The sequence below is a fragment of the Coturnix japonica genome, chromosome 1 (genome assembly GCF_001577835.2).
Source record: "Coturnix japonica isolate 7356 chromosome 1, Coturnix japonica 2.1, whole genome shotgun sequence".
NCBI lineage: Eukaryota > Metazoa > Chordata > Aves > Galliformes > Phasianidae > Coturnix > Coturnix japonica.
Window position 1 is genome coordinate 173,044,996 of NC_029516.1, and position 72,089 is coordinate 173,117,084.

The 72,089-nt window shown below is 41.6% G+C and overlaps 1 protein-coding gene and 1 long non-coding RNA gene across 3 annotated transcripts; one reads left to right on the forward strand and one right to left on the reverse strand.

Moving 5' to 3' along the window:
* Positions 1-5,904: 5,904 nt before the first annotated feature.
* Positions 5,905-53,959, reverse strand: ACER3 (alkaline ceramidase 3). Of its 2 annotated transcripts, none has more exons than XM_015852492.2 (11): positions 53,737-53,959; positions 37,705-37,815; positions 31,773-31,825; positions 28,776-28,828; positions 27,418-27,499; positions 25,845-25,880; positions 18,270-18,328; positions 15,817-15,918; positions 14,107-14,211; positions 12,139-12,184; positions 5,905-11,921 (listed from the first exon to the last, which is right to left on the reverse strand). In XM_015852492.2, exons 1-11 carry the CDS (start codon positions 53,837-53,839, stop codon positions 11,868-11,870), a joined length of 804 nt encoding a protein of 267 aa, XP_015707978.1. In that variant the 5' UTR covers positions 53,840-53,959; the 3' UTR covers positions 5,905-11,867. The 2 variants fall into 2 exon arrangements, with proteins under 2 accessions (XP_015707978.1, XP_015707979.1); XM_015852493.1 differs by having other exon boundaries at positions 37,808-37,815; positions 53,737-53,843.
* Positions 53,960-54,052: 93 nt separating this feature from the next.
* On the forward strand, positions 54,053-58,818 carry LOC116652791. The gene is made up of 3 exons (XR_004306003.1): positions 54,053-54,711; positions 55,851-55,936; positions 58,653-58,818. It is a non-coding gene; the product is annotated as an uncharacterized LOC116652791 (long non-coding RNA).
* The last annotated feature ends 13,271 nt before the right edge of the window (positions 58,819-72,089 follow it).

Sequence of the window (72,089 nt, forward strand, 5' to 3'; positions counted from 1 at the left end):
CCAACCTTAATGATTCTGTGTGATACCACTTCTGGGCTGTCCTCCTTGAGTTTTGGAAGTGACCAGCTCTCGGAACATGAAGCAGGAACATGTGGGACACATAGAATACCCCTGGGATTTTCCCCACCATTTCCCAGGCAGATGTTTCCATTCTACCAGCTGTTCTCCTTTCATAAGAACCACTTCTGGGACGCTTCAGAGAATCATAGAGTCACTGAAGTTGGAATGAATGCTAAGATCATCTAGTCCATCAACCCCTCCCCACCCAGGCCAGTAAACCAGGCCAGTAAACTATACCTCTCAGTGCTATATCCACCCTTTTCTTGAACACCTCCAGGGATGGTGACTCCATCACCTTCCTGGGCACTCTGTTTCAATGCATCACCACTCTTTCTGAGAAGAAATCGTCGCCCTTTTGGCTCTTGTCCTGGAGGCTCTTAGGTTACTTCCCTCTATCACTGCCTATCAGCCTAACCTTCAGCCCAAAGTCAGTGTTTAGTGACTCCAGCCTTCATGCTGAGTCCTGCACTTGGTTAGGAAGCCAGCTCCAAGCTCTCGGATTACACAGCTCAGAGAATCTTGCTCGGGTCTTAATTAGAGAGGTCACCTCTACGTCCCAGCTTCATCAGCTTAGCTTCAATCAGTAGACAAGCATAAAACTATTAGCACAATCAAGATTTATTTGCTGCAGTACAGTCTGGCTGGAAAGATGGAGCTGAGGGTGTGGGAAAAACAGCGATGGGATTCTTTGTGTAAAGCTCAGCATTAGGGCACTGCTCAGCATCCTTGTCTAACCCCTGCACTGGGTTTGGGGTTTCACCTGAGCCTTCACTTGGGTACAGCCCCTCAGATATCATAGAATCTCAGAATGGTTTGGGTTGGAGAAGACTTTAAAGCCCATCCAGTTCCACCCCCTGACATGGGTTGGCTGCCCCCCACCAGCTCAGGCTGCACAGGGCCCCATCCAGCCTGGCCTTGGGTACCTCCAGGGATGGGGCACTCACAGCTCTATGGGCAGCACAGCCAGAACCTCACCATCTTCTGAGCATTTCCTCCAACATCTAAATCTCCTCTCTTTTCATTTAAAGCCATTCCCCCTTGTCATCACTTATCTACCCTTGTAAAAGTTGGTCTCCCTCTGTGCTCTTCTCTTGCAGTATTTAGTAATTGGCTTCTGCCCATTCCTCCTTGCCTTTTAGGGAAAAATACTGCATAGTCACCAAAATGAATATCCAGTAGAAGATGTTCCCAAACACGCTTTCTCTAAGAGATCTTTGACACAGCAGTTTATTAGAGCTGCCTTTATGGGAAATGGACTCAACCAACATATTAAGAGCTTTAACCATTTCATCACACATCACATACTGGGAAAAGCAACAATTAGCCAATGAAGCTGCTGGTTGCCACCTGTGTCATGGAATCATAGAATGGTTTGAGTTGGAAGGGACCCTTAAAGGCCATTGGTTTGAGTTGGAAGGGACCCTTAAAGGCCATCTGCTCCAACTCCCTGCACTGAACAGGGACACCCACAGCTCCATCAGTGCTCAGAGCCCCATCCAGCCTGACCCTGGGTGTCCGCAGGGCCAGTGCTTCACTACTCTTAATGTAAAGAACTTTTTCCTTTCCCCCCTCCTCTTCACGACACAACTGCATTAGTCAACTAAATGAATAATGATGTGGTTTCTGAGCAGCCCGTGCTGCCAGGAAGCTGTTGCCTCATTAAGTCTGTGCCACTTTCACTCACACAGGGATGGACATCTTGGCTGCTGGGCAGCATTACAGGAGGTGAGAATTTGGGTCTTTTTTGGGTTCCAGTCTCTTTAAAGGAGACAACATTGCTCATTCTGCAGTCAGAGCAATGGGAGGGAAGTGGGAACCCTCTGATCCTACAAAACAACACAACCATTAACTAGGATTTTTAGGCAAAAAGTTACCACCTGCTCCCAATTAACACTTCCTGCTTTGCAGCATGGAAGGAAGAGCACTCACTCCAACTCTCCCCCCATCTCTCCAACCCTACAGGCTCGTGCTGCAATTAAGCCTGATCTCATTAACGAAGCACCGCCAGACCTGGCTGGGATTAGGAGAGGAGATGCAGGGGGAAGACAGGTGCTGCAAGAAGTGGCAAGGCTGATTCACAGCTTGGCTCTCTTCCCCTGAATCAGCATGAAAAGAATTAATATCCCAGGCTGGCAACAAGGACAGCAGCCAGTGAGCTAATTATATGGCCCTCCTGTAATCCGTGTTCCTCCTCATTTTTTAATAACTCAAGTGATCTCATTGATTTGCCAGTGGAGAAGGAAGGGCTGTATTAATTAGCCAGCTAGTGCATTGTGCAAAGCATTAGGTAAGGGAAAGCGAAGACAAAGTGATCAGCTTTGATATAAAATCAGAGGAAGAAAGAAATAAAATGGAAAAAGAATAGAGAAAAAACAGACCCAGTAGTGCTCATATAGCACAGCAATGACAGTGCTCAGTTCTGGGCACTTCATTACAAAAAGGAATTGAGGTGATGGCCTTAAGTTGTGCCAGGGGAGGTTCAGGTTGGGTATTAGGAAACATTTCTTCTCAGGATGAATAGTGATGCATTGGCACAGGCTGCCCAGGGAGGTGGTGGAGTCAGCATCCCTGGAGGTGCTCAAGAGCTGTGATGTGGCACTGAGGGATGTGGCCAGTGGGTATGGTGGGATGGGTTGGGGTTGGACTTGGGGACCTCAGTGGTCTTTTCCAACCATGGTGATTCCATGACTCTCTGGAAACCCTATTGCCATGTATGAGGCTGGGAAATCGTTCTGCCCAAGGATGTAAATCTATCCCAAAAGTATAATCCATCCCAAAGCATCCCAATTGTTTCCTCGTGGTGTTTTATTAGATCTAATGCTGTACACAGCCAATGAAATGCCTTTCCCTCATTGTCTGTCTTTGCCAAAGATGGATGTCTTTGCCATTTTGGATGCCAAAAAGAGAGAGAGGAAAAAGCGTTTTGGAAGTGAGGAGTTTCTGTTTCAACTCTTAAGACAGGTGGAAAGAAATCCAGTCCAGTGCTGGTGATACTTCAGGAAATAAATGATAAAAGGTCTCTCTTAGCACTCATCTTCTTACAGAGAGAAAAGGAATTCATAGAGCTCATTGCCTGATGCAATTATGCTAATACACGGGAGGTGGCAGCATCCCTCTGAAATGCAGCTAAAAGCTTTGATCACCTGGTGGCAATCAGAGCCCAGCTTTTATCTGGAGGGTGAGAATTAACTCAATTATGGTGAAACAGCCCAATTAGGGGTGCAGGGTACCAGCCCTCCTTCCAGGCACACAAAAAGAAGAGATGCTGTTTTGGTTGTACTAAAGGATCAATCTCCATACAAATACAGATTCCTATGGATGTTCATTCATACCTTCATATAGATACACAATGTTTTCTGAGAGCAAAGCATAAGACATAAGACTCAGAACCACTGTCAGACCTCTGATGAATGATACCAGAGACTCCTCCTGCTCTCCCTAGTTTGCTGACTCCTGACTTTATGTTAATTGCAACTGAAGCAACCCCTGACCATAACAGACTGCGTATAAACACGTATGTAAAATACAGCTTGGTTGCCAGTGAGTGTTTTCCCACTTCTGCTCCATCCTGAACACAAACACCACCATACCATGGTCTACAAAGAGGGGCTTCTACTCCATCCTGAACACAAACACTGCAGTACTATAGTCCATGGTCCACAAAAAGGGACATCTACTCCATCCTGAACTTCAACACGACGGTCCATGGTCCATGCAAAGGGGCTTCTATCCCATCTTGAACACAGACACCTAATAACATGAGCTGATGGACAAACACACTGAAGAGCCACAACTGCGTGGGAGGTGTGGATGTGAGCACATCAGCTGCAAAGCAAATTGATAGCAAATTGCCAAATTCCGGGGGGGAATGTGGCACGGAGATCTTCAGCAGCAACACATTAATCAGCCCTCCCACTTCAATTAATGCAAGCAGCAAGAAAACCCAGCTGGAGTTTGTTTGCTTTTCAAATGAGCTGCATAAAAATATCCCTTCTGTGGCAGTGAGGCTTTGACATCATGGCTTACAGGTTCACTGCTGGTTTTAATCTCCTAACAAGCACTTAGTCTGGTTTGAGTTCCAGCCAAAGCGAGATATTAAATATGAGATTAAAGATTTGAACTAATGGGGAAAAAAAACAGAAAATAAATAATAATAATAAAATTGCTTGGAAGGCTCCAAACCAATAAAATCCTTCTGAGCGCTTATGAGTACCTGGACAGGTTTCCCCCACTGCAGCATGGATTTGGCTGTCCTGTTCATTGCTTCTTGTAGCTGAGGAGAAGTCAGACTTGTCCCCAGGCTTACACACAGCTGAAGTGTTTTAACAAATTCACTCCTTTCCGCTGGTGAGTCAACACGCCGGCTATGAGGAAAAAGCACTGCTCAAGTGAAGCATCCCCATAAATCACTGCAGCTTTGATGCTCAGCCAGCCTATAAATATCGGCGTTTGGACATCAGTTTACATCAGCAGAACAACTCAATTAATTCAGTCCCTGGGTTTCTGCAAGCTGTTCTTTCTTAGTGTTCACCTACATGATCTCTGAGATGAGAAACCACTGAGTTGGAGCCCTTGATGGCACAAGGGCTGCTGGGTGCTATGCTGCAGTTGTTGGGTCCCCAGGAGCTGCACCTCATTGCCACTAATTACTACTAACTTCATTAAATCTGAGTGCACTAATTATGGAGTCGGTCTCTGAGTGAAGCAGGCTGATCAGGTTGGATGTCTTTCAGTGGTGACTTGGGCTGCAGTGGCATCCTGGCTTGTATCTTCTTCCAGGTATAACAAGTGATAGGATGAGATGTAATGGCTTTGAGTTGTACCACGGGAGGTTCAGGTTGGATATTAGGAAACATTTCTTCTCAGAAGGAATGGTAACACATTGGAATGGGCTGCCCAGGGAACCAACGTCCCTTGAGGTGCTTCAGAACCATAGAGGTGTGGCACTGAGTGACGTGGGCAATGGGCATGGTGGGATGGGATGGACTTGGTGATCTTAAGATCCAACCTTCTCCATGATAGTGGAGTTGTCTTTCTGTCCTGTCCTTGTGAGGACCACCTGAGGAGACCTGCAGGACCCTCATCTGGCTTTCAACCTGTCACTTCAGGCAGCCTATGTTAGTTCTATCCTAGCTGCTGGAGAATGGGCTTTTTGAGGAGGCAGTGCTGGTGCAGGAGGCCATGAAGAAGGCCTCTGAGGACACCTGGATAGTGCCTAAATCACCATTCTTTAGACTTTAAGTCTTATTTTCCATAAGTCTGGGGTCTGCTTGCGTGGTCTTTCTGGGCAAGAGCCAATCCAAGACCACCTGGGTTTCACAAGGTACATTCACAAACAAAAGGAGTCTCGCACTGACCCATGGAGGAGATGGATCCATCACAGCTCCATTAGCAACTCCATCACAGCTTCAGCAGCTCCATCTGCGTGGTACCTGGTCTCTCTGTGTAAGACAAAATAACTGCGTAAGTTGCAGAAGAAATATTGGGACAAAAATAAATAAATAAATAAATGCAAACTTCACACCCGAGGACTTGGAGAACTCAGCTCCAACCATCAAGGCCCTCAATGCTCTTAGCTGCTGCATGGGCATAAAGGGGAGAGTTGCCATTTTGCAGTCATAGGGAACACATGAACCTAAATCAGATCCTACAGATGAGTTTTAGCAATGTGTTTGCATCCTTTCCCAGCACTGGGAGGACAGATGCTGATAGAGCAAATCTACAGAGAACTGAGAGCACCATTTTCTCAGCAGGTCCCATTCTGTAACACACAACCACGCAGATAATTATCCTCTTCTTGCCAACCAGTGAATACAAAAGCCAAAAAACACCTGGGAAAAGTGATACTTAAAACAAAGTTCTTTAATAATTTGAACTATAAAGACACAAATTAGTGCCTGACCACAACATGAATAACAAACAAAATACATTAAATATCTCAAAGCTACGGTGCTCGCAAAACAAGATAGGCTGATACACAGAAGCCTAATGTTAGTTACCAGCAAGCCTGGTACAAATAATCAGTTCAGTACTATGAAAATTGTCAATAAAAGCTGCTCGGTGCAGCTGTTTTACAAGTTTTTACTGCCGTTCGTCTGTCACAGTGTATTTATATGTCTGCAACAATATGCTGAATTTCAGGAAAAATAAAACAAAAAAACAAACCTAAAAAAATATTACGTTAGAACCAATAGTGTCAATGTTAAAAAGTTTGGTCACGTTAACACGTGGTCTTTTTCACGCCCGATACAGATGTTATCTGCTAAGACAGTAAACAAGGCATCATCAGTGCATTCAGCTCAGTTTAATCGTCAACATCACACAGTAGACATCAGTTTGGGAGATTAACAGAAAATCCACCCCTCTTCTGTCTAAGGAGTCACCAATTTAATTTAGGAAGCGTTTTGGTATATGGGTTGCTATGGGGCATGTGGGAAAACCCAGCTTTTTTGTTCAATACTGGCATTTGAAGAACAAGGCATACGTTGTTCCAGGGGAAGAAGAATGAAGCTGAGGTTATCCTTGAAGCTATTTGTATAATCTCAGTAGCCTGCCCTCAGCATCAGGCAGATGTGTGCACTCCACTTGTGCAAAACGTTTTACAGGCACTGGTTCAGAGTCTTGCAATAGGTGGATTCTCATCTTGTTGAGACTGGATACCTTCACAACAAGTACAAATGGAGATCCCAAGTGAGAGACTCAGGCATTAATCCTGCTTCCAAAATCGTATGTATCAGTGGACTGGTGAGCTCCAAAAATGAAATGGGGCTCTGCATAAAGTGCCTTCTCACTGCCCATCACTGAACTACGCATGCTTCAATAAACAGTAGTTATGGGGCTCAATCCCTCATCCATCTTTATAAATGGGAGAAGATCCAACAGCATCAGGGATGTGGGGTAGCCAGGCACATTTCAGCTGTGTACTGGGTAACTCCATTTCTGCAAAGCAGCCATAAGAAGTGCCCTGACTTATGCATCAGAATGATTTTTAACATAAACCAAAGCCTGTCTCCACCTACCAAGGACCTTCTGTGGACCTCAGGGAAAAAAGACATCTTCAGCTCTCAGAAAAGACTTGCAGCAGGTCAGGCACTTGGCTGCAGTAGGCAGTTGTGGGTGAGACATGGGAAAGACCAACCTCCAACCAATCTGAACAGATGTACAGTAAATTCTCTGTAGTTTTATCATGGACTCTCAAGGAAAGCTGGCAGAGGATGTTCCAGATGCACGGAAAGCATTTTCACTTGTGTATGAAATGTACGTCACCTTCCGTCCTCAGAGAGCAACAGCTGGATAATTCATAATGAACTGAATGTAACATGTTGTTTACATCACCTCTATGGCAGAGTGCAGAGTCAGCACGAAAGGTTAAATATATAAACATCAAAACCCTCAAGCTTGCTACACAATGATCTAAAGTGCTGTTATAAAGAAGGCGGTGGATGTAATACTGTGGGATTCTGTGCTTAATCTTTTGTTATTCTCTTTCCATGTCAGATTTCTTAATCTCCTTCTGCCTTTCGCTTCTCATGGGTAATAAAGACTCCTTTGTTTATCTCTTTTCATAACAAAGTCTCACAGTCAATCAGTAGTTTGCATTTTAAGCCTCTCACTGCCTACTTATAAAGCGCAGATGGGGAGATCTGTAAAGCAAAGCAATGTCCATTACAACCACATGGCCCACCAGAACAAATGCATTCCTGGATCTTCAGGTCTACTGAAGAAAACAGCAGTGCTGGTTCATTACAGCTCCTCTTCCACTACCAAGCATTACAGTGATTTATTTCACCACCTGCTACCAAATGCCATAAAATAAATATCCACAGGGAGAAACTGGTTTCAAAAGTGGAATGACTGAAATTCTTGGACTCAAATACTAAACAATGTGGTGGTCACTGTGAGAAACACGAGCGGTACTGGGAGGATTTTATGTTCTTATGAGTTTCAGGTGGATGAGCTAGTAGAAAAACTCATTCCGTCATTAGAAATCAAGTGCTGGAAGCAAATGTACGTGGCCAAAAGAATCAACTGCACTTCAAATCATACAGCTCCCTTCAAGCAAACAAAGCAGGGCCAAGGATGAACACAACGGCAATATTAGATTAGAAGAGAATTAAAACTAATTACAGGACAATCTTTCCTACTACATCTCTCCTAAGGTCACGTCAAATTAATTGTATGCCGTATCTTAGCGTTAAATGTCTCTTAATACACTGCCAAAAAAGGTTTCACTTCATCTGTCTCAATTAAAGTCCTCCTCCTCACATCTCTATCTACATCCAACTTCTGCGTTCAGAGGATCAGCAGACTGAGCATTGGCAGAAAGTCTGACAGACACCAAATGAATGTGGACGTTTATGTAGAGTGATCAGTCAGACACAGACACATACGATGATGCTGTTGCAAACCTCAGGGGCTGCAGACTGCTCTGACACCTGCATTTTCAGGCAGACAGAATGAAGGGCACAGGCACTGTGTAATACACGACAGAGGTAGATCGGCAAGTGATAGGCTGCATATCCCCATCTTGACACTGGGGTAGTCTTCTAAACACTCGCTGGTAGCACATCATCTTTGTGCTGAAAGGAAAAGCATTAGAATGAGGTCTGGAGATGACTAATACTGCAAGCTGGCTTCAAACACTGCCTTCAAAACACAGACAAGATCCCTCTCAGTGGTGCGTTTCTGTTTATTGTGTCTCATCTTCAAATGGCAATGCATGTCTTAATTCAGAAAGTCTTGATTCCTGCCGTGGTGTTCTATACTGACAGAGTCATTCTGACATTTCTCTACTGCTTCCCAAAGAAGAATTCTTCATCTCACAGTCTGCAGAACTACTCGCTGCTGATCTGTGCCAAGCTGATGGGCTCAAGGTGACAGAATTCTTGGTTCTTTATAGATGTTCAAGAATAAAAGGGTTCCTCGTTATTTTTAAATCTATCTAACACGTACTACAGGATTCATATTAAAGGACACCTGCTATTTCTGTAATTCCCTTTGAAGTAGCTGCTGTCTGAACCTTACTTGAAAAACAGGATCAAAGATGACCAACCTTGCAAGATGTACTGCACCAAAAGTTTGGGATATGCTGCTCTAGGGACTGCAGAAAGAAAAAAGCACATCATACAAGCAATATGAATAGAAAACAGTTTTAGCAGACATCTCTCTAATTACAGAAGTAAAGATGTATCTCTTTCCAGGCACTAGAAAACATTACAATTTAAGACTGGCTTCCCATTTTCATTATCGCTTACAGGATCAGTAAGGCAGTCAACCCAAAGCACCCATCATGTTAGATTACTTATGCTTAGAAGGATATACACATAAATTACATTCTTCAGGGTCTAGCACAACTCAAAAGGCCAACGGAAGGGTGGATCATGGTTATTTGGAATGAAGAAAGAACACAATCTGCCCAAGTTTTTAAAGATAAAAAGCACTGTTGGTAAATGATATGAATGAAAAAGCTAACAGCAGCTTAAAATTAATTGTAAGAGCTTTTCCGATTATTATTTTTTAGTCTTGACAAATTCAACAGGACCTGAATGGAAGTTTGCTGCAAGTGTGTGGGAGAATGTACAAATTCCTTTAAAATACACCATTCTAGAGATGCTTTATCAATAGTTTTTTAGTATACTGTGGTTCCTGTAATTACAGGAAAGAAAAGCAGAGCCCGTACATCCGACAGAAACAAAAATAAGGTCACTAAAATAAAGGTTTTGTTCTTCCTCTTAAAAATAATATCCTACCTAGCAAACATCACTATGGACTGCTGATATGTATAGCCACTGCACTGCTCCCATTACAGGACTCTTTTCCCAATCTTATGGAAGCTGCAAATGTACTCAGTAAGAAAGTAAGATACAGTGTGCAGAAGCATGCTTGAGAGAGCCAGGAGGGGAACAGGCAGGCACTTATGTTCAAGCTACACTTTTCAAACAGTTCTCAAATCTCACTAGAAGAAAATATGACTTGGGTAATCACAGACATCTGGTCCAAACCAGCACTTTCCTCCCTCTGTGCTAGTGGTTCCAATCTCTTTCAGTTTCAGGACCCCTCACATTTCCCAGAACAGATGTCAACCTCATCTATATAGAACTAGAGGCTACCGACAACATATATGTCTAAAAAATGTTGTTCAGAAGCCTTGTTAACTGATTACAGGTCAAAACGCACTACTCTTAGCACGTGCTTAAACCTTGCTGAAGTCATTAAAGATTAAGCATTGTTTTCTAGTCCTGAGTTTGGATCCCAAGGGTCCAGACTTAGTCACCATAACCAAAAGCCATGATTTTGTTTGGAGATTTGCATCAGTAGGGGTGACAGAGAGGATATACATAAGGCTGACTTCTTCAACCAGGGAGACAGCTTTATAGTTACTCTACTGTGCCTCACAGCTGTGGACCTGTTTTAAAATCAATACAGAGCAGGACTTGTAATCAGTCTGAGCACTTCCCTTTTTCCCTTGTTGCAAGAAGGATAAATCCCTCAAAGCATCATCAATTGCATAGCACAACAGCTTGAAGGTCCAGAGACAAACTACATTTAGCCACCCCAAGCTCTGGACAGACAAAATGAGAGCCTCCAATATGAGGTATATTTTGAAAAACTGTTAGTTCAATTTCTTTTCGTTCTTAATTATTTATTTATTATTATTATTTATGCTTACTTACTAACTTTGATCAGCTGGGTAGAAAAAAAACCTGCATAAATCAGAGGGTTTGTCCCCATTTAAGAGCCAAAGGTTGGTGTTAAAAAGGTATTCAGCTTTCCACAGAGGAAACCATGTGATGGAAACATTAAGAGCAAGCAATCAAAATGCTGCATGTTTTGGGGTTATCCTCAGCATAAATCTTGTTCTTTAGTCTTTCTTCAATATTTCTGAATAAAAAGATGCTTCTGAAAGTCACAGCAGTACTTAAGACTTATAAAATAGTAGAAAGGCATGATTTCAAAACTGAACAAGCACACATCCACAGTGTTTGTCGATCTGCACTAAGACTGGAATAATGGGAACTGGAAAGTATGGAGAGAAAAAGAAGGCATGTAAATAAAAAGATTTTAGAAGTGTTTCTTGTGGTTATACAGTCACCTGATGGATCACTAATCAAACAAATAACTCCTATATATCACAAATGTCTTCTCTCATTCACACCCTGGAACATCTTCCATGATGTACCTCAGCTGGGCTAACACAAAATTGATACGAAATTAACTAAGTGGCACACGTATCCCAACCTTTTTGCTTAAAACATCAGTTACAAAGGAGACTGTGGAAAAGCAAGGACAGAATAAAGCCCTAAATCAATCATACATACTTCATTAATTGTATGAAAGTGCAAGATTAAAGTAGTTCAGGTTAAGCATTCAGTTCACTATAGTCCACAAAGATGCTCAGCTTGACCATCAGTGACCTGTTTTTATCATTCAGTTACTAATATTAGTTTACACCACAGAAAAAAACAACAACTGAATGAAAAACGTAAGCAACCCACTTCAAAAATGGTTAGTTTTCTGTGACCAGCACGAAATATTAGCTCAGTATCATCAGCTATACAACATATACATAAAAATATTGTGTCTTAATCTTTGTTTTAACAACTTAGAATAAAGCTGTACTAAGCATTATTCTCCTAGTGTGCCAACTCTTCGCTCTGTTCTGGCGGGCAGGCCTAGTAACACAGAGAAGTCCTTTTGTAGCAATGGGACTTGAATTGATCCACGATTTTGACAATCCAGCCATAGTAAGTGTTGAATCACTTTATTCAGCCAGGCTAAGTGGACGCATGTGACAGCTTAGGTCTCAGTCAAAGCTTCTTGGGTGGCTCCACAAGAAGAACAGGCCATATTCCAAGAAGAAACTGTTAAAAGAAAAATACAAAGAGGAGAAAGATTTCTTGAAATATCTCTTGGAATGGAAAGTAAACACTGTTGACAACATCTCAATTGCACTTATTGGAATGCAAGTAGAAAGCAAAGGCAAGTACCATTACAACAGACACAGCAAGCAAGCCCCAGTGTGCATTCAGGCTTAAGATATGCAAATGCTCCAGTGGACACAAAATATAGGTTACTTACCTTCACCTTTGGCCTGTGTTTCAGGAAAAGTGTCCTTGTGTATAAACTGTGGAAGAGAAGGAGAGCACGCTTGAAATTTGACAGATAAGACAGCATACGAAATAATAATCAAGCGCTAATGCTTGTTTTGTTTTCCAACTGGAAAATAACTGATACTGTGATTTTAGAACTAAACATCATGACTACATTTACACAAAATGGGAAACAGCCCACAGTAACTCCCACTGCAATTAGCAAACAGACCTATACAGTCAACTATGTGAGCTTGAAGAGAGAAGTTCTCTCTGCTCAGGGAAAGATCTCAGGAAACACCCGAGAAGGATTTGGAGGTGTTAGTTGATTAAAGACTCAACATAAGCCGGCAATGTGTGCTTGCAGCCCAGAAGGCCAAACATATCCTGGGCTACATCAGGAGAAGTGTGACCAGCAGGTTGAGGGAGGTGATTCTGCCCCTGTGCTCTGCTCTTGTGAGATCCCACCTTGAGCACTGTCCACTTCTGGAGCCCCCAGCACAAGAAGGACAGGGAGCTGCGGGACTGTGTCCAGAGGAGGGCAATGAAGGTGATCAGAGGGCTGGAGCACCTCCCCTACAGTGACAGGCTGAGAGAGCTGGGGCTCCTCAGCCTAGAGAAGGCTCTGAGGAGACCTTATAGCAGCTTTCCAGTACCTGAAGGGGGACAACAGGAAAGCTATGGAGGAGATTCTTTATATAAGGGCAGGCAGGTAGTGATGGGGCAAGGCAAAATGGCTTTGAACAAGAAGAGGGTGGATTTAGACTAGATATCAGGATGAAATCCTTTACTGTAAGCGTGGTGAGATACTGGAACAGGTTGTTCAGAATGGTTATGGATGCTCCCACATAGGAGGCATTCAAGGCTAGGCTGGATGGGGCTGTGAGCAATGTGGTCTAGAGGGAGGTGTACCTGCTTATAGCAGCTGGGGGGGGGGGAACTAGATGATCTCCAACCCTAACCATTCTATGACTCCATGAACAGGAACTAGATAGAGCCTGTCATTATGGGAGGGTGAAATTACTGGAGCAGCTGTTTTATATATACTATGCTGTATTTTATATATACATACATATATATATATATATGTATATATTTACAGGTATATACAAAACAAACAAACAAACACACACAACTGTTGGATCAGCTACTTATTATTACTTATTATATATTATCTTATACAAAAAGAATTGTACTTATTTTCCTTGAATTTTATTTTTACTGGCTATTTTAGCATCTGACAAAAAAAAAAAATGGAGAGCTCTATGTCGAGTGTAGCAAAACTGATGCGTGATCACATTTTCTCACCTATACAGGATGCGCCTGGTAGGTAATGAACAAACTAAACATAAAATCTGCATTCTGTTGACTTTCATCCCTGCTTCCAGTAGATGGTGGTATAAGGCAACAACAGAGACAAGGTCCGCTGGTTGCAGACCTGCTAATCAGGGCACTTAAATGTGTAAGTCTCATTCTAAAACTAACATCCCACACTTCTGCAAACAGCTCTGCTCCAACTTCAGCTGTCACCCTCCTGCTCTATAGCATGATGCCTGATAGTCCTAAGGAGTGACAGCGCCTATCAAATAATTAATTACACTTGTAAAATTAAACACATTCAAGCACTTGAGGATTCACACATAAGAGCAGAGAGATATTAATGGCATATACTTGGAAATTAATTAAAACTGCAGAAGTATTCAACTGCTACAGACTTCTCGTTTCTAACCTGCGTTTTCCTGTAGAATCATGACTATCTAAAAGACTGATGGTTATTTTGGAGAACATACATTACTAGAGTTTACAGACAAGTCACTAGGAGGAAGTCCACTTCCTACAGTTCATTAAGAGGTCATTTTCCTGCTCTTCTGCTGACACAGCATGTTGAAATAAATCTGAACCTGGGAAAACTCCCAAGGCTGCTTTATGATCATCCAGTTTAGAAAACATTTCCTACCTGAGCAGGATATGAAGATAAGAGCCCAGGCCTGTGAGAATGTGCCACCACGCGTGAAACTGTGTCACAGCGCCCAAAACAGGAGGCATCTTCTCTCGTAGTGCTCTGTAAGAAAGAAAACACTGTGCAATTGTTTTTGTTGGGGTTTCCCCCCCTCCCCGACCCCAAACAGAACAATCTCAGACTTGAGTAATCTTGACTTAAATTTCAGAGTGTATATATGTCATCCCAGCAGTCTCAAATGAGTTCTATCATTCCTCAGTCCCCATCCCTGGATGTGCTTAAAACCTCAGGGACATGATTTAGCAGAGGGTTGTTTGTTAGGGTAGTATGGTTAGGCTGCAGATGGACTCGATGATCCTTAAGGTCTTTTCCAACCTGAGTGATTCTATGATTCTATGATGGAGAGAGAGGGAAAAAAGGGAAAGGAACTAAGTCACTGTGGTTTCTCCTGCTCGCCTGATTTCTTCAGTTGACTCCTGTTTTGGATGCTGGTGGAGCAAATGTGAACATCTGCCCATCTTCTTTGCTGACCTGTACTTCATGTTCAGTCAAAACAAAAAGGGAAAATAGCAAAGACTGCAGGCCTAAGGGAGAAAAGTCTGAAGCTTCTGTTACATTTATTTACTACACTACGTTACAGTCTTCACGCCCCTCCACTAAATGCTAATCCCTGAGCTACTGATTAGGTTTCCAACTCAGTCACAAAAGTAAACACAGATTTGATTCAAGTCAGACCATTAATGACTACTGGATCCAAAAAGAGTCACCACAACCAGTGTTATGATCTGAATCTAACAAAGCAACCCAATAGGATAATTATGTACACCACAGACACTGAGGGTCAGCTTCTCTATGTTATATACATAGAGTCAAGATGGGATTTTCTTGTTGCTGGCATCAACATCTCAAATTCTTCCAGCCTATGGTGGAATATAAGCATCACAATAAAGACAAGTGCTGCTATGCAACTGTCCAGCACCAAGGGATGACACACTCAGAAACCAACGTGTAGGTCTACTGTTCTTTTCTTGCACATGTACAGTATCTGCCATATAACAAGATGGTGAATTCCTACATGCTTTATGTGAAAGCCAATTTCTTTTTTTACCCCATTTGGCAATAGACTAAGCAGAGATTAAGTCTTTTTGGCCTCTTCTACAGTGCTAAGCCATAAGACTTAGGCTAATAATAGGCATAATGCAATGGCTCACAGAGTTACTGATCTCTGAGATACTCAAATTGCTGCTATTTATTGGTGACAGATATATTGCAGCAGATATTTCTTCAACTTGCAGAACTGCTGCTTTTGATATCTTCATAGGAAACGATAAGAGCAGAAACAAACAACAAAGAAAAAGTAGGATAAAAATCTCATTCAGATGAAATCAAGTATGAAGAGCAGACTTCAGTAAGGCACAGATCCTCAAAATTACTTTGGTGGCATTACTTTCCCTCCATTTAAATTGAAGTTAAAGAGAAATACCTATTATAAGAAAAATAAAAGGAATCTATTCATGAATAAGAAAACCTTTAAAAGAACTGTTCAGTGCTGAATGTAGTCATGAGCAAACTGGATAAAAGCCTTGTGAATGCTTTGTAGGCAGCTTATCAAACATACCATGAGTTAGACTTGAATATACACAGCAGAGAAAACAATGCTTTATGCTAAAAGATTACGAGCTAGCGAGACAAAGTGAAAGTGCTCACCTCAATTTCTCACAGAAAATGTTGTCCACATTCCAGAGGAAAAATCCCATTAGAAATACAGTTAAAGATGTATAGCCTAGACCTCTAAGCCATGGGTATACCCTGAAGAGAGAAAGAGAAATAACAGCTTAGTTCAATATGCTTTAAAGGCAGCTTGTAGCACACATAAATACTATAACATACATGTAAAGTGCTTCATTTAAGAAGATACCAACTGCAAATTTAATCTATTTAAGTATTCATAGAATCGCAATAATATTTGAGATGGAAGGGTCTTTTTTGAGCTTAAAGGACATCCAGCTCCCTGCAATAAACAGGAACAACTACAGTTCCATCACATACTCAAAGCTCCATCCAGCCTGACCTTGAATGTCTCCTCCAGCGATGAGGCATCCATCACCTCTCTGGGCAACCTGTGCCAGTGCTTCACTACCCTTACCATAAAAGAGTTTTCTTATATCTAATCTAAATCTCTCCTGTTTAAGTTTGTAACCATTTCTCCTTGTTTGCCCTTATTTTCAATCCCTTGGATCATTTTTGTGGCCTTCCTCTGGGCATGCTCCATCAAGTCCCCGTATTACTCTGCTTCTCCTGAAACAGCATTCTCTGGGATTGATCTCCTTGAGACTTTGCTTCTACACTACTAATTGCTTGTTGCATTATGAATGAGAAGTACATGGGAAACTGAAGTAATCCAAAAGGTAGTAACCTGTCAGTCCCACATGTAATCTTTCAGTTAAAGGTTAGCCATGTGACAATTGAGGACACTCCCAAAAGAATAATGTATATTTCCTATGCAATATACACTGGGAACAGAAAAAAGAGAATAAATAGTGCTGTTTTGTGAAGAAGTATGAGAATTTGGCATCACTCGTTAACAGGGAACATGCTCTATGAACATGTTCTATGAAGCAGAACCAAGAAATAATGAAAAGTTGGGGGGAATGGGCAGGAATGATAACAAAGAGTGGGGATAGGAGGAGGCAGCAGCCTGAAAGGATTTATGTACTGCTCTTTACATGGAGCTCAGAGCAACTTCCAGCCCTACACTAGGAAACAAGTATTAACTTCATATGAATCCAATTAAAGAAATAAAACAGAAACGCAGAAACAGCAGTCAAAATGTTAGAACAGGCCTGGGCAACCACTAGAACTACAAACAGAAAGACAGAAATGCATTTTAGCAACACAGAGAGGAAGTAAATCCAAAAGTATAGTCAGGGCTGGCTTCTAGAGAAGAGAAAGGGCACTGTCAGGGTAGCAAAGCTCCTTTCCCCATCTCAACTTTCTAACCACAGTTTGCGTCAGTATAACTGAAAAGGGAAGTCAGTCTTTGTAACATTGCAATGAAGTGATCTAATTAATGAAGAAAATACATTCCAATTCTTTCTAAAACTGCAGGGAAAAAGTAGGTAGAACTTCAGAGATTAACTTTGCTGGTGGAAAACACTGGATGAAATCCTAGAAGGATGGCAGTATTGTTGGTAGTGACATAATGGCAATGCTTTGGAAATCATCAGCATTCACAAGAGTAGAATTCGTAGAACTGGAAAGGCAGCAGACCCCAAGAGCTTACCTACATAGAGAGTAATTTAATCTAAATGATTAGAACTGTGCTGAATCCTTGTACAAGAACAAAATTAGATCGACTCGAACTTGATTCCCCTTGGATATGAATAGAGGCAGCATCACTTGAGATCTCTATGCTATGATTAAAATTTACATGTTCATGAGTTTGAAAAGCGCCTTTAAGTTTCTATAGCTGCAAGCAACACACGATCCATTTTAGATTTGTTTGTTGTTTTTTTTTGTTGCTTGATGGAAGTCTATGAACATTTATGGTTGGTTTGTGGAAATTTCTTGAGGAAAGTTTACTTTACATTTACTATGAGAGGGGTGAGGTGTTGGAACAGGCTTCCCAGAGAGGTTGTGGATGCTCTGTCCCTGGAGGTGTTCAAGGCCAAGTTGATGGGGCCCTGGGCAACCTGGTCTAGTAAATGGGGAGATTGGTGGCCCTGCCTGGCAGGATGATTGGAGATTCAGGATCCTTGAGGTCCCTTCCAATCTGGACTATTCTATTCCATTATATCTACACACGTCTAAATTTATCTATTCAAAATCACAGTGAAAACTGTTGTTTACATTTTTGACTTACTATTTTTCACTTTTGAATTTTAGATACTTGAGTAGGGACGTGGAAAGGAACATTTTGACGGATGAATATTGACTCCAAGTGTAGAGGTACCACCTTTGTTTGATAATAACTTGCTGGCTTCAAGAAAATGCAAAGAAGTGGGGGTGTTCTCTTTCAACCAGAGCACGTGAACTAACACTATGTACCTAGTTAAAGAAATTCTGCCACCACTCATTTCCCATGTTATGACCACCAGAAAAGATACACATACTAAGATGCTTATAATATTGAGCTACTAGTAGTATGTAATAACACTTACCATAATACTATATAAACAGATCGTAGAACTATCACAGAAACTAGTGTTCCATACATGATCTGTAAATAAAAGCAGAGATAAAGGTCAGCAGTGGTATTCAAGAGACTTTATAAAATACTAACTGAATGTTTGCATCTTGACTGTTATTTCTTAGCCTGAAGAAAACAGAATCCTGGCTAAATTTCTCTTTGGGTTTTCCATAAAATAGTCAAATAGAAACAAGGTTATAATCATACTATGTATGCAATTATAGGAAAAGTCAGTTGTGCAAAGCTGCTGCTTCTTTTCCTTGAATTAGAAAGCAAACACTAGATGGCACTCAATAAACACCTTGGCATCAAAAGGGTAACTCACTCCCATTACTTATTCTCTAGCTGTAAATTTTAACCCCTGGTTGCATAAGCTGAAAACACATTTGAAAGTTATACATCTTTCATTTACGTTTGATTAATGTTTTTTCTGAAGGAAAACACTTCAAGAGTCTATGCACTGCGCCCACACTGAGCACCAGCATGGAAGAAACTTCCCAGGGTGCATTTGAAATCATCTATTCCCAAATTGCTAGGATTCAGTCTACATATACAGAGAAAAGGTTGCATGCTCTGAGAACTCCCATGAGCAACATCTGTCTCACTGTAAGCTCGATGAAGTTGAATGTAAGGGTTTGACAAATAAAAGGTCAAAGTAATCATTTCTTTCCTGCCTCATGATCTTCAAATCATTCTCCGTTTCTTTCCCCACAGCCTTAGGATTCACATAATACCACCTCCAAGACTTATAGACTAACAAAGTGAAGCAATGGAGTCTGCCATGCTTGAACAGTGATGCAGAAGCCAGTGCAGCATAGGGGATTTTCAGACACCGGTGGCTTCCCTTTACTGTGATAAAAACCCATTTTAGTGGGTTTTAAAACCCACTAAACCTCACAGAACAGTTGATTTACATACTGGTGTCTTCACCACATTCTGTCAGCTTCATCTCTTTCCTTCTTTTAGACTACACTGTCTTCAAGGCTCTGCCATAATGGAAGCATTCAGCTATTAATATCCCCACAAGCATATGCATGCAACCATTCACCTGACACAAGACAAATTGCTGTAACAGCATTTAATAAAACCAACCATTCAGAAGTCCATAAAGGCCAGCTTCCAAACTCACTTTAGCTTTAAAGATGATGACTAGTAGCACACGCTGTATTATCAGCGCATACATTCAGAACATGTCAGACAATGGAATCTTTATGTTTGACAAGAGATAGAAGCTCTAGTATTGGCTATGTGAAGCCATTCAGCTCAGCAGCTCTCTATTTGCATTCAGCATGAGATAAATAAATGCAGTAACTACACTATTGTTACGTGCATACTGCTCTGTAAACAAAGTAAAACCAATTCCAGTTCCCCTGCTGGAGTGCAGAACATAAATCAGAAAATCTGCTAGGTATGGCCCCTGCTATTGAGTGCTGATCAGCACCATTTGAAGTTGAAAAGGAGATGTAGTGCTGAGACTGCTTACTGCTGGGTGCTCCACGTGCTGCTCTAATTCTCCACTCACACTGAGAAATATTTGCCTCTCCATCACACTGACAAATACAGACTAAATTTATAAGTTAAATCACAGAATGGCTTGGGTTGGAAGGGACCTCAAGGATCACGAAGCTCCAACCACCCCCTACCACAGGCAGGGCCACCAACTTCCACATTGAATACCAGCCCAGGTTGCCCAGGGCCCCATCCAGCCTGGCCTTGAACACCTCCAGGGATGGACTGGGCAACCACAGCCTCTCTTGGCAGCTGTTCCAGCACCTCACCACTCTGAGTAAAGAACTTCCCCCTGATATCCAACCTCAGTCTTCCCTCCTTCAACTTGAAACCATTTCCCCTTGTCCTGCTGTTATCTACCCTGTCAGAGAATTGACTCCCTTCCCATTTATGGGCTCCCATTAGTTACTGAAAGGCTGCAATGAGGTCACCCTGCAGCCTTCTCGAGGCTGAACAAGCTCAGCTCCCTCAGCCTGTCTTCATAGGAGAAGACCACTTCATGGAAAAGACCACTAAGATCATCTAGTCCAACTGAATGACCTTCAAGCTTTTGCTATGTAACTTCTCTGTGTTTCTTTATACAAGGAACCAAATGAATAGTGCTGCATTAAGCCCACAGAAACACAGCTCGCATCCAGCCTAAAGCCCAGGTAATACACTGCCTACAAATGCTATTTTTGCAGCTGTTAAAAGCAAGAAAAAGGGAAAGCTCTGAAAAGCTGTAGAGCCACTGGCTCAGTATCTCTTAATGGCTTGTGGAAGGGGACAAGGCTTAATGTGGGAAGGAAAAGGACCCTTGCAATGACAACAGAAAAAATCATGCACAGCTGACACTTCAATTTCTTGCCTTTTTCACTCCCCCACGCAAATAGGTTGTTAGCAGTAAAACACAACATTCACGCTTAAAAGCCCATGAAAGACTGGAACAACAAAGCGTTCTGCTCTGCGTGCTCCAATCCTTCTCTTCACACCACAGGCAAACATCCAGGAGGTGTTGCTACAATATGCACGTCTTACGACAGCTTTTGCTTACTAGGTGGCTATAAACAGTGCAGCATAAACCAGTTTATACTTTTGGGAGCAGTGTTTACATTTATTCCTCTACCACCCATGGATTTACTATTTTAAATATGCCAAGAAAAAAAAAGCATGTCAGCTATTATCTGCCCACCCAAGGCATAAAGTAAAAAATGAAATCAAAAAATATCTACCGTAATTCAAGTCTATTCAAATTTCTCAGTTCCTTCAGTTCTCTTTGTTGTTGTTCTTTAATGTATCACTTCGGTGACACGTGAAAACCCAAGCAAGCTTTGTGCAATTCTGCCTTACAGTGCCTTTAAATTGTAAGCAAAAGAGCACTTGCACTATCGTTTAAACAAGAGAAAACAGCAGAACCCTTTTCTTTTGGTATCCCTAACAGTTTCCCTTCTACTGGAACAGGTTGCCCAAGGAGGCTGTGGATGCCCCATCCCTGCAGGAATTCAAGGCCAGGCTGGATGTGGCTCTGGGCAGCCTGGTCTGACCACTGTGGCCCTTTTCAACCCAGGCCATTCTATGATTCTACACTATGATTATTTCAGCTGTATTTTCCCAATGGGGAAAAACTCAAAGTCTTCTTCATACCTGATGAGAAGGACATATATGAACAGCACGCTTCCTATTTACAAATGGGACCCAAGCTTTCCAGCCCTCACTATTCAGCAGCATCTTTGAGATGATGTAGAGGTAGTTTAGCAAATCAGACATTTGTTTTTGTGTACATCAGAAGCAAGCTTTGTCCTCCACACCAGAGGAAATGCATAAAACTGGTTCTCCATCTACTCTTCTAGTACATAAAACCTGTTATTTCCTCTTTTATTTCTTCTGCTCCTGGCCTCCTGTCTGTTCTCTGTTAACAAATTCATCAGCCTCAAATATTCATGCACACTTTAGGAATCACACTTGGAGATCTGAGATTCATGACAACAACTAAGAACCTATTAGTATCCAAACCACCTATCAAGAAATAGCTCTTGAAGCTAGAAACTGTATTTGAGATTTACAGCAAAGACACCAGACGTATTCATGCATGTCTAGGAAAGAAGAGTAAAATTTCATGCATGTCTAGGAAAGAAGAGTAAAATTTCACTCAAATAGTTTTATGCTCGTTTTTCAGCAGGACAGTGCCTGAGTATGAAAAGCTCTGTGCTGAAGATATGCCCTGAAAAGGTCATTTTTAACAGACTGCTTGGCAACCTGAGCACATAGAAAGCAGGAAAGCACTAAAAGGTGCAATATCATTAAGGCAGAATGCTACAACTGACTGTTGCCTTAGCAGGAAGAAGGACTCTGGAGAGCTGCGGATTGTGTGTTACCCACAGATATTCCCCAAAATGGGAAGCTGTAAGTCTGAACGGGGGATGCTACACCACAACACATTCTTCATTCAGTTTCACACTCCTATATGCAATTCAATATTCAAGTTTCATATAACCTAAGTCATTCTTCTTTCTTCTTTCCACTTGTATGCTTAAAACACCACTGAAGATAATTTTATTCATTTGAGCAAATGAATTATCTTTTCCTCTCACACTCACTTCCCCTTAACTAAAATCACCTTAACTTGTAAACCCAGTACACACAGTTTACTTCTATCATCGCTGCAGAAAAGTCACAGGTCGTATCATTATGCTGTGATCAACACATCCAGGCTCTCTCCTCCTTCAGTGCTCTGTGCACAGCTTATGACAGGAGTAGCTGGTACGTGCCCATCAGTTCTTCCATTCTGAGTCATTTTGAATACTACCCCCCCCCCTTTGGCAGCGTTAGTCCTTCACATCTCCCAGTTTGCTCTTCATCTTCCTCTGTACTTAGTGATGTCTCCGAGATTCGTATCATCATAAATATCATCAGGATGTGACTGTTTTCCTGCTTCAGGTCACTAAATAAAAACACTCCCATAACTAATCTGAGAATGTCCAGACCAAGCCTGCCTTTCATCATCTCCCTTAGTCATTTTGCACTACTCACTCCTTTACCACGTTTGTAATTCTCATAATGTTCTCCAGCTTGCTCTGTTACTCATGGGAGAACATATCAACACTTTCGTAATGTCTATACAAAACATTTCTTAACTACATTTCCTAATGTAGAAAAAACAGCTGTCAAAAAAAAAGCTGTCAGGTTGGGCTTCATCTAATCTTCTGTTTATCTTTTAACTTTCTCTGTTAGAGATTTGCTTCAAACTTCTGCAGCAGATGACTAAGCAAATAATAAAGGATTTTACATTTATTTCAATATTCATATAGCTTGGCCCAGTCGCTGAATGAAGACTTTGGGCCCCTCAGTTGTACAGCTGGTATACAGTATGGAGCAAGTAAATAAATCTGGATGGAAAATGCTTTGCAGATGAGTCTTCTAGGCTGTATCATATTAGAAGGCCACCCATGAGACATAAGACTAAAAATTTAACTCTCCCGGGCATTTCTTCTGCCTTTAACTTGTCTGTCTGGGGATGACTCCATGCCTGCAGCCAATCTTCTTCCATCCCTTTCTTTCCACAAGCATAAATATACATGTGCTAAACAGGGATAAGCAACTAATCTGATTTAAAACTAATTCTGAACAGTTTTAACCTGTTCAGTTCCCAGTCAGACAGTAAAGTAGTGTGCTGGGTGGGGAAAAGGAGAGGTCAATGATGCTGGAATGAAGCACTGAGACAGTGAAGAACTTCCCCCTGACATCCAACCTGAATCTTCTCTCCTTCAACTTCAAACCATTTCCCCCTTGTCCTGCTGTTACCTACCCTTTCAAAGAGCCCTGTTGCTCTCCTTTTAGAGGAAAAAACACACTGTAACAATGAACAATACCAAGGTGTCCAGTGGGTTATTCTCCTTTCTGCAAGGCTGGCAAATGATGATGATCACAGATATGTAGAGGAAGCAAATGCTGTTTTATGTCCTGATACTGCTTTCTCATACAGCTTGGGACTGAGAATATGGGCTACACTATGATCATACGAACATATTTAATACTTAACCTTCAAGACTATACAACCCATCCAGCTGGAAAATACCTACTGTAATTACACAGAGGACAAGAATTAAGAAAATAACCTTGCTTAGCTGTGAGTCAGAGCAATGTTTCCTCCAGATTTACAACATATTTGGCATAGATTATGAAAAAAAAAGTGTCTGCAGTACTTAAGACTTTGGTATTTGCCCATAACTGTATGTTCTGCATAAAAATCAATTTGGGAAGAGTTAGAAGTAGTTCGGCACTTTTACTGGCCTAAGTCTTTTCTACATTGATTCTTCATGTATAAATTATTACAGGGAATTCATACACAGAACCAAACAGAAACCAGGTGCAAAACATTAGTGCTTTAGGGCAGCAAGTTAAAGTTTCCTTATTTCTCTTTCCAGACAGGCTGTAATATTTATCTTAGTATCTGTCATATGGAACTATACCTACATGAACACCCCAAACTGAGCTACAGTGAAGTTGTGATAGACTTATTGCAGTAGATGTAGGTGAGTAGGTAATTAGAGAAATAAAACAGTCCAACATCATCTAACTACATCAGTAGTAAATTCCACTACTGTAAAAAAATATATATTTAAAACCTCTTCTTTCAAAGCCAGTTACAACCAGTAAAAGTATAAGAAACTGCAATTTTCACCCTGCCTAATATCTTCCTGACAAAAATAAAAGCAGGATGGTAAAATGCAATTTGATAAACAGGGTAAGAAAACACCTGCAAGTCTCTCTTTTTTTTTAATCTACAGGCAGAGTTAACAATTCTTGTTTCTAACAGGGATCATTTGAAGCAACTCAGAATTTATTTTATTCAACAGCACTTTACTAATCCAGCAACAGGAAGCATGTATCATTTTTATGACTGCTGATGAAGCGCACACATTTTGATAACTGACGGCACTACCTATTTCTGAAATTAAAGCTTTAAAGCTCTGTCCTGCAAAGAGCTCCGTGATTTTGCTCAGCAGTTTTTCTGCTCTTATCCTTAATAAAAAATGTCATAAAAGAAGGAAAGTTACATGTGGCATCTAAAACCCTGTGAATGGCCAAGTGATGCATGTCCTACACTGACACCAGCAGATGCACATTAATAATTTTGGCTACAAAAGAGCCTGTACCAAATGAATTTTTAAGTCTGTACAAGCATAGAATCGTAGAGTCATAAAATGGTTTGGGTTGGAAGGGACCTTTAACACCAAGTAGTTCCAACCTGCTACTATAGGCAGGAACACCTCCCTCTAGATCAGGTTGCTCACAGCCCCATCCAGCCTGGCCTTGAATGCTTCCTGGAGGGGGCATCCACAACCTCACTGGGCAACCTGTGCCAGTGTCTCACCACCCTCACAGTAAAGAATTTCTTTCTAATATCTGTTCTACATCTACCCTCTTCCAGTTTAAAACCATTTTCCCTCATCCTGTTGCTACCTGGCCTTATAAAAAGTTCCTCCCCAGCTTTCCTGCAGGCCCCTTCAGGTACTGGAAGGCCGCAATAAGGTCTCCTTGGAGTCTTCTCCAGGCTGCAGAGCCCCAGCTCTCTCAGCCTTTCACACAGAATCAATAGCAATAAGGTCACCATATTACCCTGTAAAAATTCTTCATTTAAATACAGCTTGAATTTATACAAATTAAAACTGAATAGCTAAAAAAGAAAGTTGATATTGATAAAGGGAGAGAAGGCCATGGGGCTAAACTGCCTACACCATGTCACAGTTTCACAGCAGCCAGAAACAGAATAAAGCAGATCAGGACTCATTAAGGCCTTCCACTTGTTACACTGATGAAAAAACATGTAGGTTATTAAGTCAAATACTACAACAACACGTATCAAACCTACCAGTTTTTCAAGTCATCAAGTAGCATGATGGCAATGTGACAGGCAGCAGTGCTGCTTAAAGACAAAGTGAAAAGCAAATGGTGTTTGCCTTCCATTTTTCCTTCCAGCTATAGCACCCTGTACGACATTCCAATAAAACAACACTGTTTAAACCAAAACCAGCTTCTCCAACAGAGCTAGGCTTACCTGATGGAATACAGGCTGTTTCAATTTTAAGTAAACCTGTAAAGATTAAAACGAGATAGATAAGTTGCAAAAGAAAACAACCATAACAATATTGATTTAAATGCAGCCAAGACTTGTTCTTTTAGAATAAAAATGAGGGTCTACCCATACACCATTAAAGCTGATTAAACATTTGAAGTTTCCTCTGGCAAAATCGGGGGTTTCTTTGACCCATTTTAAACTGTGGAGTTATTTTACATTTGAAAGCACAAATAGAGAAATTAACATCTAAAACCTCCTCTCGCTTAACAGACTTGTAACACATACAAAACCAATTAAAATACTGAAATTGCCCAGCATATTGATGGTAAGTTTTGCAAGATGATGATGTACTTTGCTTTGATTTGCTACTACGAATGTTTTGGATAATAATATTTCAGTTCATTTTACCAAAAGCCAGTAGTTAATAGACATGCTGGTCACACAGTTCATTTAAGCTCTGTTTTTGGAGACAGAAAGGCACTGTGCCCTAGGCATAACTTGCCACAAGCGTAAAGAACAGAAAGCAAAAGAGAAGACATGTCTTTTAAAGGAAAAAGACCTATATCACTATTATAATAAAATAACCTGTATCACTGAAAAATAAAGAAAGAGACTCCATCTGTGGCTGACAGCCTGTGCAAAAGTCATTTTGTTCATGCAGGCAACTGTTTGCACTGAGAAAGGGAATCAAGTAAGAAGAACTGGAACCGTGTTGAATCTCATTTCTTAAAAAGCAATGCTCCTTTCTTATTTGGGTTGCTGTTTTAAAGCACCCCTCAATACAATAGTCCATTACAGTTCACTTCTTGAGGCCTGATGAACATTATCATGATTTCTGTCAAAGAGTTTTCCTCAGGGACCTAAAAGGAATCATAGAATTCTAAAATGGCCTGGGTTGGAAGGGACCTCAAGGATCATGAAACTTCAACTCCCCACCAACCTCCATATTGAATACCAGCCCAGGCTGCCCAGGGCCCCATCCAGCCTGGCCCTGAACACCTCCAGGGATGGACTGGGCATCCACAGCCTCTCTCGGCAGCTATTCCAGCACCTCACCACTCTCTGAGTAAAGAACTTCCCCCTGATATGCATCCTCAGTCTTTCCTCCTTCAACTTGAAAACATTTCCCCTTGTCCTGCTGTTATCTACCCTGTCAAAGAATTGACTCCCTTCCTGTTTATGGGCTCCCTTTAGGTACTGAAAGGCTGCAATGAGGTCACCCTGCAGCCTTTTCTTCTCCAAGCTGAACAAGCCCAGCTCCCTCAGCCTGTCTTCATAAGGGAGGCTCTTCAGCCCTCTAAAAGGACTCCTTAGTACTAGAAGGACTGTTTTCCTCACATTCCTATTCTAGCTGTTGAATTACTGTGTTGTTTCCTCTTCATTTATTCTGTATAGTAGTTTAGAAAGAAAGGTTTCATTTTAATAAGGCCAGTATGTAATTTTCACAACAACAGCCATTCTTCACTGGAAGCGTGAGTGACTCAGGACTGCCTGTGTGAAAGGAGGCTGCCAACATGCAGCTGAAAATGAGGTATCAGAAAAAGTTACTTACTATGCTGACTATGAAGCTGTATGTTATTAAAATGAAAAGCATTGGATAATTGACTGTGTTCTTGTACTTGAAACATTCGTACCTGGAACAGAACATAAAAGAGAGTGGTAACATTTGTTACTTATCACATAAAGGATGTGTTTTTCAAAAGCAAACAAACAAAATACCCAACCATAATCTTATGCATGTACTGAAAATAAAGCAATCAGCAAAACAAATTGAGAAAGCATAAATGATTTTCAAAGGTGCTTAAGGGGTGATGGGTGACAAATTAGAAATGAGTTTGAAATGCAAAACAAGTACCCCAAAGCATCATGTCTGTGAGCTGAAGTCAGTGTCGGAAAGGGTCCACCTTATAAACCACTGAACTCTTCATAAGCTTTTGGAATAAGACATCAGCATGGATAAATAAAACAAAACAAAAGAAACATGTAGGATATCTGGAATGTAAACTGTGTGGCAGCATAATGTGTTACATTGCAAACTGCATTGCTGAAGTAATTGCACTGCCTGAGTGTCACTGGGTTTGAATGATGTATGAGGGAGAATCCCGTGCAGAACCACCCCAACTACATCCAAGAAAACCACAATGATTATTAAAGGCCTCCTTTAATACGAGCATTAGCTTGTTCTTCACAGCATTTTAATTACTACCAATGAAACATACAGAGTCTTGTTAGAGCCAGATGTGCAGTAACAGAGTTCAGTTCTTTTGAAGACGACAGTAACCACTGCACAAAATGAGTGTGATTATTTTTCCAAATGGTTTTCTAAAGCCTCTCCTCATCCCTTCTCCAATCACACTCAAATCAGACAAAATGAATGCAAAGGCAATTTCAAGGAGACAGGGAGTTACAATGGAAACATCCCCACTAAGAGACATTAGTATTCTGCTCCTCAGTTTGCACAAATCATACTAATGTATGAATCACAAACCGATGGTAATTTCCACAAGATGTAGATTTAGTTCTATCACAGCCCATCTCCATTGCGAGCTACCTGCACCCTTGGCAAAAAAATGCATCCAGTTTGCAAGTTGAATATTTGATCACGTGTTCAAAAGCAACAACATTAATTTCTGTCTGCAACAGGTTCTTTTTACCATTTGGATTTTCCAAGCAATGGAACAAATTATATTCAATCCTGGCCTTGCAGGAGCAGGCAAGAGAAAAGGATTTCAGCCAACCCGATGCTCTAATGGCCAAGTCATAATGTACTAATGGGAAAATTGAGATCTCATTGAAAGCAGTAGAAGCTTCAATGTCGGCCTCTCCACTGAGCTCCATCTATTCTATCTTATAAAGCCTAGTATTTCAAAAATATTCAGAAAGAAAAAAAAACATTGAACAAATACTTACAGGCAGTAGACAAACACACAACAACTGTATATCATTGGCAGTTCATCCAACAGCTACAAAAAACAGAGACATCAAAAGATGAAAACTACTTTTAACCAACATGCCTATGTAAGTTAATAAAAGGCAGAGAAAATGTAAGAAAATAGGACTTTTGTATCATTCCAGTATATACTTTCTCAAATGAACTTCATTATAAAGCAGTATTAAATCCTATTCAACTACTGAAATGCTGCATTAATAAACTTATTACAGCGTATCTTTGAAATATTACATTACATTATGACCACACTACTTGGATCCTGCTTGATGCAGTCACATTCTACACAAGCTTCTACAATATAATACATAAGCTTCTACAATGCATTCTATACAAGCTGCTTCTATACAAGCTTCACAAACTGTAATGATATCATTGTTCCAGAATAATTATCCAGAGCATTAACTATAAGCTTTCCTTGGGTTTGGTCACGGAAACTTCAGGTAATATTTAACAATACAGCTAAACAGATCTAAGCCACTGAAAGGGCAGGTCTTGCTCTTCTTCATACATACCACCAGTGCCTCTCCAGCCAGCAGCCACGCTTGCCTGACCCATGGAGAGACATCTCCAATAGGTGACCCAGCTAAGACTGTAGGAAAATGGTTTTAATCCCTGAATTATGAGGCTGTGGACTGCAATAGGTAGCACCAAGAAAGCACTAGGAACAGTGGGTAGATGAAGCAAACAGGCGTGCTAGGTGGCACTCTGCCACCAGATGAGTTCATAGCTGCTGTGATGTCTTAGGGAGAAAAAGAAAGAAGTAATAGCTGAATTCTAGTTGATAATAATAGTTACTGTTAATTATAAGATCAGTGCTACTTTCACCGAGTCTGAAAAGAATTATCTGCAGGATTAATTCATTCATAGTTCTTTAAGAGCATGAGTGATTCAAGGTCTCATAAAAGAAAGTGAGGGTGAAAAGAATGAGAAATATAATTTAGAAAATACTTTCACATTTGGACAGCTGTGTATACCCCAAAGTTCATATGCTGGCAGCTTTTCAGGGACAGAACAATAACAGCAAAGAGAGTCTCCTAAGATCCTACTTAGGATTTGCCTGCAGGAGACAATGGCTTCTGTCTCAAAAGGAATTCATACTTCCCAAAGTGCTGTCACAGGATATCTGAAAGCAGAAGGAACATGTATAGAAGGAACTTTGTGAGCTGATTTAGCTGGTTAAATAAGTATTTTGGATCCCGCAACCTGCGGTTGAACAAATAAGACAAAATAAAATTGAGAAAAAGGTGGCTGCTTCAGAAAAAAAGTTATCAGAAAATGCTTTTGAGAGCAAAGCTTTCACATCTCCCTTAATTAAAGCATGTGAATTGACCATTTACACTATTAAGGCTGAAACAAATGTCAAGAAATTCTCTTCAAGCAGCTGTCAGTGCTGACTTTGACTCATAACAAGAGAGAAATTGAACATGAAAAGAGTATTTATTAGTTGAAATGTTTCTTCTGTGGTGATTCATCACTTAGTAAGCAGAGTATTATGGACCACTTGCAGATTTAGCTTGGGTGCCAAAATAATAAGTGTACTTGAGCTCACAGAAAGCCCTTTACTCCAGCGGGAAAACTGAAGCAATCCGTTGCTGATCCCTTCTCTTCTGCTTCCATTCCCCTTTATACACCATGGTCTGTAGGACACTTAATTGTTCTGATGCAACACCAGAACTACATGATACGCAGCAAAGTCACGTGGACTTAAAAAAGAACAACAAAAAAACACCCACTCTTAAAGCCAGGATGCAGAGGTTCGGTGTGGCCTTGCTCACCTGAAAGAAAGAGAACCCAAGGGAACAGCAATAAGCTGCTACCAGGGAGGTTCAGTTTGGATATCAAGAGAAAGTTCTTCATTGAGTGGGTGACAGGGCACTGGAACAGCCTCCCCAGGGCAGTAGTTGTCACAGTGGGCTTGCCAGAGTTCAAGAAGCATTTAGGCAAAGCCCCCACGGCATATATTCTGATTTTTGGGTGGAGCTACATGGAGCCAGGAGTTGGACTTGATGATCCTTATGAGTCCCTTCCAATTTTGGATATATGATTCTATGAAAGAGGATGTGAAAGTCTGGCATCTCCAGCACATGCTACAGAGCTGAAAATGAGCACCATTGAGGTCCCATTAAGATAAGAGAAATTCAAGACTTGATTCAGTTGCTGAGGCATAGGCTATCTCAGGGTCTCCACTACAACCTCTAAAGGCTGGCAGATACAGTATAGGCTCCAAGAGACCCGCACTCCTAAGGGATGGCAGCTGGAGGCCAGCAGAACGCTCTCATAGTCTGAAATGACACACACTTCTATGATTCAAGTTAAGACTATCAAATTAGAATCTGTGTAGACAGAATCCTAGCATATACCATAGGTTGCTTAATTTTGAACTGAACTGCATTTTCACCCTTTGATTTAAAGATAAATTCCTTCATACTCTCAGACCTAAAACAGGACAAAGCTCTCTAAGTCCCTTTAGAAAATGAGAAATAAACCAGGACAAATCCTTATGCCCAGTGCCTGATTGCTGAATATCTTCTACTTGAGAATAAGAGACTCTACTATTGCTTTTCAGCAGACACTGCAGTATTTGTGCTACAAGTACATCTAGATCAATAGAAAATATAATAAAAGACATTAAGTTGAAAAAGATGATGCAGTGAATAACAATAGTTTATATTGCTTGCTATTAAAGTATAGCTGTAGGAATGTTAAAGTACCAGTGAGTCAGAGGACAGTATGATTTCCCAATGGACAAAGTGTCTTCTACCAAAGTAAGCAATCAATTAGTGCTCTTATTTTAGGAGTATGTACATCTATTAGTGTAAAACATCACGTGGAATAAGACCCATGTACAATATCTGAGGTACATTAACTCTGTTATACAAATTTAATCTAGTCAAGAGATGGCAATATGACTACACAGTGAGATACGCAATGACTCACAGTGACTTATCGATACTTACTTGCATTTCATACTTCAGGGTCATGTGGAAGCACCAAGATCCCAATCCCACAGCTGAAAATATCAAAGCCATGGTTAGAATACAAGTCTGTAGTACTTCCTAGTTTCTTTCTTGCAAGCTCATCCTTCTATACAATCCATTTTATTTCAAATACTTTAATTTCACAAGTAAATTCAGAGTTTAATTTATGAGACGTATGCTTTGCTTATACCGAGTTCTTTGCAGTTAGACAAGGATAATGTTTCTTGTAAGTCAGATTTCATTACTTAGAGCAAAGCTGCTATTTAATCTATTGTTCACTGCTTTGGAACGTGAATAATTAAATACTCTCATTAATCACCAGCTCATTTTTATTTTGCAAAAGTAACTACATTAATGTGATGTCCTGTCTTCCTTCAAGAAACAAAGCTTTCCTTCATTCAGTTTCAGAGAAAACCAGCTATTTTGCACACTGGGTAGTTCTGCTGTGCAGCCTTTGCTGCAAGAATATAACCTCCTTCTCTGCACCTACCAGCCTGTCTTCATTGAGGCATACACAGATTGCTAACAAACAGCACCTTTTGTACAGGATTCCCAAGGCAGCTGATAGACACGTCTGGAGATGTTTCTTTAGATGCTTTTAGCCTGGAATTGTGATTCTATGTACTCAACAAAATGAAATACCAAAGCACGTTGCTGTACTGAAACACAGAACTGTAACAGAGCTACGCTGTCAAATGCTCCATGTTCATATATATGCACTCTGTAACTTACAATGGACTTCTGATTACATCGCTTGGCTTTTGAAAGATCTTTCTGAACAACAGGCAACCACTTCATGGGATTTTAATGAGAAATTCTCACAGCTGTATTTCTGTATATACAGAATGGATTATAACTATTAATCACTCTGAAGAAAAAGCACATTGAGATCATAATTAAAACAGGGCCACCCATTACTGTGGCTGTCATGCTGATTTCAGTATCTTCACGATACAATCCATTAAGAAAAAGAAAAGTAATTATAATTTTCTAATATGGACAAAACCATTGCATAAGAAATTGCTACTTGCTTTAAATTAACAAAATATGTTATTAGGTTGGTTGTTTTGTCTTTGTTGTCATTTTTTAAATGCTATTGAGGCTATAAATCTCAACAGTTTGTTACTAAACACACTCCTCCCCTTCTCCCCACATGATTAGAAGCAGTTACTTTGAGATTATTTTTCCAATTCAGCCCTTATAAGTATCACAAATACTGTTGCAAGTCATTAATCCCAGGACTGTAATTAATTTCTAGAAACAGTTATCAAAAAACTGTTGTTTCTGTGTAGTGGTCACACAGTTCCTTCTTCATTCAAATCAAAGCTGGATGTGGCTCTGGGCAGCCTGGCCTGGTAGTTGACAACCCTGCACATAGCAGGAGGTTGAAACCAGATGATCACTGTGGTCCTTTTCAACCAAGGGCATTCTATGATTACAAAAGTTTATTATGCACTTATCTATTAGATAGTAAGCTGAAACAAGAAAAGCTTTAGGAAGATTTTGAAGTCGATTCCACATAAATACAAACCCCTCCTGGCAACTGCTGTAACACTGCTTGATACCATCTTGATAGAGCTTACAAATAGGATCGGGTTCATAAGTGCTTAAGTGCACCCAGCAGAAAACCCAGCATGTTCTATGTCTGTGCACTGGTTATTCACCAGGACACAGGCTCCCTCCATATCTGCATAAACATTTCTTCAAATACCACTAAAACTTCACACAACAGCTTCCTTTTGAAGAGATGGTTTAAATGAAGACTAAAGAACTAAACAAAGCTTCACTTATCCCACTGGCACCTGCTTACTGTAGAAGGAGCTTAACTCACTATAAGCTACAACTGGTTGGGAAGTTCAACATCTGAAGCAATGCTATTTCCTCTCCAGCTTCTGTAACTCGTCTCCTTCAGATATTGCAAGTAACTGCATTTTTACACTGACAAACCACTGGAGTTAGGAGGAGATATATGTAACTGATATAATATGCCCAGAATATCAATTAAGCCACAATATTTTTATGCAGTATTATGAGATCAGAATAGCACTTAAAAGGACTAGAGATGGAAGATAAGGTTAGTTGTTACATGTAGAGCTAACATGGACTTCTTTTGTCCTGTAGCAAACATAATGCATGGTTACTGTAATTTGACAAAATATCTGTGATAGTGATGATGTAAATGCAATGACTATAAATGTTACTTCATATGCATTTATTTCACTGTGCTCCAAATGATACCAAAGATTTCAAGGCAATATCCACACAATACTATATGGATTGTAGATGAGACCTGACTCCATACACCTACCATATAAACTCTCAGTATGTAAATCCAGAGTGAATGTATACAACGTAAATCTTAGAATGAATACAGATGCCCCATCCCTGGAGATATTCAAGGCCAGGCTGGATGTGGCTCTGGACAACCTGGTCTGGTGGTTGGTGACCCTGCATGTAACGGGATTGAAACTAGATGATCTTTGAGGTCCTTTTCAATCCAGGCCATTCTGTGATTCCAGAAATTTGTCAATAGTTTGAGGTTAAATTAGATCTGTCATATAAGCAGCAGTAATTCATTGTGATATAAGACTATCCATCAGCATTAAGAATTATTCTTTAATCATAAAACTAAAACATCTACAGAAAGAGCTACATACTAGGATTGAATAGATGTGGTATGACTTTGAACTCCAAGGTTCCTACACAAGAACACTGTAAAGGGTGGGATGAAATTTAGTTCTAGTTGCTAACACATTTATTTAGGTATTTACATACCTGGTATCAAAGTTTTCACTAAAGACAAAGTCATTATAAGAGTGTTTCTCATTATAAGAGTGATTCAGCTGGCCAGCTGTACAGCACCACAAACAGTCAAAGAATGAAAGAAGAAAAAGCAGAATTAAATGAATTATTTTTATTAAGTTACTTTGTTTTCTGCACTCAGTACTGGTTTTCCTCCTTAGTCTCAGACAGGAGCAACCTTTGCTACTCCCAGGGTACAGCTCTATGAGTGAACTTGAGCATGGCTGGGTCAGTTCCCAGACACCATAATGCAACTGTCTGTGCTAGAGAATTGTTAGAACAATGTGTGGCAGCAGCAGAAATTGTAGGGTATAAAGTAAAGCAGTGAACGCAGAGTGGTAAAACAATGGACCCGACAATCAGCTAAATGTTTGGAAGCATCCAAAAGGAGAAGTTGATTTGGATCAAAATAATGTCTAGAAACAACACTTACATTCTCAAATGCGAACAGGTTTCATTTCTATGTCCTCTTTGACAGCTGTCTTTTAGCTTCTTGTAAAACACCAGTAATGATTCAACACTGTTAACTAACTGAAGTGCCCCCTCCCACTCCCATATCTTCATAGCAGAACTATCAAAGACTTCCTACTTTAACTAAACAACCCATTAACAGCACAGCTCCTAACCAGTTAGTAACAGTGGTGTTTTCAATGAAGCATAATGCCCCAAGTGAAACCAGAACTTTTGTGTTAAATTCAACGTTCCTTTATGGATTAAGTCTGTGTAAGTAATTTATCACCAATATAGAGTGAAATCTGTTCATTAATTAAACCGTTTTCAGGAAAAAAAAGACATTTCCATACACCTACTCTCTCTCTGTGTCAGTACATTTCTCATTCGGTCACATGCAGAGATAGGATGCCAATGTTCCTGGCATATATCAACTACATTTAAAACTCAGTTTCTCTTCTCATTTGCTGCTTTTTTCTTCTGCCATAGAACAGATGTTAACAGGCTTGTGATTCCACACCATTCTGTTCTTGTTTTTCAACCAAGAAGTGATAAAGCTGTCTATGTTCCTTTACATCTCCCAACTGCTTTAAAACAGCCCAGCATTATGAATACTGAAACGGAGACAAAACAGAAGAGAAACATGCTGGGTCACACACAGTGACCTGTAACGTGAGGTTCTAACATAAGAAATGAAAGTTGAGTCATGCAATCATTATCACTGCAGACAGCATTCAAAGGCTTCTTCTCACCAGTCACAGATGAGCCCGGCTGGATGTCAGGACTGCCCTGCAGCACTGCTGCCAAGTATGCAGGCTGAGTTCCCCTTCACAAACACCAGAAACAGCGAATAAATTGAAGTCTATGGTGTTTATTATGAATGAAGACAGACTCTTTTACCACATTAAGTGGTATATGAGAAATGTCAGTTCAGAGCTAGAAATCCCTCTGGCAGTCTTAGTGTGACATCCTGATGTTCTGGTCAAACAATGGCACAATTTGTCCATCATGAAGCAGCCACAATTTATAGGAAGTACTGAGGCTCAATGAAGTTTCACCATTCTTCAGTTTAGAATGAACAGCAATACAGGATACCTTGATTCAAGAACAAGGGAAGAGTCAACTTTAGCAAAGCTGAACCCATCCAGAGGGACCTGGACAGGTTTGAAATGTGGGCCTGGGTGAATGAAATGGAGTTCAACAAGGACAAGTGCAAGGTACTGCACTTGGGTCCAGGCAAATTGAGACATCTGTATGGACTGGGAGAAGAAATCATAGGGAGCAGCCCTGTGGAAAAGGACTTAAGGGTGCTGGTGGAGGAAAAGCTGGATATGAGCTAGCAGTGTGCGCCTGCAGCCCAGAAGGCCATCAGTATCCTGGGCTCCATCAATACAGGTGCTCAATGCCAGGCTGGATGGAGCCCTGGGCAGCCTGAGCTGGTGGGGGCAACCAGTCCATAATAGTGGCTAAAACCTGATGATCACTAAGGTCCTATTCAAACCAAGTCATTCTATGATTCAAACGCTTACACACACAATTTCATGTTCTCTCTGGCCTTCATAAGCTCCTTCCACCAAAGTATTTTAAACTGAGACGAAAAATGAACGGTTACTCAAAACTCTAGAACGCCTACATATAGCTATTTGGCAAGTTCTCAGAAGCTTCCATGGTTATATATTTTGCTGCCTATATTTCACACGTATTATATTTCACATGTATTAGCAAAGCTGAACTAGGTCTCCAAGTAACTGAAAAATCCTAAGTTGTACCTTGTGCACGTAACAGCTTCACTGGCATCAAGAATACACATAGCATATGGTTGTCTGTTTTCTGACAGTGTTTATCTAAACACATATGCATGCCAGTTTTTAATGTAACATTTGCAATAAACAAAACTCTTAGCACTGAGAAAACTGGGAAAGTCAACCTCCCCAAAGATGGGAGCTACAGCAAACGATTTGTTAAATCCACTTCTAAAGACCCTACTGCCAAGTCTGAATGGTCTTAAAACATCTCTTCTCAGAAGGCATGTGATTAGTAGCTGTGTAATTGAAAGTATAAAGGAAGTTGTTTATTTTCTGTATTTTGTTATTACAGGAAAAAAGAACAGACTGCAGCGAAGTCCACTGATAACACCAAGGTCCCATTTTTTTTTCCTCATCCTTGCAGAATTTGCCATGTATAACAGCTGGTAGGTTGTTGGGGAATATATGCCAAACAAGAATTGAAAGCCAATTCCAACTCATGAAAGAATGCTCTTCCAATTCCTTTAAAATCTTGCCTGTTTCTATTCCAAACAAATATTATTTAAAAAAGAACAAAAGCCACACTACTATGCCATTAAGTTGTTTGAAAGTAGGACCACGTAAGAGACCATTTGAACAAAAACCTCACAGAGTTATTTAATACACTCTAATTTCATGCTCTTCGTTGCGGTTGGACTTGATGATCTTTAAGGTCTTTTCCAACCTGAACAATTTTACGATTCTATGATTCTAAATGGTATTTTCCTGTACAAATAAGCCTCAATTTTGTTAAGCTGTTAAAGCTGCATGCACAGTATTTGGATTCCTCTACTTGCTTTATTAATATTTGGATAATGTTCATTGATCTTTTCTTATAAGGGCAGCCAGAAGCGCAAATCAATTTTAACACATACCTGTAAGACATAAATATGCAGCTAAATACCGCTTTTCAAGGCCATCTTTATAGGTCCGAATCGCACCATAGATTGGAGGTAGAATGAAAATCAGGTTACTCACTGTGTTCCCTGTAGGACAGAAGCAAAAGCAGAGATTTAGCATTGGGTACTACACACTTTTAATATACGTAAAGCTGCTTCAACAGTCTTCAACCAGGAAGCTGCATCTTTTGAAACTGTCTTCTGCTTATACATAACATACAGTTAAGTTCTGGTGCAAAATAGTTAACCATTTAAAGGCTGTTTTTACTCCTTTGTCACTTTCCATAGTAATAAAATATGAAATTAACTGAAATGGTTGGTTTAAATGATGCTAGGGTTCCTTGATTGCGTGGAACATGAATTCAAACCCAAGTCCTTCAGGAGATAAAATCCTCAAATAGCTCAATCTAAGTATTCTAAGAGCTGCTTGTTTTCTCTTCTGCCCTCACAGTTCTCCCCACTATGCTCCCTTCTGATACCTTAAGGTCACTAAGCGACTCATTCCTAAATTAACAAGTTCAGTCTCTACTAATAGTGTACAATCGCTGCATTGCAAATCATAACACGATCAAAGATTGCATGCGGGTTCGATAAGGAAAAGCAAAGAGTTAAAAACAAGAGAGTATGAATAGGAATAGCAAAAAAGTTAGAAGCTACTAACAATCAGTGTGACAGGCAACTGTCAAAGCTTATCAAAAGCTGGAGCTTCAGCAAGACGTTGCTGCTCTCCATCCCTCCTGCTGAAGCTGGGATACAACACAAAGGAATGAGGCATGTGCTGCAGAGATCAGAGATGGCATGAACAAGCACAGAGCCCAGCTCTCATACCAGGGGGCAGGACAGCCTTTCTAGCACTGGGGAAGATGAAGAAATCTTCCCACTTCTTTCTTATGTCTACTCAGCCATTCTTCATTTAGATGTGTTCTCAAACTGTCCTTGGCCATTGGAAATGTTCAACAAAATGGTGAGAAGTACAAGTGAAGCAAAAGGAAATAGCACATTTCTCAACAGAGAGGATTGGGATTCGGCCTTTGAGCCCAATCACAAATCAAAGATTTAAGGAGAAAGCAATGGGAATGAAATAACATACAGTTTAGGCAAGAGCAGATAGATAAGGCAGAACCTTGCTCATGTAAATTAAGCTGCAGATTTCCACACGCCATCAGTTAAATACAAGTAGGCAAAATGTGAAGACTGATTTCCAAAGATCTGAATGACAAGCACAATGTATGGAGACCAAAAATCAAAACAGCTCTGCAAATACACACAAGTTTGGACATATATAACAGGCCCTTTGTATCTCTGGGGAATCGTTAACCTACCAGCACGTTCCTGCAGTGATGAAACCAGCTAAAAACGCAGCACTGTGTGGTACAGCATCATCACCATTACCCACAAAACAGGCAGAGATATCATCTAACCTCAAAACATGGAGCAAAGGCTACACAGCCTGGATAGCAAATCCCCTGCTTTCTGAAGGAGCTGTCAAATACATCCATCTTACAGAGATGTTGTTAAAACTTTATGTAAATATCGTTCTTAAAGGTTGCTTTATTATGAAATAGTCAAAAACCTGGCACAAATTCAAATATGAAAGTGCTGAGTAAAAGAAATGCCACGTTGTTTATCCATAGATGGGAAGGCACGTGACCTTGGAAGCCGTCTGCAGTAGGATAACAAACTGCTAATGGATACAGGAAGACAGAAGAGAGATTCTTCCGTAGGAAAACAAAGGCTCCAATACTTCCTGTAAAGTTAAGTTATAATTACGTTGAATTACTGAAAATTTACGAGCATTCAAATCTAAGACCATCCTGCTGAGATAGGAAATGCTGCAGATTCCTAGCACTCCTCCTGGGCAGTTTTTGGCCCACATTATTCATTGTGGTCCAAATTATTCAACATTTATATTCAACATTTATATTCAACATTTATAGCATGGATATAAGCAAGCTTATTTGGGAAACATTTATTGAAAATAGTGCTGCTTTGTTTTTGCATAGAGTGAATAGGAGCGGAGGAGCAATGGAGAACAAAAACAAGGCATTTATTCAACATACTGTCCTCAGCATTGTAGATTTCATAAGTTGTGTTCATTTGTTTTCAGGATTATCTTCGTATAGAATAACTCATCGATTCATTATAAGAGATTTTTACTAATTCCCTCAAAAATGGCAGTGGGATATGCACAGAAATAAGCAAAGAATTGCAAAGAAAAAGGTGACAGGTAATGGCAGCCCCATTGCTCTGAAAGTAATTAACTGAAACAAGTTTTAAAGGAAACAGATAGTGAAGTTGAAAATGGGAAAGTAAAACTGTAAACATATACGTAAAACCAGGCTCCACAAATGCAGCTTGGGAAAGGCGACGGATAAAAGGGGGCAATTTGAAATAAGGGATAAGACTGACAAATGAATAAACAGATATAGACTATGCTTAAGTAAGTGCATACTAGAAGGTAGAAATAAATGCATACTAGAAGGTAGATTTCAAATGAGGAGGAATCATTTATGAATTGCTTCCCAATAGTAATGGATTGCTTGTTGCTTCAGGGTGAAGCTTGGTCAGCTCCAGCACTGGAGTTATGTGACACGGTGGCCTATGACCATAAAGATTATATGTGGTACCAGGTCAAGTAGGAGTTTAACTTCTAACCACATTAATTGGCAGACTGGATGATCAACCTTGCTAATTTTCCTAAGTGTTACAAGGATAAACCATGTGTAGTTGCAAATATGTCAAGCATGGTCAAAAAAACGTACTTTGCAAGATGCAGGAACATCAGGAACGCAGCACAAAGAGAGAAAATAGTCATGATTTAGTGAAGGAAGAAAAGTGGTATTTAAATAAAACAGCTCAAATTATTATCTTCTGCTTTTGGCAAGGTGACCTACATGATTTATAGTGTTAAGAGATCCTTTTTCTTGTGTTTATACACAGAATAAGTTAAGGTTTACCAACTGTAAGGACCTTTTCCTTACAGTTAAGATGTTCTCCTTCCTGCCCTCCATCTGGCTGTCTCACACTCAAAGGAAGACTTTTAACTTCAGTATGTTTTCTGCAAGAACAAAAATAACTATTACCTTCAGATAGAGAAGAACAGGATTTTCCAGCTTAAGATGTCAACTAGATATCAAAAGCTCATAAGAATAATTATATTAATTACAGGCTTCCAACCTCCCCTTGAAAACAACAGCAGGTCACTGTGAAACATAAGAAAAGGAAGCAGCTGCTATGTTCTCAAATATATACACCTAAGCTCCTATAAAGTCACCGTGTCTCTTGTAAGTAGAAAGCACACACAAGATTTTGGTGCTTGGAACTCAGGTTTGAAGTGGAGAAGTGGGCAGCCTAACAGATTAAACACAATGGAGGACTCTAGATTATCTCCTTATCAGAAACTAAGTCAAATCTAATATAGGAGCCCTTGCTAAGACAGAAGCACTGTCCCATCATGGCATTGTAAGCATCAGCAGAGGACTTAATTTGAAGAAAATCCAGCAAGTATCTGTACAGTACAGCTACATATGAGCAGTGAAAAATAACTAACTCAGAGCCCAGAAGAGGTTTGCATCATTGACTTCCCAAAATCCAGCATTTTGTAATTGCTGAGAAAACCCAACTACACAGAATCAGCTGGTTTGGCTACTACCTCCAATTTTGAGCTGCTTTCACTTAAGTTAACACCAGGAGGGCTGTCTAGCAATTAGATTTCGACTTCCACCAGTCATTTTTAATATCTTCTACTTCAAAGTCCACAATAACTGCACTTCAGAGCATCAGGAAATGAAAACTCCTGTCTCCGTTTGATATTTCAGAAGGACCTTGAGGGGAGAAAAGCGAGTCATCCGGATGGGAATTCTGCCAGTAGGTGATTACTGAGCTCCCTACTTGCTAATGTGCACGAAAGATCGATGTCAGCTTCCTGTTATTCAAAGAAGCACAACACCGGAACACCGGACCAATACTGACCTTAAGAAAAAAGAGAGGGTAGTTTTTAAATGACAAATCTGATTCTCACCTCTTGTAATTCCTCGGGTCTCTTTTCCATATGCTAAGGAAGTCTTGATGTCCTTTACATGGACATTAACTGAAGTTACTACTTGTAGCCATTCAGCTGCAACTTACATTAGTCATCACAGTTCAAATAACAGCATGGGGAAAACATTCAAGGATGTGACTACTGAACTGTATAAGCTGTGTATGAAAACTTACTCAAGAGCCACAAAAATTGGTCCAGATGCAATATAAACTAATGGGTTATTACAGGCACTGATCACCCTAAGTTGTTCTTTTTTTAGGTTTAGAAAGCTAAAGACCAGGCTATTATAAATGATAGGAATTATAACATTTGAAGGCCAATAGAACACCCCAGGAAACTGCGATAGCTTAAGCACATTGTAAAGGAATACCGTATTAATCCAGCTTTGTATAGGTTTAGGCAAATAAGAATTGTACCTTAGAATAATCTTATGAGAAAATCTGAGAGGGACAACTCAGAAGGGGTTCAGATAAGAGCAAGCAGGAGTATTACAAAGGAAAACTGGTGGCCAGCTAGGAGGCTTTGCACTTCAAGTCAGCATCCCAGACCTGTGCTTTGACATCTCTTGGCTGCTTCTACCTTGCTGGGTCTTCTGTTCTCTGGATCCTTAAATATACGCTGGTATCCTTCAAACAAAACTGCACAGGTAAACCATTCCAGTGATTCAGTGGATCAGGGAGGGGTAATGAGGTAATTTTAGGGGGGGAAAAAAGTAGATTAATTATTAACAAGACAATCTGATTTTTATCTCCAATGCTCTTTTATGAGCAGTTCCAGCATGTTGCATCAAGCAAGAAGTGCTGCCTTACGCATTTCATATTCCAGCTGCAGAACTCATTTCCTTGGCATTCAGTGTATCCATTCAGCCAGTATTTCTGTAGATGTTTCTACTCCGATTACAGTATCGCACGACACGTTTGTGTTCTTCAAAACAACCAACGTGTAGAAGGTAATTAGAAGAGAAAGCTCTCAATGCTGCTGACTAACAAAGCTGGCGTGAGCAAACTCAATTCGAACCTGTACAGCGTGGGTGTATTTTCTAATGCATAAGCCTCTCCTTGGTACTCTTCTTTACAAAAGCACTTGTTATTAAACTGCTTCTGAATTGCTCTGGGTTACAATTAAGGCATCGTTTTCCTGACTCTCACCTCTCTGAAAATCGCTTTGCTACTGTGTAATAAAGACACTAAAAAATTAGAACCTAACAGGAGACTTCCAGCACTAACATACATAAGTAATAAAGTCATTCTAATAACAAAATAAATGCATGAAAGCAAATCTTAAAATAACTCCATACATTTCTTCATAAGAAACTGATAGCTGCACAACCATGTAAAATAATGCAGATTTCGACTTAGATGGCGAAACATTCATTGCTGGACTAAGGAGCCTTTGCTTTTCTATCTCAAAACCTAAGACTTACTCATTATCTATTTAGTTTCTATTACTGCAGTGTCTGAACCACCCCAGTCTTCTGTGTAGTTATCCTTAATACCCTTGTGAGAGGAAGACGGGTTAGAAGAGGGTAAGTCCACTCTAGCAGCCCTTACCTAACACAATAACTGACTTAACCACATCACCTCTTCTAATTATAGTTTCAAAGTATTTAAGAATAACAATTTCATGTTCCATAAATACTGTTTTAGTTACCAGTTCTTACAGTGTTCAGCATAATGGAGTTCTCCTCCTACTGGAATTCTTAAATATCACAAAATGAAGGAAAAGCATCAGACAGCCCCAAATGTAGACACATGGTTCTAATGAGGATGTGAGTTGAGAGGCTGAAGGACAGGGGAAGTTCTCAGCATCTCCCATGTATGAGGTAGAAATGGCTGTGGAAAGAGCATCTGCCCAGGGCATCAATGTGATATCTTACTTTGGGATTCCAGAGCAGAGATGGACCTTTTGTCACCTCAAGGGCACTTTTCCTATGGACAGAAGGGAGTAACACAGCAGGGCTGATGTGGGCTTGGACTGCCCTCCTTCCTCTGTAGTTCCTCGTTACTGATGGCTAGTTTTGCTAGTTATCTTCCTATGGCTTTAACCATACCTATCATATCTAGGCCTGCCCATAATGCAAGGTTTTCTGAAGCATTAATAAATATTTTTGGGGTTCAGAATAGAGTATTATACTAAAAAGTGCCAGAATATGTCCTTGACCAAGACATCCACAACTAAATAGCCTTCATTTCAATTACCAATAGCTGATATGTCATCTCTGAACATTGCTTTTCCAGAATATAGGAAACCTCATGGAAAAGAAAGCATCATTTCCCTGATGAATGTGCACCTAAGACACGACCAGACCAATTAGATGGAAATACACCTGGAAGGATTTTGCAAGTAAATCTGAAGTTAAAACAGTTAACACAGGCACATCGTTTGAAACATCAATCTGGAAAACAGACCGAAAACAAGTGCCTACAGCTGGAAAATGCAATCAAAGTGTAAAGAGATTAGGCTGAGATGATGTAAAGTTTGAATATTACATGTGATAAGCTCATTGCTGAAGGGCAGATTTGCTGCTATTACAGCCTTTACTGGGAAACAAAACAAAGCGTACTCAAAATGTTATTTTAAGAGAAGCTGATGTCAGACTGCCAAGAAGCAACCAAGAAGGACAAAGTTACTCTTGAGCCAATGTTAAAACTGAAGTGATTATAATGATGTTTGTTACAGGGATCATCCATTTAATTTGATTTTCATCAGTCTTAACTCCTCGTTCACCTTTCCTCTTCTATGCGTTAGTTAACGTTCTATACGTTAACTTTAAAAAGCTTTCTTCAAAATCCAAACCCTCTTGCTTTCCTGCCTTCCTGACTTTCATTATGGGTTCTTCATGGGTGTTCAGAATGATAAAAGTCTGCTAGAAGTCTCTCCCACTGATGATTCATCCCACATGGATGATAGGAAAATGAAAGGGAAGATGGGGTGTGATAAATGTAAAAACACAGCACATTGAGATGACGAACAAGCAGCAACCACAGCCTGAATCAGACACACATCAGCCACCACAGAACTGGTTGATGACTTTTCTTCTCTCATCAGCAAACTAATAGAAACCCCCATCCAGAATTATCTGCCATTTATTCTTGCAGACTTCTGTACCTCATTCACTAACTCAACATTTGAAGGCTGTGTCTCCCCCTGGTCTGCAATATCCAGCTCCTCTTTAGTTACTGTTCATTTGTCATTTCAACACAACTTGCACGTTCTCACTTGAAAAATTCAAGTAGTTGCCCACAAATGTTGGCAAGAGCTATTTATCAAGTTCTTTACTATGAGAGTGGTGAGGTGCTGGAACAGCTGCCCAGAGAGGCTGTGGATGCCCCAACCATCCCTGGAGGTGTCCAAGGCCAGGTTGAATGGGGCCCTGGGCAGCCTGGGCTGGTATTCAATGTGGAGGTTGGTGGATCTGCCTGCGGTTGGGGTGTTGGAGCCTGATGATCCTTAAGGTCCATTCCAATCCAAGCTATTCTATGATTCTATGTGAAAATGAAGTTTCTTCTCCACAAAGACAGTAAGGTTGAATTCTAAATTCAACAATCTTGCAATATAAGCCAAATATGGGAAGAGAGAACACAACACATTGAACACTCAAGCTTTAAACACTGTCTTTGTTTAATACAGTGGCTACATAGAAACAGTTCATATGTTAGCTGATATGCATTTGGGCAGGAGGAAGCTCTACTGTGCAAAGATAAGCAAACCAAATACAAAATGAACCAAATTCCCAGCACAACTGCTGGCACAAAGACTGACAGAGGAAACTTTGAGAGGACAGGTAGAAAAAGTACAGTAAAAGCAAAAGAAAATATAAATTAACACAAAAGACATATGGAAATCACTGTGGGAAAGTTCAAGGACAAAGAAATGAATAGAAGACCTCACAATGGGATGTGTTTAGGAAAAGGAAGCATTTCTCTACAGCCTAAAACAGAAAAGGGGAAAAAACACAAGCAAATTTAAGTGGGATGGACTCAATTTTAGCATTGTGCTCACTTTGGACATCGTATGGAAGACAGTATCACAGGAAGATAAACTTGGGCCTTAAAAGATTTAACAGCCACCAAGTCCCAAACGCCTGAGTGAAAAACAACTGTGATATCACAGACCACAAAGCCATAGCAGCTTGGTTAAGTGAAAGAAAACAACATCTGCTGGATGATTTCACTGCCCTGCCGCACTTCTCTGCTTCTTCCCAAGGCGTCTACACAAATACAATAGAGCTGATTCTTCTTAGAGCCAACAGTCACTACTTCCAATGAGCCACAAGCAATGCTCACCTAGTTTTCACTCTGCTGCTTCTGAAGGAAGCTATGATCTCCCACATTACTGCAGCCCAATGCAGCTTTAGGGAGGCCCATTTGCAGAAACCTGACCTGCAGGTAACAGCAAGCCATGAAAACAAGCACCTTGCTTTTGTTCTCTTTCAAAGCTTCTGTTACCAAATCAAAAGCTGGAAGAAAAGTCTTCTGCTTCTCCAGACTGTTCTCTCCTTCTATTCATTTCCACCGCTGTAAAAAAGGACTTAGGAAAAGAAAAATGAAAAACAAAAAGGCATTGGTTTTTATTCATGAGCAAAACTCTGACATATATATATATCTTTATTTATAAATCAACAAGAGCCTGAAAAGAACCGGCCCATGGCAACAACGCACCCTGGCCCACTGTAGTCCAGGGCTAGCATGGACCTGGCTGTCCTGAGCAGCACAGCAGTGCTGGAAACTCTTTCAGAGCAAAACCAGAACTGCAGATACTATTTCACATAGAAGATATGTAAGTAATTCTTCTGTGCTTCCTCACAGTAAGGTCGAAGTACCCATTAGAAGGGATGGGAGCAGCATGCTTTCTAGTTGGAAGGCAAACCGTGGTCTAAACAAACAAATGGTTCTGACTTGGGAGGATGGAAAAACCTGATGAAGAAATGACAGTGGACAGAGTTGCTCTGTCCCAGAATTGTCAATGCTCCAGGCTATTATTAATGCTTAACTATGTTCCAAAAGCACTACAGACAACTTACTTTGATCTAATACTGCATCTGATTTTTGGATGCTGGATCTTGTCCAAATGAAGGCCCCTACCCAATTGGAATTAGCAATTACTGAAAATCCAGCCTACAGGGCAGTAGTATCTTGAGCTTTCACTGCAAATAATGAGCTCATTAAGGCACTGTATAAGCAAGAGAGCCTCCGGGGTCATGCTTTATGACCATAAGGTTGACACGCTGAAATCCTACTAGCCGGAAACCATACAAGACATACACAGACATCCACTGCCACACACCCCAATTCACAGAGAAGCAAATATGAGGGAAGAAATTAAGAGGTAAGAAAGGTTGGTGTGAATTATTTATGTATGCTGTCCCAGATGCTCACACCTGGTACAAACTTGAAGGTGGAGGCAGATGTCCAGCTTGCCCTCAGCATCTTGTCTTTCTCTAATTCTTGTCTGCTTTCTTGTCTAAAGCACTGGAAGCCTTGCTTGAAAGCTGCCCAGCTCCTGTCATCTTCTCAGCTCTCTGCATTAGAGAATCAGTAGTACAATGTTGCTTCTATTATGCTACAAGGGAAAATAACTTCTTGCTCACATAGCCAGCTTGAGATCCTTTAAGAGATGGATGTATCACTTCTAGGTCATTCCAAGGACACTAGATTCTGAAAACAAATCTAAAGAACCAAGGAAGAACGTCTCCCCAGCAAAACCAATGACAAGAAAGAAAAAAAAAGATAAAATAAACTAACACCCCAGGATACAGCTGGGAAGCAAATTGCTGCTGGACACGAATCTCAATTTGGAAATAAAGTTTGGAATTTCCCTCAGGAAAGACGTGCAGCGTGGAAGGCAAGTTGAGTCACCAGTTGGAAAGGTCAAGAAATGGAGAGAAACATCAGATGGTTGGGGAGGCTGAGCACCAAGGGTGCCTCTCCCACCAGAAATGAATGAATGAGAGCAGCTACCTCCCTTTTCAAGGGGAAACGGCCTCAAGTTTGAGGGGAAATGGCCTCAAGTTGTGCCAAGGTAAGTTTAGGTTGGATATTAGGAAGAACTTCTTTACAGAAAGGGTAGTTAGGTACTGGAGTAGGCTGCCCAGGGAGGTGGTTGAATCGCCATCCCTGGATGCGTTTAAGAGCCATTTGGATGTGGTACTCAAGAATATGACTTAGTGGAGGGTTTTTAGAGTTAGGGTACTGGTTAGGCTGCGGTTGGACTTGATTATCTTCAAGGTCTTTTCCAACCTGGGTATTTCTATGATTCTCCCATGCTACAGACATGCTGGCTCCCTTTGAAGAAATAACTAAGCCTGGTCAAGATACTTTACAGGCACTGAGGGATGTGGTTTAGTAGTCATGGCAGTGATGAGTTGACTGTTGGTCTAGATATCTTAGAAGTCTTTTCCAACCTTAATGATTCTATGACACGCAGATATGTAAGCTAACACAAGGAACCTGAGTATTTACACTCACTTTTTCAGTAGCACAAAGAGGGCTGTGCCCAAAGTCTCAAACCTAAACGTTGCCCATCCAAATAACAACGACTCTACCTAGAGCTCACCTGTGAGGGACACTGAGATTCTCAGATCAGTGGTATAAAGTTCAGTGCTAAAGCGGTGTTTCTGTTTTCTGCACTGTAATATTCTCTAGAAATTTCTTTTTACCTGACACCTTCCTGACTTCTTTGTAATGCTTCCAAAACTACCAAAATAGTCAAGCACCTCGAATTCACGCAGCAGCTTTTCTTCTCTGCTAATGGACTGAAAAATGGCTGTAATTAATGAGGCAGGCATAAAGAGTTCCACCGATAGGAAAACTCAAAGCCAAAGGTAAGTAGCTTTGACTTGAGAACTATTTGCAGCTGGGCTCCCTCCCAGCATTGTATGTGTTATTATTTGATACATATTTTGAACTAAAAACTCTTTTTGCATTTGTTGAACCTTTCATGATCTGTGAACCTTCCTGTGATCCTCATTATGCTACTGAAAAAGAGAGAAATAGCCAGACAGCGCTTGCAAGCATTGCAAGGCAAAATGACCATATATTGCTGAGCTTCTGGGCTTGAAAACAATGCCGAGTTCCTCTGAACATTTTTTGCAGTGATTAATATTATTCTTTTGTTTAGCAAACGTCTTCCCCGCTGTTCTACAAAAGCAAATATGGAAAACGCATTACAGAAACAGCAGTTTCAAAACTAAGAGACAAACTCCAAACAGATTAAAGACGTTTTTGTCTTTCTATTATGACATCTGTCACTGAAGGCTTCATTTACAGAAGTCAGCAGAGTTCCTTCACCGTCATTTATTTTACATTCATCTTCCCGTGTTTAGCTAATAATATATACTCTGCAAATTAGTACCATGCAGTTCACATGTAGCAGAATTGAACTGTACAAATGCCACTGCACTCTGTTACCATTTGGAGTGGCAGATGTCCAACTGCCAGCTGTACAAGTACTGAATGTGAAGCACTAATTGTAGAGTAATTAAACGCTTTGTTAAACCATATTTAAGACTTTTATTGTTGCTTAGTAGCTATACAACACACACGTGGTCCACTGCGGTTGTATTCAAGTTTTAAGCATATCCACACAAGGTGAGGGATAGAGGAAAACTGGCTCACTGGGCAAACCTGAAGCCTTTCAATGAAAGCTGTAAGAATTAAGCTGTCAGGAGATGACAGGTAGAGCTGCATGGTGGATCAGAAACACACACACAAAAGGAAGAATTATCAGAGCAATGCCACAAGATTATCTTCCAGCTGCAGCATACTCATATACAAACTAGGAAGAGAAACAAAAATAACGCAGCAGTATTTGTCACTGACCAAAAGTTACTTGTAATCTTTAAAGACAGCAGAGACAGCTGTCCGTCTTATGAGCTTCCTTCTGCAGTATTCCCCTATGAATAAAGAGACCCTTCTATCAACCTCCTTTTGTCCACAGCACAAAAAAAACAGGAGAGAAGTGTTCATGTTGAAAAGCATCCCACAGCTTAATACTGCTCCCGACCCTCCACTTGACATTACAGGCACCATCAATTAGTTTAAGTTTCCCTTCACCTTTTCATCTCTCCTGCCCCCTAAGTTGATGGAGAGCCCTGAAGGAACCTGATAAAGAGGAGATGTGTGATGTGGCTTCCTGCTATCAGGTCACTAAAGATGCACATTCAAATCCCTCTCAGTCTTAAAGGCTGCAGGGCTGTGACATTGTCTTCTTTTTAAACAGCACTTTAGAAATCATTGGTTTCATGATGCCTTTCAATAATTCAGCTGCAGTCAGGCAGCTGGGCTGATCACACCCAATTAATCCTCATGATTCTTCCTTCACCTGCCACTTCATGATAGAAAGAGCAGACAGAGCTCTTGAAGCCAGACAGTTTGGCTTTATTTCACTTCATTTCTTCCTTTATTTTCACTCACACAGTAATATCAAGCTCTTCAGCCTCTGGCCCCTCTTCAAAGCCTCTGGCAAAGGAAGCAAAATAAAGCTTTGAGAGGAGAACAGGTGACAGTATATACATATCAGTTTGCAATTCAACATTCAAGATGTTTTCCCAGCTTTAAATACATTAAGCAAGTTGGTAAGTTCCAAAGTAATGACTCCCATGCAAAACAGAGATCTAGGTGTATTTGTTGACAGCTCAGCTGGTGTTTTTTATTTAGGCTTGCTCAAAGAATACACAGGTATTTTTGTGTTACTGTTTCCAATATAGAGAATTCTCTGATAGCAGTCTATATGTGAACGAGATCTCTCGCATCTAACAACACAGGTAACCAGTGTCTCACCTCTCTCTCATCTAGATGAAGAATAGCAAGGATTTCAGAAACACCTGCAGAAGAGGCTGTAATCAAAGTAGAGTTGGAAGGGACATTCAAGGCCATCTAGTCCAAGTCCTCTGCCATGAACAGGGACAACCTCAGCTTGATCAGGTGCTCAGAGCCCAGCCCAGCTTGACCTGAATCATAAGCAGACCAAAAGAATGTCTTCCCCTTCCCCCCATCCCCCCAAACATTGGTTCTAAAAGGAAAGAACAGCTCAAGAAATATGGTAAACAAGCACTCAATGAAAACAAAAGGTAATAAAATCTCTTAAATGAAGGTGGCAGAACGTAGCGACACAGGATCAGAGGCCAAGAATGAAACTATTTGACAACAATTCCTGGTAAGGCTGAAGCTGCTTTCAAGATGTTTGCCACTGTATATGGAACATGAGTTTACCCCACCTGAAAGCAGTTCTGTTGTAGGTGATGCACATTACTCACAGCCAACAGCAGCAGCACAAGGCCTTATTCCACACACCCAGAGACATCACTGAAGTTTGATCAGAACTGAAACCAAACACTGAGTTGATATCAACTGTAGATCCTTCTGCTCCCAACAGAGAATCATAAACCCTTTGGAACCACAGAGAGCAGAAATTATCAAGATCAGTTATATCTACTTCTCATAGCCTATAAGACGTGCTTCCTCAGAGTATGAATGCAAGAAGGACAAAGTACTTCTCATACAAACTTTCAGATTTTGAAAGCTGAATGCTATTTGGGTTAAACTGACCTAAAGCATCAGCTGTGTTAAAATAAGGACTAAACTGCAATATAGGTACTAAACTGGTTGGTTGGATATTAGGAAATGCTTCTTTACAGAAAGGGTAGTTAAGTACTGGAATAGGCTCCCCAGGGAAGTGGTTGAATCGCCATCCCTGGATGTGTTTATGAGCCGTTTGGATGTGGTGCTCAGGGATACGATTTAGCAGAGGGTTGTTAGAGTTAGGGTACTATGGTTAGGCTGCGGTTGGACTTGATGATCTTCAAGGTCTTTTCCAACCTGGGTAATTCTATGATTCTAAACAATACAACTTATGTTTGTCCTTGTTCTGTTTGTTTGGGTGGGATGGTGGTGTTTTTCTTATTTTGCCTTTGTTGGCACACAAAAGTTCACATAATTCAGCATACACACACTGGGAGGTAGAAAAAGATCTGAACAAATGCACCTGTACTGCTTGCCCTCTAGCACATGAGAATTAATCCAAATCCATGAGGCATCCTGACTGATTCCTACGCCACACAATAGATGCATCAGTGAGGGATGTGAGAGTCATTTCAACATCAAACACAGGCTGTTGGAGTAATTACCTTCATCTGCTTCTCCGCTTCATTCGGTTTAATATTATACAGGACGCAGAGCAGTTAGTCATCCACCTCCACAAAGGTGGAAAACTGGCTAGGTGAAAAGGCAAGAAAAAGCATTTTTCCTTTGCTAAAGCATGAACCTTTGAATGTAAATCCTTGTGTTTGAGGCATACGAAGACACTGCAATCTTGACATGCTTTAGTAAAAAAGCCATACTGTACCACGTTACAGACCAAACTGTGGCACTCAACAGTAAAACCATAAGGAGAAACCAAGCCTTCTATAATGAATCCCTTTTTACCTTTTCTCCCTAAATACACACCTTTAATCTCATCTTCTTTCTCCAGCATAACCTAGAAGCAGATGAAAACTATCAGCTCACACACCCAACAGCGCAGGAGTTAGTTCAAAATTTACATGCTAGCCAAATTTATTTTCACATGGCTGAAGTAACAACTTCCTCTTCCTTATGCAGATTATCTCACAAACCCATTTCTGCCAAGAGGAAAAACACAAAAATACATACTCTGCAAAAGTGCCATTCTATTTAAGAACTCCTAAATTCGCCCCGCTTTAGAGCATAAGCCCTCTCTTAAGCAGCCTCTTTTCAGCCATAAATCTACACCCCGACATCCTTTTTCCTCTGAGTTTCTACGCCATCTGTGCTCATGTTATTCACTCCTTCTCATTCCCACACTCTGAAAACCTCAACAATAAATAACAACTACTTATTTTGGTCCTCCACCCATGTCAGTGTTTGCCACCCAGACACAGCGCAGTGGGTACACCCACAACCTTCACTCTCCTGCATGCCAAGCTCTTCCAAAGTGCTGCTGAAGCATCCCAGCTATGCAAAAGGCCCTCTCAGGCTTCCCACTCCAAGCTCTTCAGGATAGAAGAGCTTGTTCAGTTTTAGAACTATTTTCATATGGTTTTAAGACTCCAAAAGCAGTTTCATCAAACGGACATGAAAGCCTTTGTAGGACGGGGTATCTGACAGGTGACGGCACACAACTTCTACACTATTTGAAGCCACACGACACAAAAACACATAATTCTTCAACAAAACATCGAAGACAGGGCTTGATTCTTTACTCCCTACCACAACACACAGCACCTCAAGCCCTCTGAACACAACAAGCCTGTTGGATGACTGTGTAGTTCAAGCACCTTTCCTCTAAATTGCACTTGAAATACATTTAAATTCCTGACTGCTCCTTCAGAATAGAGCATTGAGGCCCAAACAACGAGCCATCTTCTTGCTGCTACTCAGAGCTATGCCAACAGGTGAGGCTATAAAAGCACCTCGAGCAACTGGGCAGCCCAAGATTAAGCATCTGAAGATGCCTGCTCTGTATGAGGATACCCACTGCTGCCTGTGGACATGTGCAGCTCTGTGCTGCTTCCCTCTTTGGTCATCAATGCATTGCTACTAAAATACCTTTAATCCAATGGCACCCCCCCCCCCCCACTCCAAACCCTCCACAACCTTCAGGCACTTTCTTTCTGCTCCATTTGGACACAGCTGAAAGAACAGACCTGGGGCAGAAGGGACCCCCAGACGATAAACTGGAAGAAATGGCTTTCCTTCAAAGCAACGATATGGGGCAAAAAGGGACAAGCCAACACCTCAGATTTGATGGGAAAGGACCCACTCCCACCCAACTGGGGCTGGATGAGATGTAGGCCTCCCCCCACACCTCCACCATTTGCTCCCCTTAGGATCATGATAGAAGGGAAATCTCCCTGCCCTTGGGCCTAAATGTGGGGACGATGGGGCCGTCACAACACCCGGAGGGGGCACAGAAGGGCACGGGGGGGAGGGAAGCCCGGTTCCACTCACAGAACTCGGCGATGTAGTAGGAGACGGCGTAGTTCTCCTCGCACCAGTCCAAGGTGGAGGTCGGAGGGCCCCAGTAACCCTCCCGATCAACGGCCGGAGCCATCTCGGCGCCAGCTCCAGGCCACAACGGAGCAAAGGGGAAAATAAAGAAGGGGGGGAGGAAAGGAGGGAGGAAGGTTGCCGGGCCCAGAGATCTGAAGGCGGAGAGTCGGGCTGGGCCCGCCCGCTAGAAGGCGGAGCTGAACGGAGGAGGCCCCGAGCGTTGTCATGGGGATGGCCGCGGCCTACGGGCTCATGGGGGGGTGTCTCGGCTCAATGTGGGTGGGTAGGGTGGTGTGGAGGTGGGAAACGCTTGATTTAGGGGATACCTGCGGGAAATAGGAGGCTTAGGGGCTTGGAGGACCCACATCGAGCCCTTTGGAGAGGTGCGCGTACCTCTCTCATCGCCCTTTAGTGGGCACAGTGCATTCCCCAGGTTGCTTTGGTGGCATAAATGTGGCTGTTCCTTTCACGCCGTGTTTTTAAATAAAGAGGGAAGCTTTTCTCTAAGGGTTGAGCGACAGGAAAGAGGTTTTTTTATAGCACTGCCTCCCACACGGGGGTTCCTCCCAGCTGATGCCTTATTTAGTTCTTACTCTGCCTACTATACTCGCACCCGGAGTATGCAGAGTGCTTTTCATTTACAAAGGGAAACGCAGTCTAAAAAGGGAAAGACTCAAAACGCATGGGAAAAGAATAAAATGTGCAAGGAAAGGCCTGATAACATTGTGTTCTGTTTGTATTTCAGAGCGAAGGAGGAGATCTGGGCAGACCTTGAGGGCAAGGCATAGCTCTTATCCCCATTCCTCACTGGAATGTATTGTGTGTATAAACACAGACTTCTTTGTCTACATCTTATTTCTTCTCACCTCCCCTTCAGCACTGCATAGTTGTCCCAGTTCATTGCAGGGTAGTGGTACCAGATAGCCTTTAAAGGTAACTTCCAACTCAAATGGATGCTAAGATTGCGTGGTTCTGTACATGAAACAAAAGAAAACAAAACTCCAGTCTAAGTACATCCATTTCCTTGTGTAAGTGCACAATAATATATAATATTATTATCATAACCTGCCTTCTTTAGCCCAACATAAGTGCTTTCAGCATCAGGTAGAGAGAGATGTTCAATATTTTTTGTGATGATAGAACGCCTCCAAAGCAAAACTGATTCCAGTTATGGCAATGATAAAATATTTAGGCTGCCAAGACATCAAGGTTTAGTGGTTTAGTGTTTTTTTCTGTAGGTATGGTAAAGGGAGGACGGTTGGACTAGATGATCTTGTAGGTCCTTTTCAACCTTGTGATTCTATGATTCTATAGTCAGACCCCTATACTCAGACTTTTGAAACTGGTCTGAAGTAGCACCGAACTGATTCCAAAGCACAAAACTGTTTATGACTGTGAAGATTTTAAGTCTGGCAGATGCAGCAATTTGGACATTTGAATGTTCAGATCACTGAATCATTAAGGTTGGAAAAGACCTTCAAGATAACCAATCCCAGCATCAACTCAACCTCACCATGCAAACTGACCCTGTCCCTCAGTGCCACATACCAATAGTTCACAGAATCATGGAGTAGAATCATAGAATGGCTCAGTTTGGACCCCAAGTATCATCAGGTTGTAACAGCCTTGCTACAGGCACAGCCACCAACCTCCAGATCTGGTACTAGACCAGGCTGCCCAGGGCTTCATCCAACTTGGTCTTGAACACCTCCAGGGATGGTGACTCCACCATCTCCTGGACAGCCTGTTCCAGTGCATTACCCCTCTTTCAGAGAAGAAATATTTCCTCATACCCAACCTGATCCACTTCTGGCTCAACTTGAGGCCATTCTGTCTCATCCTATTGGTGTTACCTGGGGGAAGAGGCTGATCCCCACCTCACCACAATCTCCTTTCAGGGAGCTGCAGATTGTGATAAGGTCTCCCCTGAGCCTCCTTCAGAACAAAGTATCCCAGTGGCCACCACTCTTTATAAGACTTGTGCTCCAGAACCTTTACCAGCTTTGTTGCCCTTTTCTGGACATGGTAAGAAGGTTTGTGAGATTCTAATTTACCTTTTCTTATCCTTTCAGCCACTGCACTCTCAGAAGCACAGTACTGAAGAGACAACCACAAACCACTGTAATACACTTTTCTGTCTAAAATCTGTTTTGTAAAGGTAAAGGCATTTTCTACAAAGACAACTTTTGACTGCTCTTACAGCAGCACATATTAAATGCAGCGTTTTTCCCCTGTAACACTGAGCGATGCTTTGCATTGTACATTACCTCTCTGGATATAATGTGACAGCCTGAAGTTATTTGCATCTAAATGTGGTTCCTCTAACTAGGTAGTAAAACCTACCTGTGCCCAGGTGGTATATTTTCTTTGTGTGAACTGTAAGACATGTGGAGGGAATATCTCATTTCTGAAGTAACAAATAGGGAAACTGACACAGGGCTCATGAAATGCTTATTTTCAGTACTACTGAAAATGCACTTCATACGCCAGTGGAGTAATTTCCTGTGGCTTCTCCTCCTTGCTTGTGGTAAAAGGATCTTCTCCATACTGCTCTGTGTCACCCTAAACCTCAACAACAACCAAACTGTTCAGTTAGTCATGTCTGTACACCACTAGAGGGATATGTCCTGTAAATTTAGTATGTGGATCCAATAGTTTTTTGCTTGGGGCTGGGAAGAGGCTGCCATTCAGAAATGGCAGGTGTTTCTTTCTGTGCTCTGTGAAATTCCAATAGTGACAACTGAATATTGAAGATCGTTTCTCTCAGCTCCCTTCACAATGCAAACCCTCTGTCTTTGCTTGTTCTGCTAGTTGTTTAATTTCCACATAAAATGAGACCTAACAAACAGATTGATTAGAACTCATTATAGCTGCATATGTTGGAGAAGGCTGTACATATTCCCTCTCATTAGTAATTGCCTGCATAAGGGGAGATAAAATTGGCACAGTCTTGAAGATGTTTTCACTACTTGGTTCTAATAATGTTAAAATAAAGGTATAAATCGCTGGTTCAGAAGCAAAGCTGAATGTTGTGCTACAAATTGCCTGGTCAAATTCTACATTAATTATGAACCTGTACAGCTTCTAGGATTGTATTTTAATGGGTCGTTGCCATATTCAACAACTTAGGCATGGAATCCTAAGGTGAAGTTCTCAGCTCAGAAAGTCTCACATCCCATGAAAATGTTGGCTTTCAAATACTTCAGCTCAAAGTGCCGTTACTGGCAGCTTTCTGTTAATTATCTGCTCTGCACTGACTGCAGAAGGTCATTAACACCTTGATTTCATGCAAGCTGTGTAACATGTAATTTATCCTGTTGGTTTATATGCAGATAGCATGAGCAAGGTTCTAAAAGCAGGACGGTTAGAGACTGAATCAGACTCTTTTGTAAAGTTCTTTGAAGCTTAAGGGCACTTTTATAAGCACTCTTGTTAGGATGATGAGAATTATGCCTGAAGTAATATCACAGACACTATTAGCACATGAATGAATGGAAAAGGCAAGTCATTTCCTAACATGATGAGAGATCTGATCCAAGAAAGTTCAGTAGACTTTTGCAAAACTGATTCCCTGTTGATAGCTAAGCAGGTACGTCTGTGCTGAAGTTAAATGGAGTCATTCGTTATGTAAAGCATTAAATCCTAGAGCCATATAAATGCTCAGAAACTTGCCAGTGTCTCAAGACTTTTCTTAGTTGTATTTTCAAGGGTACTATATGCATTTTAGCAGATGGCTGTGTTAGTAAATGGCATCAGCTGTGTGGGTTCTGTGACCGCCAGGATCAAGTTTGAATGCAACAACTTGAATAGTGTTGATCATAGAGTCATAGAATGGCTTGGGTTGGAATGGAGGATCATCAAGCTCCAACTCCACTGCCTCAGGCAGGAACACCAACCTCCACATTGAATTCCATCCCAGGCTGCCCAGGGCCCCATCCAGCCTGGCCTTGAACACCTCCAGGGATGGCCAAGGCATCCACAGACTCTCTGGGCAGCTGCTCCAGCATCTCACCGCTCTCACAATAAAGAACTTCCCCTAATACCCAACCTAAGTCTTCCCTCCTTCAACTTCAAACCATTTCCCCTTGTCCTGCTATTATCTACCCTTACAAAAAGTTGATGAGAACAAGAACTGCTGAGCACAAATGTTTAGGAAAGTAGGTGCTAAAATCCACATATTTGCCTACTTCCAGTGATGGGTTAAGCTGAAATTTATCAGCACCCGGTGGTTAGCAGACAGTATGCATAGGTATCTCCTAACACCTTCAGCTTTCAGCCCATAGTATTAGCATGAAATCAAATTGATGCCTATTTGCACTAATTTGCTGGTCTGGAATTGGAACAAAGAAGGTAAGCCTGCTGTTCATCCACTCCTGTAGGTGATGCTTATGGCTGTGGGAAAAGTGCAAAAGGAGAGCTCGGCTTAGTGACTTTTCCTGTCATCTAAGCTTAATTCACCCCAGTGTGTGTGAATCAGAGCCCTGCAATGTCTTTATGTCAAATGTACACCAATTTAAGCTGAAATATCAAATGATGATCAAGGGAGGAAGACTTTCTAAAAGCACAAGTGGCAGGTGCTTCAATCTCATCGACTTTCAAAGGAATCCAGGAACCAGCCTGCCTTTGTACCCTGGAAATCTTCTCATGCCTTTAAAGAACCAAAACCAAACGCTGTAATTCATTCTTTACACTTGTAAACAGCGTTTGCCTTAGAATAAATAAAGCAAACCGTCTTTCTTTTTATGCTAATTTATGTTACTGCTGAGCTTAGTGTAACAAGATGTGCAGGAACTTTTGCAAGAGTATTTAAATGAGTTAACCTGAAGTTGGATCCTGCCTTAAGGCCTCAGTGTTGTCATTTCATTTTCTTTCAGAACAGCAGCAGAAGGCCAGGCAGGATGCCCTGAGGTCACTGATCTTCCCTAGCTCTCATATAATAGCACATATGGCTCCCAGCTGCTCTGTGTCCAAGAGCAATAAATGTTTTATGTTTCACCAACTGCACTGAGCATGTCTGGCTTTTTGAGAGGACTGAAGTTGGACGAGGTCTTGAGTCTTGTTTTTCTCCTTATTCAGTTCTGAAAAGAACTGCTCTGATTTGAGGTCCCTGAGCTTCCTGCTCTTGTTTTCTGTGCTCACAGGGCCCATGACAAGTGGATGTCTATTGGACTCTTGGAACTGCTTTGACCTCAATTGACTGGAACTCAGGCATTCATGGCAAGCAGCCTAACTTTTAGATATTGTAACACCCTGTGGATTATGTCCTTATAACAGCTTAAAAACTCCATATATGCGACCTAAGAGGTGTGATATGGCACAGGATGAGAGCAACAAACTGCTGGCACTATCCAAGATTAGTCAAGGCAGCACTGAGTCCATCTGGGACTCAAAAACTTAAAGCAGCTCTTTGTTACAATGGTGAGAGTAACATTCCTCTCTTCTTGTTCTTGTCCCAGCTAGATCCTTAGGAAAAAGGCTGAGAAAGGATTCTAGGCAGAGTACAATAAGTGAACCTACCTTAAGTTAAATCTGTATGTTATATCATGATGTTGTTGTGGCAGGGGGGAGATAATCCTTCCCACTCTTCCCATTTTCAGTGAGTGGGGAGATGGTGACTGAGCAAAGGCTTATTTGTGACCAACTAATACAGGAATGGAAGTCCCAACAGTGCAAGAGTGGCTTAAGGCAAATCTTAAAGCCAACATGTTGTTGAGCAAGAAGAAACTGATTTTGAGACAGGGAAAAGCTAATTTAAAGTGTCTGGATAGGGAGCTAGGAGATATGGTTTAGGGGTTTTATGTAGGTATGGTAAAGGGAGGACGGTTGGACTAGATGATCTTATAGGTCCTTTCCAACCTTGTGGTTCTATGTTTCTATGATTCTAAAGTCTTCTAGGATCGTATTGTAATGGATCGCATTCAGCATCTTAGGTATGAAGTACAAGGTGGGATTCTCAGCTTGTATATCTCACATCCCATCATAATGTCAGCTCCCAAATATTTCAGTTTAAATTGTCATTATTGGCAGCCCAGAATCCTTGTAGGGATAGAATTAGAGGAACTCACTGTTACCAGTGCCTCACTCATATTCTCTTAAGTTTCAGTTTAGAGAAAAAAAGCACCCACAGACTGTTTTTTCTCTTATATAATGAGGCAATTAGTGCCTGAATGTGGAAGATAATATATCCCCATTCATTTGCGCACTGCCTTGCATTTGGGCTCATTGCTAGGAAAAGCCACTTCCTTGCATTGCTATTCTGGAAAACTCCTGGAAGAGGGGAAAGGAGCAAGCAGATACAGACATATTAAAATGTCATATGTTAGAATAATAGTAATAATAATCATGATAAAAAAGAACCATCAAAATACCTTCATTTGCACGGCACCTACAGGAGGAAAGGCATCTGTTATTCTCTTTCTTGATCTCTGGAAGGATGACATGCATATTTACCCCAGGCTTATGCAAATTTTTCTACCTAGCCTGGATATGAAGCAGGTTCTGCTCATCTAAAGAAGCCATTGTTATACTTCTTTCCTTTACTGCAGGAAGGGGGAGGAGAGGAAACAGATCACGTAATTATTTACTTGGCAAAAACCCTTTGTTACTTTTCTGGATCTCAGTTAATTACCAGCTAGCTAATCAACTTACACCTCAGCCAAATTCTTTCTTTTAACATGTCATTAATAAAGGAGCCTGCTCAGACAATTCAAATTGACTTTATTAACATAGCTTGAATAATTCAAACTTGTGAACTAAAAGGGGGAGAAAAGGAGGCACGAGGAAATACAGTACTACATTTCCACTTGTAACTTTCTTCCATCTGTCCCATGGTAATTCCCCCAGCCACCATCTGGTGACCAGTTGCAGCAGCAGAGCTCATCAATGAACAGGAAAGGAAAGAAATCTCCAGGAGATTTCCCATCTCTGCTTTCTTGCAAGTCATGTTGTCTTATACTGTAAAAAGTCAATTCTTTATATATATAATACACTACATATTTTATATGTGTGTATATATATGCATTCTAATTGACTTAACATTTATATTGTTGTACCAGAGAATTATAGAACCATTAAGATTGGAAAAGACCTCTAAAATCATCTTGTCCAACCATCCAATTATATATATGTATATTATATACACGGTATACTACTTATTTATATGAATGAGAGCTGGTTTCTGGGCATGGCAGTGCCCAGGTGTACATCAAGCCAAACGTAATGCAGGTGTCATAACAAAACTGGAGAGGAGAGCTGATCCGTCATGATATGCTTTTCTGAAAAGCTTGGTCCAAAGTTTTGACATAATTATTTGATTACAGTGTGAATGGATTAATTAATAAATCCATTAATTAATAAATTAATTAATAAATGAGGATTAATGGCTGACTGTGCTGCTTGAGGTCTGAATTGACTGCAGCAGCTCTGCTACACAATGCCACGTGCACAATCAGGTGTGATTGATCTGGTTTATAGGGGACTGATGATGCTTAAAGGAAAAGATAATAAAATACAGCAAAAGTTCAGCTCAGATCAGCTATCTCTTGTCAGTCTTCCCAAAGAATCATAAAATCACCAAGGTTGGAAAAGACCTAAAAGATCATCCAGTCCAACTGTTCACCTATTACCAATAGCTCCCACTAAACCATGTCCCTCAACACAATATCCAGTTGTTCCTTGACAGTTGTGCTCAGAGGTGGGTGCTGCACATCATCAACCTATCGATCATGGAGTCATAGAATCATTAAGGTTGGAAAAGTCCTTCAAGTTCATCAATCCCAACCCCAACCCATCCCACCATGCCCATTGACCTATGTCCCTCAGTGCCACATCTCCAAGGTTCTTGAACACATCCAGAGACAGTGACTCCGCCACCTCCCTGGGCAGCCTTACCTCTCTTTTGGAGAAGAAATTTTTCCTAATATCCAACCTGAACCTCCCCTTGTGCAACTTGAGGCCATCACCTCTCATCCTATCATTGTTGCTTAGTAGAAGAGGCTGACCCCTACCTCATCACAACCTTTTTTCAGGGAGTTGTCGAGGGCAATAAAGTCTCCCCTGAGCCTCCTCTTCTCCAGACTGAACCATCCTAGTTCCCTCAGCTGCTCTCCATAAGATCCATAACATACTCAGACCCTTCACAGCTTTTGCCCTTCTCAGGTCAGGCTCCAAGGCTTCAGTGTCCTCCTTGTAGTGAAGGGCCCAGAACAGAACACAGTACTCGAGGTGCAGCCTCACCAGTGCCAGTACAGAGAAACGATCACCTTCTGACACTCAAAGTGATCCCAGATAAGTTAATCTCTTTTTAATACCATCAGAGAAAACACACACTGTTCTATTCAGTGCCTTCCTGATGCACCGGATCCAACTGAAAAGAGTTGAACACCTTTCTTCTCACACTGCCTTTTCAAAGGAGCATTCTGTACCCTGCTTCCATTGCTGGGCACGCTGCACCATTCACATGACAATCTCCATTTTTTAAACCAATGCTCTCTCAAAGCTTCCGAGGCCAGGCTGCTAATCTCTGGACAAGCAAATGCATTTCTTGACAGTGTGATTGGTGTTGGCCCATCGCCCTTCATGGCTTGGCCCTCTGACAGCTGGCAGTGATTTTCTGACGACTGGAGCCCCAGTCACATGCCCCCTGACAGCAGCAGAATAATATTCTCATGCCTGCGATAATGGCAGATGCATTTGGAAAGGCTCATGAATAAAATTCCCTTCTCTGTCTCTTTTTATAACTCTGACATGCTTTTCTGTGGCCAGTTTATCCCTGCTTGTTTCTTTTCCTCCACCGTTATTTCTCACACTCTGTTATTATTCCTCATCTTATCAGAGTGGCAGAGACAGACACTTCTAATTTCTTCCCTGCTCAAGGCCCGGTGCTCTTTCTTTTGCTCTCAGAGCTATATACCCCAGATATTGTTAGCAGTGGGCTCTGTCAGTGTTGAGTCTTGTGTGAAACTGCCTCTACTTTTGCTCCTACTGGCTTCTAACAATGCCAGTTCCGTCTTTCCTGGGCCTTGCTTGCCAGCTTTGATATTTATTTTCCAAACATGCCTTTGACTCTTCTGTTTTCTCAGGGAAATTTGGGCTTGGTTCCACCAGCCTGACATACCTCCTATTTCTTAACACGGAGAAGAACCTAAGATGCAGAGAGGCAGGGGAGAAAGGAGAGCCACGCTATAAAAGCTGATTTATTGCATTTATTTCTTTGCTTGCATAAAGTCTTGTTTGTCCTTGGCTGAGCAGAAGGGGATGGCTGGGGCTTTATAGCTCAGCAACGTGTCAGAGCAGGCATCAAGGAAGTGGTATCTGGGGATTTTCTTAAAGTGACTTATTTATTATCCTAGAAAAACTGGTCATGGGAGGGGGGAGATTGTTGTCAGCATGTGGGAAACCTCCTGTTTCAGCAATCTCGGATGAAAGATTAATGTCTAATTCTCTACTGGGTCTGTAAGATAGATTATCTTGCTGTTTGCAATACCCCCCTCGAAAGGAATGTACGTCACTAAATGACCAATCCTGAAATCCAAGGTCGTGATGCTGGAGGGAGGCACGTCATCCAGAGAGATCCAGACAGGCCTGAGAAGTGGATCCATCTGTATCATGAAGGGCAACAAGGCCAAGTATGAAAATTCCACACTGTGTTTAGGAAGAGCCTAAAGGATGTTTAGGATGGCTGTGCCCTACTCAGCTCCCAGATCCTCCTCTGGATAGTGGGAACAGAGCCTGGTCCTGCATGGTTATACCCAAAATGGATTCCAGCCTTTCTGTCCAAGCACGTTACAGAGCTTTGCCTATATGTGTATAACAAACATGAACATCAGCCTGGTCTTGAAATTCAGCTTAAACCCCAGAACCCCAGTAGTCCTGGGGCCATTTGTACACAGGAGAAGAGCAGTGCATGTCAAGATGAGATCTTCAGTGTTCCTAAATCTTGCTGCAAAGATCCACAAATGAAACGTGACAAAGATATGCCAGAAATAGCTATTTGAGATATCAGCAGAATAACCTGAATGTAGTATCTTGGTAAGTAAAAGGGCATGAGGTTCCTACATTGAACGAGCTATTCTGGATCCAGCTGGGGCCAGACTTAGTGTATCTGCTCCTTAACAGAGGCACTGACTCCTCCTGCTTGCGCTAATGAAGGAGGATGACATGACACCTTTGTGTCCCACTTGAGTCTAGGAGCCCTCAGAGTATTTCCATGCACATTGGAAAGAATTTTCCTGGGGTTCACTAGAAAAGCATACAATGTTCTGTAGTGTGAGCAATCCCAGAGGCAAGGATATGCTTCTCTGAAGTGCCTGGGGGGGCCTGCAGGAGAACAGCTTCTTTAGAAGACAGTCCTGCAATTAGGAGTTTTCAGGGCTGAGCCTTGCCAGGTTTGCTTCGTCTGAACTTCTCCTGACCCACCTGAGCTTTGTTTCACCCAGTTTAGCTGTGACAGCAATTTCTCTATTTGACTGGGCGCCTACATCTGATTTGCTTGCTTTCATTTATCTTTCTGTGTTATGATCAACCGTATCGTTTACATGGACGGCAGGAGCAAGCAGTTATTCTGTGAGGAATGAGATGCAAACAACCATAACACTGTGGTGTAATATGGAGAAATACAGGCCTGGAATGATAGCAGAGACCTTGAGAAGTGGAGATACAGGATGCAACATATAAGACTGCAGGCATGGGATGAGAAGAGATAGGGTACAGGCTGAAGCTAGAGACCTCCTGGATATAAACAGCTCACCACGGTTGGTTAAAGAAATGCAGACATGGACAGAGCTAGTTTTAGGGGTAACAAAAAGAACAAAGAAATCATATCTAATATACATACATGACACAATATACAGCAAATCTGGACATGGGAGGAATTGGTAGACTCAAGCAGAAAGAGAAGGTTATGAAATGACCTTCAAGTAAACAAGTGACAAGTGACAGGACGAGGGGAAATGGCCTCAAGTTGCGCCAAGGTAAGTTTAGGTTGGATGTTAGGAAACGCTTCTTTACAGAAAGGGAAGTTAAACACTGGAATAGGCTCCCCAGGGAGGTGGTCGAATCGCCATCCCTGGATGTGTTTAAGAGCCATTTGGATGTGGTGCTCAGGGATATGATTTAGCAGGGTTGTTAGAGTTAGGGTACTATGGTTAGGCTGCGGTTGGACTTGATGATCTTCAAGATCTTTTCCAACCCGGGTAATTCTATGATTCTACGAAATAATATCAGCAAACATAGAAAAAAAAGACCCAAAGTGGATCTCAAAGTGAGAAAGGATAAGCCAGTAATATAAACAACATATTTTGAATTGTATTCTTACTGTTTTAAGACTTTTTCTGTGCTGAATTTCCAATTATTGTTCTCTCCTTATAAGATCAAGTCTAATAGCAATTCCTCATTTAACCAATCAAGATTTTAGTTATGCTAACAGTAAGTTCTTGGCTTTACTCACATATATGGTGTGCTTCCTCTTTACCCACTCACAGCATTTTCATCATAACACTTCAGAGGTTGAATTTTTTGAATGAAATATGGATATTTATAGAGGAGATGTTTCCATGCAAGCTTGATACCACAAGATGCCATTTTTTGTCAGAGGAAACAGTAATTTCATCTTAAAGCAGAACTCTAAAAAGGGGTCAAATGAATCATACTGGAAGACTGCCTACATTTCTCCTGTTAATTTTACACAGAATCCAGGCTGACCAGAGCAGGCAGAATTGGTGTAAGACTTTAGAAGTCTTGAAATGACATGAACCCACCCTAGAAGTTCATGCTGTTCATAGAATCACATAATCACAGAATCATAGAATCAATCACTGAATGGCTTGGGTTGTAAGGGACCTCAAGGATCATTGAGTTCCAATTCCTGTTGGGATGCTGGTAGATCAAGTATTAGATTGCCCAGGGCCCCATCCTAGCAGACCTTAAGATGGGCCTCCAGGGATGGGACAATCTGTTCCAGTACCTCAACACTCTCAGTAAAAAACATCCCCTGACATCTAATCTAAATCTCCCTTCCTTTAGTTTAAAACCATTCCCCCTTGTCCTGTTATTATCTACCCATGTAAAAACTTGATTTCCATTCTGTTTATAATCTCCCTTTAAATACTGGAAAGCTACAATGAGATCTCCCTGCAACCTTCTCTTCTCCAGGCTGAACAAGCCCAGTTCCTTCACCTTGTCTTTGTAGGGGAGGTTCTCCAGCCCTTGGATCATCTTCCATGGCCCTCATCTGGACCCCCTCTGAAAGCTCCACATCTTTACTGTGTTGAGGACCCCAGACCTGGATGCAGTACTCCAGATGGGGCTTCATGAGGGCAGAACAGAGGGGGACAATCTCCATCCTCACCCTGCTGGCCAGTCCTCTTCTGATGTAATCCAGCATACCATTGGCCTTCTGGGCTGCAAGCACACAGTGCTTGCTCATGTTCAGTTTTTCATCAGCTGGGACCCCAAAGACTTTCTCAGTAGGGCTGCTATCAAGGATTTCTTCTCCTAGTATATAAGCATATATGGGATTACCACTCAAGTGCAAAACCTTGTACTTTGCTTTGTTGAACCTCACGAGGTTAAAGCAAACTCACCATCCAAGTTTATCAAGGTCCCTCTGGATGGCATCCCTTCCTTCTGCTGTATCAAACACACCGCTCAGCTTGGTGTCATCAGCAAATTGCTGAGGGTATACTCAGTCCCATCATCTGTGTCACTGATAAAGATATTAAAGAATACCAATCCCAAGATAGATTCCTAGGGGACATCACTTGTCATCAGCCTCTACCTGGACACAGAGCCATTGACCACAACACTCTGGCTGCAACCTTCCAGCCAATTCCTTATCTACAGAATAGTTCACCATTCAAATCCATTCCTCTCCAATGCTGAGATAAAGATGTGGTGGGGTCATCTTTGACCATGTCAAAGACCTTGCACAAGTCCAGGTAGATGACACCAGTTGCCTTTACTTTGTTCACCATTGCTGTCACTCCATCACAGAAGGCCACCAGATGGGTCAGGCATGAAGCTTGGTGAAGCTGTGGTGGCTGTCTCAGAACATCCACTCATCCCTCATGTGCCTTAATATGTCTTCCAGGAGGATCTGTTCCATGATCTTCCCAGGCAAAGAGGTGAGGCTCACTGGCTTGTAGTTCCCTGGGTCCTCCTTCCTCACTTTCTTGTAGATGGGAGTATGTTTCCCTGTTCTGACCATACAGTTTTTTTCTGCAGACTCAACCTTAGTCAATGTTTTTCCTATGGCTCAAGGGAAACGTGGAAGCAGCTGACAGTGGGCTGAGGTCTTATGTAGGCAGCTAGGCTCCCCCTAGGGTTTCCTACCAGAACCGACAGCAGAGCATCATCTTGTCATTAAATTAATTTGGATGCCAAACAGTCTGCAGCTAACACCCTGGATAGTGTAGGCATAGCTACATGGGTGAACAACAGTGTTCAAAGCCCCATCCAGCCTGCCCTTGAGGGATAGGGGCATCCTCAGCTTCTCTGGACAGCCTGTGCCAGAGCCACACCACCCTCTGGGTAAAGAACTTCTCACTGACTAATCTAAACTTACTCTCTTTTAGTTTATATCTATTAATCCTTGTCCTACGACTACACTCTTGACAAAAATCACTCTCCAGCTCTCCTGTACCCCTCTTTATGTACTGGAAGACTACTATGAAGTATCTTCAGAGTCTCCAGGTTGAACACCTCCAGTTCTCAGTCATTCTCCATAGCAGAGGTGTTCCAGTCTCTGAGCATCTTCATGATCTCACCTGAACCTACTCCAACAGCTCCAACATGTCCTTGTGCTGGGGCAGTTCTTACCACCCTTATCTATAAGAAGCTGGGACTCACTCCCTGCCATTCCCTGCCTTTCTGTCTCTTCACCTTCCTGCAGTGCAGCATGCAAGTAGCACAGAGGAAGATGAACACAGTGAAAGGCTCAATAGATGATGATTTGGTGACTCATATTTGATGAGTAGCTCATAACCAGCTTTACGTGGCTTATAACTGCTTCAGCCTGCTCTGCACCCAAGGCAGAGAGACTACAGTCCTTTCTTTTGCTTTGTGGCAGCAATGCTTCCAGTGCCAAGTGTTGTGCTTTGTTAGTCCAAGTGTATCAAGAGACAACTTCCTCTGGCTATTTGCAGCACGTAAAAGTCAATATGCTGCTTGTATATCCGCTCTGTCATCCCAGACACTTCTGCTCTGCTATTACACGCAGAAAGTTTACCTCCCTCAAGCATAACACTGTCTATTTTCTGCATGAATGAGAGAAATGCTCCAGCATTATGGCCCTGTATAAATTACAAGTGCGAGAAAGGATCGATGGAGGATATAACAGGGTGAGCAGCTTATGGAAACAGAGGACTGGCCTCATGAGCACAGTGATCCTTTCTATTCTCCGGGCTCTTTTTGCTCTGAAGCAAAATCTGACTGTAGACGTCAACTCTGAGGTGTCTATAGACCTTTGTCTTGGAGGTGTTGATGAAATCTAGCAGCTAAAAATACTTCACATAGACCAGTCCTATCTGATCAGCACCACAGCTGGCTATTTTAGAGCTGAAGAAGGAAGCTGCTGTGCACAGTATTTGAAAAACACTCCTGTCTGGGGACTTGAAAAGAACACTTTGGGTCTTGGAAAAAAAGGTGTATGAGAGAAATGCATGGAAAGGGAGCAAAGGAGAAATAAAGAGGTTTGGGGAAGTGACTGAAAAATGTCAATCTGAGCCAAAATAGGGCATGGAGGCATCTAGTTCAGATGTGCAAAACTTGGAGGGGGAAAATCTTTAAAGGGGAAACCCAACATAGATGCAAACAGACGCACAAGGGGCCACATGTGCAAGTCTTCCTCAGAGGGCAAGTAGAGCCCAGCAACATCACATCAGAGACACTGAAAGGCAGTGGTCCCAAAACCCTTGCTGTTGTGGTGGGCTCACCCAAACAAGCCTGCTCTGACCCTCTTTGCTCTTCTCTACCTCAATTATGTGGATGGCTCCTACCCCACTGCTCACTCTGACTGCAGCAATAAGAAATGGCTTTGTCCTGTTTTCCCTTGTTCCTTATTCCCTTGGAGGCCCACAGGAGAGCGTGGGGTTCCTCCAGCTGCCTCCAGCCCCCTCTGCTCTCAGCAGTGCCCCCTCTGCAGTCCTGGCCGTGTCCACATCCCTTCCAACCCACAAGGGTTTCATCTGGGGGAAGGTGCCAGCAGATGGTGCTCTAGGACCCCATATGCAGCACCTCTGCCCCACAGCGTAGGGCAGAGCTCCCCTGCTATGAGCACCCTCCATGCTCCAGCCTTTCCCACCTTGGTCACTGCCCATTGCAGCTTCTGGGGGGCCAAAAGCTCAGGGTGAAAGCTCGAAGCTGCATCCTCCAGCTCCATCTCCTGGGGGAAACATTTTCCATTGGCAGGAGGAGGGATTTCCAAGTCAAGACAAAAAGTGATAATTAAATTATTTCATTCAAATCGATCTATTCTGGAGAAGTCCAACAAATTCTTCTCTCTGACTCGCTCCTAAAACTGGTGGCCCATATGTTGTAGCCACATCCTTGTGCAGAGCGCGCTGCTGACTTGAGGGCAATGTTTCAACAGGTCCATCTCAAGAGAGGTCTCCATCCATCCTCAGAGACAGACAAAGCCATTTTCTGACTTAGAATAAGGGCAAACTTCAAGACAGAACAGCAGCCCAGCTGATTACATATAGCCAGAACATAGGCAAGAAAAGCCAGAGGCAGGCAGTGCTGCTAAGAGTGAGTTATAACTGCGCTCTGCAGTTTATGGGAGAAGTAAGGTCTGTGTTTACAAAGTGAGAAGAAGAGTGTGAAAAAGTGCTTTTAAGCTGTCAGCTATTTATCTCCGTTGCTTGTTTAATTATGGACTAAATATTACAGTGGGAGGAACCAGAGGGGTGCAAGCACTTGCTGATGCCTTGGCAGGAAAGCAGTATAGATGCTTTAAATTCATGCTGTGCTGCTGTCGGTGTTACAGTGGTGATTTGTGGGGAAGTGGGAGCAAGAGGTGATGGTTTGCCTGCATTACCCAACTGCTTGGGTAAGGTTTGTTCCCTTGCAAGCTGAGAGTTGTTCTGTTCAATTGCTGCAGTGAATAAATTCATTGTATTATAGGAAGCTCATCTCCTAAGTCCCTCCTCAGTAATGATTCTTTCCTGCTGGAAACCAAGATGATCTTGATCATCCCTCTCTCCCCATATGCCAGTGTTACGGTGTTTGCCCCAAAACTCACAACTGGGTTTTTGGGCCAAATATACAGAAATCAATTTTCCCTACCCAAACCCATGAGATAAACCACAGCGGGGGTTTAAGGATGCACAACTGTGTGAAGACTCATGTGTTCTGCTGAAATTTCATGGTGGAATTTGGGTTATCAGAATGTAATGACTGGAGCTGGAGTTTGGTGATTCTGGTCCTGGATGATTGCTGAGAATGATCTCAGGCAAACACAAGCACCAGAAGTCTCACTGCTGAGTCCCAACGTGGGAACAGCTGCTCCAATGGTGGTTGTGGCATCCATTCTGGGAAGAAGATGCTGGCAATGCTGCTTAGGAAGACTTGCCCCTTTCTTTTGGGGGAGAAGCTGGAGGTAGAAAGCAAAGAACTGGATAGAAAACCAAGAAATGCACCAGTAATGAGATAGCTGTCAACGCTCCCTGCGGATATCTTCACGGCAGCAGAATTATTTATAGACAGAAGTGTCTGAGAACTTATTTTCTCTGACACTGGCAGTGGCAGAGTAATGGATAGCTTTACAGGATGGGTTTTCAAAACCACTCAATTAGGAGCAATGAGGTGCAAAATTACATGTGCAAAGAGTTGGAAACGTAGATATTTGAGATGAAAGGGGCTTTGCTGGCCTGATAACACCATCCTGTTCCCAACAGGACAGGAAGGTTCTTTTCTTAGCTCTCTGATGTACGATTGTTCTTTTTTATAGATACTTCTGTGTACATGAATGTGATACGTAGCACCTGAAAAAGGTACATCCATCCAAAGGGGCACTCGGGCACAGCTAGTCAGAAATGTTATCCAGGATGGCTCTGGACATAAGGAAAATGTTTGTTATGACATAAGGGAAGTGAAGCATTGGCACAGGTTGCCTAGAGAGGTGGTGGATGCCCCTACCTGGAGGCAGTCATGGTCTGGCTGTATGGGCTCTGAGCACCTGGTGGAGCTGTGGTCTATCTATGCATTGCAAAGGAGTTGGATTAGATTGTTTTAAGTGTCCCTTCCAACTCAAGCAACAATATGATTCTAGGATTTCTGGGCCCTTAGACAGGCAACTGAATGTGTTTTGTGCCATTGGTCTTCCTGACCCTACCCAGCAGCCTTGTATTCCTATACACCAGCTGCATCCATCTCAGGGTGGGACTGACTTTGTTTTCCTTCACACATCTAAATGGAAATGTCTACATGTGATAGAGTTACCCGAAGCTCCATTTATTTTTTTTTTTCCAGTCATAAAAGACAAATGGCCGCTGTTAAAGTGATTTCCTGACCCATTTTAGATGTCGGCCTTAGGATAAGACAGATGACATATTGTACCTCTAAAATAAGATGAGCTGACTTCTCACTGACTTGCCTTGCATTTGTGAGGGACTGACATACAGCCTCTCTAAAAGTTCACTGAGTTTCATGTGCCTAATCAGCAAAATGGCTTTTCCCCAAATGTTTAAGAAAGGAGAAGAAAGAGTGATTTAACATTACTATTAACCCCAGATGCACCAGATAGCACAATGATCTCCTTGACAGGTCACCTTAGAATTGTAAAGCTGGAAGGGTCCTCTGAGAGCCATCTATTCTAACTCCCCTGCAATGGATAGGGAAAACTTCTCATGCCGTGTGCCAGGAGGGCAGTTTAATCCTCTGGTATGCAGCTACCTAAGAGTCCATTGGTCCTCTAATGGCCTTGAAGTTGTAATATCTGCCCCAGCCATGTCAGCTGTTCTACAAGAGTGTGGCCCCACTGGGGAGTTCGACCACTCCAGGCTGAAAATCACTGTCAGAAGTTATGTTCTCATCTGGACCATCCTACACTTGCTCTGATATCCAACCCTGTTCTTCATCATCCAGATGGATGGGGCTGTGAACAACCTGGTCTAGAGGGAGGTATCCCTGCTTATAGCAGGGGGATTGGAATTAGATGATCTTCAAGATTCCTTCCAACCCAAACCATTCTGTGATTGTATGATCATGATTCAGACTTAGAAGGAGGTGTGGGTTCTAGCTAATCTTACTGTCATTGCAGCTACATACCCACAGCACAATGGCCTGTTCAGGCTCTGAACACCCTGATGGAGCTG

Coding starts and splice junctions, on each gene's coding strand:
- ACER3 (XM_015852492.2), bottom strand. CDS start 53,839: ATGGCTCCGGCCGTTGATCGGGAGGGTTACTGGGGCCCTCCGACCTCC. Junction 18,329..25,844: donor AACAGCCTGTATTCCATCAG/GTAAGCCTAGCT, acceptor TTTTATTTACAG/ATCATGTATGGAACACTAGT. Junction 14,212..15,816: donor ATTTTCTGTGAGAAATTGAG/GTGAGCACTTTC, acceptor TCTTTCTTACAG/AGCACTACGAGAGAAGATGC.